General features: G+C 39.6%; 1 protein-coding gene across 1 annotated transcript; it reads right to left on the bottom strand.

Moving 5' to 3' along the window:
- Positions 1–15,936: 15,936 nt before the first annotated feature.
- On the bottom strand, positions 15,937–71,878 carry LOC137283626 (voltage-dependent calcium channel gamma-7 subunit-like). The gene is made up of 4 exons (XM_067815220.1): positions 71,126–71,878; positions 25,557–25,649; positions 21,303–21,443; positions 15,937–17,240 (listed from the first exon to the last, which is right to left on the bottom strand). Exons 1-4 carry the CDS (start codon positions 71,325–71,327, stop codon positions 16,705–16,707), a joined length of 972 nt encoding a protein of 323 aa, XP_067671321.1. The 5' UTR covers positions 71,328–71,878; the 3' UTR covers positions 15,937–16,704.
- Positions 71,879–72,089: the final 211 nt, after the last annotated feature.

Raw genomic sequence — 72,089 nt, 5'->3', positions numbered from 1 at the left:
AAGCCAGAGATATCTGCTGGAAATACAAGCAAGAGATATCTGCTGAAGACATCTGCTGAAGACAACAAACAATATACATCTGCTTGAACACAAACAAGAGATATCTACACCTGATGGATGATAAGCAAGAAATATCTGCTGGAATCACCTACTAGAGACACAAGCAAACGATATCTGCTTGAACACAAACAAGAGATGTTTGCTGACGACACCTGTGGGAGACACAAACTAGATATCTGCTTGAACAAAGACAAGAAATATCTGCTGATGACACCTGCTGAAGACACACAAAAGATATCTGCTTGAACATAAACGAGAAGTATCTGCTGATGACACCTGCTGGACACACAAGCAAGAGATATCTGCTTGAAGACAAGCAAGAGATATCATCTGGAATCCTGCTGATGACAAAAGCAAGAGATATCTGCTGAAATCACCTGGTGGAGACACAAGCAAGAGATATCTATTGCAGACGACTGCTGGAGACACAATTAACATATCTGCTGTAAATATAGGGGTTCTCTCTGTTATTTCTGAAACAAAAAAGACATCAGCGGATCAATAACTCCTCACTACGCCTGTACTGCAACTGATACTGTACTTGATAAACAGTATACTTCATGCCATATGGTGCTTGGGCCAAAGCAAGGGTAGCAAGCGTTCAACATATTCTTAACTGCCTTCTTTTTGCTACGATGAATATCGTAATTTACAATATACAACGAAGTGACAGCTACGTGTTACTGAGTGCCTATTGATGTTTTCTATCTCTGTACATATACTGAACATCATTAAAAACGCACCACCCCTAAAATTGTGGATTTCTAAGAGCAGAAGTGAGCAATCTATGTAAATTTTACATATTTGTGTAGACCAATGTTTGATAAAGAAAAGAAGCAAAAAACAATCAAGCAAAACAGTGAAGATTTAATGCAGCTGACAATGAAATAAAGATGGGGTCAAAATGGAAAGTCAGTAGCGTGTATGACCCCCGTTAGCAGCAACACAAGCTGTGCAACGTCTCCTCATTGAACGGGTAAGTCTCTGAATAAAGTCCTGAGGCACTGCATTCCACTCTTGCTGCAAGGCATTGTCGAGTTCCCCAAGATTGTTGATCTGCGGACGACGTGCGAGGCGTTGGCCGATGTAATCCCACAAGTGTTCGATGGGTGACAAATCTGGTGACAATGCAGGCCAATGAAGTAGAGGAATGTTGTTGTTAGCCAGATACTGTATCGAAACACGTGCAGTGTGGGCTCGTGCATTGTCATGTTGAAATGTGTGCAGATCTTGATGCTGGTGAAAGAAGGGAACGACGTTGTTCTGAAGAATGTTGTCACGGTAGTAAACGGCATTCACTCTGCCACGACAATCAATCAGAGCGGTTCTGTGGTGATAACTTATCCCTCCCCACACCATAATGCTTCCTCCACCCCACCGATCGGTTTGCACAGCACAATCCTGATGATAACGTTCACCCCGTCGACGCCATACCCGTAGACGCCCGTCAGCATTTCGCAAGTGAAAACGCGACTCGTCGGAGAACACCACACCATGCCAACGTCGTAACAACCACACCCGATGCTGTTCAGCCCATTGTCGGCGTTCACGGCGATGCCTGTCAGTCAGGATGGGTCCAACGTAAGGGCGTCGACAACGTAACCCTGCCGCACGGAGACGGCGTCGGACGGTGGAAGCGCTGATCAAACCACGTCGACCCTGGACAGCGTTGGCGGTTCTGGCAGCGGGCAAGGTTCGATCCCGAATATGGCGCCGTACAATGTCTCGATCTTGACGATGGGTGGTAACACGTGCCTGACCTGGGCGTTGCCGGTCCCTGCTGGTTCCTGTTTGTTGGTATCTCTTAGCAAGCCTCAGAATGGTCGAATGATGACACCCAAATCGTCGTGCAATGTTTCTGCTTGAAGCGCCGACCTGCAACATACCCAAGGCCTGTTCTCGTTCCTCTGGTGACAATCTTGGCATGACGAAAAAACTTTACTTACGAAAGTACTGCGAAAATGAGAACGGTTTTGTGCCGAAGGTCATTTATACCCCTGAAGAGCATGCTTTCTGCATGCAATTTGTGCCCTTCGTGTGTGATGTGCATGAATTTTGTTGTTTTCATGTGATGTGTTCGATGATGTGTTCGAACGATCCATTTTTTACTGTAGAGCGTTATTTACGATCTAGTGTGTTATTATCAAAATTCCAACCATTAATGTTCCATTTCCAAAAGATTCTATTGCCTTATTTCAAAATTTACAGGTGGTGCGTTTTCAATGATGTTCAGTATATAACAAGTTGAGAGTTGGACTGTATGATATCTATAGATGTATTTACAAGTGAGTGCTTGCCACTATGATTATTGGTTTCATGAAGCCTATAAAAAGAGGAGCAGCAGGCTTAACGCCGTTTCCCTGTCCCTGTTCAATAACCAATCCAGAATTTTGAGACCAACTCATTCAACTGGATATATGAATATTAATCAGTATTATTTGATACATGTATTGATATAATCACCTGTGTATTACAACACTACGCTCTTTCTGATCCGTGCAAACACTTCGTACTGCATGCTCTGACAAACGGAAATCTTGAAATCGTAGAAATCTGCATTTGTAAATACCATTTTCTTATGAAACAAGGAATTGGAGTCTCGTGTAACCATAGCTGTTTGTAGCGTCTCCTTTCACTTTCACACAAGAAAATCAATTAAAGTAGGTAATAGTCTCTAATGGTTCATGTTTCTGTTTCAACATGTTCATAAGAATAAATTCTGAAACACATTATACAATTCAACATAAGGAATTGCATCGACACCATTTGTGTTGTGCCTGAAATTGGGAAATGTCCACCATGCGTCAACCATTAGACATTCAGGGTGCTATACAATGGACTTGAGTGTTGGAACCTCAGTCGAAAAAACCCCATCTCGATAGGATTCACGTGACTGTGTAAAATTTTGATTAAAACAGAATACTTGATCCTTCTTTCAAACGTTGTGAAATCTAAACATCTAAGCATGTCGTTGCTGGAATATTATGTTATTGTAACTAGACTACTGGCTAGGTTTGCCTCTTGTACTCAGAAGCTCCAAACGTAGATCTAAATATAAAACACATGGAGCTGTCTCCACGGTCTCCTACATTTCAAGTTGAGGTGAGTATGTCAACGTCTTAAAATATTCCTCATGGGGTTAATATACAACTCTACAAACAAGAGCTTGCTGTTATCGGCAACTAACGGGATAGCTTGATCAGATTCAGTGGCATAATGTTCAGTTATCAGATCACACTCAAACTCCTGAATTAAACATTTCTAAAAATGTCTCAGCAAATATTTGGACGTTTTTATAATCTTCCCTGATAAGAAAACAACAAAAAACCCAAAACAAAGCAAACAAACAAAAACAACAAAACAACAACAAACAAACAAACAACAACAAAAACGCCAACAAAAAACAACTTTTATCTGACCATGAAATTGAACATGAACACTAGTTTGTGTCAGTATTCTTACATCATGAAAGCAAAGGATTGCTGACTTTGCAAACAGGTCATTATTTTGTTCAAATATCGAGAGCCATGATGAGAAAAAAATACATCGGAAGTGCCCGTTGGACATAAATCAGTTCACGAAATGCCCAGAGAAAGACTTTATTGCAGTGATTAATATGTATCTACAAGCTTCAGACATATAAATTTTCAAAATGAATGTACGTTATAGTTACTTATGCTCTATGTTAAAGTCTGCAAAGGAGTTTAAGCCAATGGAAACGCACGTAAGTCGCCACATCGATCCCTCTCAAGACTGTTGACGCGCTAAGCCAGTAGCCTAGTCCAGTACAACTAACCTTTGCTTGAATGAAATATGGATTTTTCTGTGTGTTTTCACATTGCATCACAGCCAGTAGTTGAAGTTGTGATTTAGTAGAATTAACACATCCCAAACTGCCGCAACACACTGCAAGACAGAAGAGTACAGGGGATTTTTAACGCTTTCTACTCTCCATCGAAATCAATTTTCAACATATTACAGCTCGATCAGGGATCAAAAACATATGGTATTATGATCTGTAATAGAACCTGAAGTACGCAATTATTAATGCAAGGTGCTTCCAAATATGGGATAATATCCGTGGTATTTTGACTTCTGAGATTGCCCAGCATCCAAAGTAACGGTGACTTAAAATCGATGATGAGACAGTGACATATTTGACAGAACTAATTTAAACGGCTCGCCATTTACCAAGAATCGTCGCCAAGAGACACAGTCTCGCTCGGTGTAGATCCCCGAGATCTGGTCACACTCCGGTGGGTTAGAATTACGTTTCCATGGCAACCGTTGACTAGCCGATGAAATGCCGATATGCTTAATGGCTTCCCCTTACTGCAAAAGTGTGATTTAGGTCAAAACGAAAACGAGGCTTAAAGGTCAAGTGTCAAGCGGGCCTTGTGCGATGTAAAATATTGATGGTAAAATTAACGAAGAACGTTGACGTATTTATGTGTCGTAATTGCACTACACAGACGAATTAGAATCTATGGTGTTTGCACTGTATGTGATATCCTTATACCGGACTATATAATTTGACGTCGATTTTAACAATTCTTCCGGTAAGGTGACACATATATAAATTATTTTGAGCCAACGTTCTTGTCCCATACATTTTCAATCTGACTGAATATGTTTTTAACACAGACTGACAATTATAGGTACTGGGTCATGTAATCAAGAGCCTAAAGCCAAGAATAAGTCCAACCTTAATAGTCCTGATAATCATTACCAGCTGATTTCTCCGTTGTTCTGTCTGAGATAATTCAGGACCAGTAAACAGGGCCTCAATAAAAACGTCAGTATTTGCAAGAATATGAAGCCGTTAAAATAGAAATCTCATGGCAGTAGGTCTAAGGGCAGACACGTCAATGTAAACTCACTGACTATTTTATATCTGTCCTCGACAAGATTCAACCAGAATGATTCCTGATTATAAGGGTACAAACACTTCTGTATCAAAGTTTCCTTCCACCGAGGCCGTCTGTAATGCTAAATCCCTTAGTAAAGCAGGCCATTTCCCTCAGGTTCTCTGTCAATTGTAAGAAAAGAGATATTAAATATGTAAATTCAGAAACTAATAGTTAATCGAAGGTCCGAACTACGAAGTGTAGACTAGCAAGACAGAAGGTGTTATCCTCCTATTTACAATGAAACGGTATGAATGTACAAATACAATGGTAGAATAAAAAAAACAGATTTATAATAAAATACAAAGAGGTCAAAATATTTCACTTTGGTGCGGGGACCCGTGTGATGTGTTTTTTGTCGTTGGACGGGGTAAGATGATTATAGGATGGGAATGTTGGCGTTAGAACAAAAAAGTGATATGACGTGGCTATGTAGGTATTTCATCTAACCAGGGGTTTACAAGTCATCAACTAATGGGATATCAATGATTAGAAGTTATTGATTCTGGGCTAGTGTTTTCAGCCTTGGCACTGAGTTAATTGTGGCTTATATTTTTTCAGGATCCATTTATAGACAACTGGATAATCAGATAACTAAATATAGTAACATGGTTTAAAAATATAACGCAATGTATTTTGGATTTAGCACGGTGATCCTGTCGTTTTTCAAGCAACCGAATGACGTTTCTGAATGCATTGTGTCACCACGAAATGTGTGCCGCCATTGAGGAACATGAAAGCTACTTTTACAAAACCACTTGTGCATTGCTCTTAGTCAAGGTTTTGAACATAAATTGAGTCTGGGTTAGTTTGTACTAAGGAACACTTTTAAACAGTATTTTAGTAATGCCACGTCGCGTCTCCATCAATGGGATACATGAAATGAGGCAGATTTCAAACAGTTTGTAGGTGATGCAAGCATCCAGGCTGATCTAGAACATATATGATTCGTCGCCCTAAAGGCACCCAACACCAACCGAGCTTTGTGCAATCTTGCTTTTGAAGGACAGTGGTTGTATATGGCAATATATCTGTTATTGAATCATTGTGAAATCTTCGTTTGAACAAATCATAAGAATACACCATTATTTGACATCAAATGATTTATCATAGCACACTATTAGATTTTGTATGTCTGTTGTTTAAAGCCGCACTTAACAATATTCCGGCTATATGGCGGCCGTCTATGAATAAATGTGTCTGGACCAAACAATCCAATGATCAACACCATGAACATCGATCTACGCGACTTGGATATGGTGAGCCTGCCCACCCGATCACATCAGTCGCCTCTGACCCGGATCTTTATAGGTAATCGGAGTGTGCGCGTCATAAGTTTATGTGATATTCCTCTCATGTCAGCTGACAGTCCGATGCTGTTGAGCATAGACTAGTGATATAATCTGTTTCTGTTCAAATAAACTTGAAACAACATTATGAAATACAAGGATGACACAAAGTAAAACTATCAGTTGTTCTTACGACTTCATGGGACACGTCTACGACCTCAAGAGCTTCAGTGGTGCCACTTCCACTCGAAGAGAAGCAAATGAAGATCAAAGTAGTGTTCATCCCAACTGATGCCACGGATATATGACAGGGAAAACAATCGAGTCTGAACCAGACAATACAGTGATCACCAATATGAGCGTCAATCTGGCACCGCCATGACATGCATCCACCAAATCAGTTAGCCCATCCGAACCGTTAGTCCTCTTGTACGACGCGCATGTGTTGCTGAAGACCAGTTCTAACACAAACCTTCACTGGGCTACCCATTCTTGAACGACTCATAATGAACACTTCTTTCAAAAGAGACGTCGTGTTCAATGCGCAGTGAAGAATGAAAAAAAATCTTCTACAGAGGCTGAGCATTGGCACGAACATCAATGCTAATTTGACATATACAGAGCATTTATATGCCGAGGTTGATAGAGGCAGATAGGACAACGGACGTTGTCAAAAGTAATAAAAGAAAAACATCAGAGATTTAAATATCACTTGCGTTTTCGTAAGCAAATATTCGAAGATGAATTCAAAAAGAACTCAGCGGCGTTTTTATATGCCGGCTTCAACCACACTGAAAGGATATTCACACCATTGATCCTAGCAAGGAAGAAGAACGTTACCGGACCTCGCCACTGTATTAAAGTATCTAACGGAAGGGCAGATCCTAACATGCAAGTGGAGTCTAAGAATCAATACCTCCACACAAGAGTAATCACAGGCTATACCTAAACTTACACAGGAAGCGGCGGCCTCGTATGCCATCTCTTGGCACCGACCACTTTACTTGTAAGTTAGTAGCTAGTGATGGCGACCTGGAACCCCGCAGATATTGTTGATATTCCATTAACAGGGAACCCGTGAATGGATGCTTGCTCCATTTAAATATGAATGTGTTTTATGGTTTTGGTAAATTTGTGAAGTGATGTGTACAAGAAGCGATGTTCTTTTGATACCAGAATCATGTCCGGTTTGTCGTAAAATGCAACATGCCACATTGAGTTGGAACAACATGGTAATAATGAAATAGACCCCACCGCCCACGCTCCATTCACAATCGCTACACTTATTAAGCATATTTAGGAACTATAAAAGGATGTACATCAAGAAGGCTCTTGAGGACTGATTTATATTTTGAAAACATATATTTGTGGGATCATTCTCAAGGCCCACGGTGACAAGTCGTGCACTTGTTAAGGTTAAGTCTCCTCTAAGACCCACTACATCCAATTTATGTATCGAGGAAAAAACCCGACCGCCACCGTCCTTCGCTTGGAGGACTGGCTGGCCTGAAAAGTGAAACAGAAGGCTTCCTCTTTGCTGCTCAGGACCTGTCACTTAACACCCAAGCTACGAATATGTGACCTGTGGAACAGAATGTAGAAAGAAAAGTAGATCAGGCAATGAATTCATTTAGGCTGAGTAACACCTTGTTAAGCTTAAAGTATGAGAGTTAGGATCACCTCAGCGATAAGATCACTTTGTACAACGGTGTGACGTAATGCCCAGCTTTTCCCTATAGACAGTGTCACAAGCATAATAGCCTGAATCAAATCGTATATTATCTTCTCACCATGACTGTCCTTTTGACACACTGGTTCACCCACGGAACTACCCAGAATATGTTTAAGTCGTCATTCAAAATGACAATTCTAAGATTCTTTGGATTAGGACTGTATACAGCTTTAGGCTTATACACACAAGTCTGACCGTGATAAATCATAAATCCAGTGAAGTCAGATGGAACACATGACATAATTTTCGTTTTTTCTTATGCTAATGATATTGGCAAGACTCGGCCAGAGGGAAAGAATATCTAGTCTTGAATATTTTCAGAAACAGGTTCCTTTTGATACAACATTTTGCTCATGCACTGATCTAAAGGGTCCAGTAACAGTGAAACCAAGCCGAGTTTACGGATGTCTCTTACTAACTGTCACCAGTTGATCCAACTACTCTCACTGCCTTGAGACTGGTACCAGTCTGTTATCTGACACTGGGAGAGTCTTCGGGCTTCCTGCTAGGAACACAAACATTCTGACATCAAATGTTGGTGGGACAGGCCCAGTTTCTATTCTTCCCATGCGTACAATGAGTAAAGCCCATTTCTAGTGTCCCCCTCCTCGATTACTGGAATATTGCTAAAAACGACATAAAACTAAACTGATTCACTCACTCACTCATCATCTGAATAGCTGCTTTCAGAATACAAATGGACTCAATACATATTAGTCTGCCACTACAGAGCAGGACATGATGTTTCTACACATAGCATAGCTGCTTAAGCTGTTACAATGGTGAAACACTTCGTCACTAACTCACTCTTGTCAATGGTATCTATTGATTCAATTAAAGGAAACTCGTCCTTTCCACGGACAGGGGCCAGAGGTTTCTGGGGTATAGCCGTAAAGCTGTCCTATACTGGAAGGCTGGGGAATATACTTAGTAGTGAAACCTCATTACTGTTAGTTATCTGGTGCTGGACAGACACATGTCTTCGTGTTCCACTGACAGGAGTGGGCATCAGGTCTATGTTGACTGTGACCCGAATACCACCTGCTGTATCGACAACAGTCAATGTCGGTGTCAGAGCCGGGAGCCATTTGGCAAGACTATGGAGAATCTTATCGGGAAATGCCTGTTTTTCAGCACACACATGACTGAAGTGTATTTCCTTTTAAACAGATGACTAGATGTCTGGATGCTGACCACATTTCTCATACAAAGAAAGCTTTGGCGAATGCACTTATCGTCTTTACAGAAACATGACATTACCCTTACGCTGTTTGCTGGGATCCCATTATTGTCCATGGTGGCGTTGTACATAACAACCTTAGAACTACGGGAGTCGTAAGTGTATGTTAAGGTATGAGAGTTAGGATCACCTCAGCGATAAGATCGCTTTGTACAACTGTGTGACATGATTCATGTGTCACAGTGTACAAGTGTGCATACCTTAGCATGAGTTGGCATGACACTCGTCTGTGGCGAGTTTGTACATAGTGTATGCTGCTTGCGTGACATAAAGCAGACTGTTTGCATGGCACCGTGCTGAGTGACTGAAAAACTGAGTGTCGACTTTTTGCATGATATAGAATATGCTGCTTGCATTACACGGAGCTGAGTGTTTGCATGACATAGTCTGCAGAGGGTTGGCGTGATATAATGTAATGTGTTTGTGAGGTAACGTACAGTGTGCTTGCACGACACGTGGAGTGTTTGAATGATGTAGAGTGTTTCCTGACACAGTGTGTAGTCCTTGCATATTGAACTAACGTGTTATCTCGAGATAGCATTGAGTGTGTGCAGGAGACTGTACTGTAAGATACTTTCATTATGGAATAGGGAGTGCTTGTGTCATTTAGTATGCAGTGCTCGCAGCATCCAATGTGTAGTGTTTGCGACATACAGCAACGCATGTTTGCAAGGTGCAGTGCATAGAACCCTCATGGCGCATGCTTGTATGACATAGTGGACCGCTCTCATGGTGCAGTGCATGGAGCCTTGGCACAGTGCTTTTCTTGTGTAATCGTGTGAACTACTTGTAAAATATGGTGCGTATTTCACTGCCACTCCCATAGTACGAACTACTTGTACGATATGTTGTCATCACAGGTGTCGTTATATCTATTATGGTGCACTGATACCAATTGTAAGTAGTACGTGTCCGATATAATGTGTGGTGTGATCTTATATCATGTTAAAATGAGTAGTCAGCGCGTGTGGCAAACGCTCGATGTAGAGGGTAGTGTTTTATGCTACACTGTATAGAAGCTGTATGGTGAAATGCACAGTGCTTGAATGGTGAGTAATGACTGTATTCTGTAGTTATAAATGCTTGTATGCAATAGCGTTTGGTACTCATATGATATATAATACACTTTATGTATGCTAAATTTGCCCACTTTGCCTGCATGGTATGATAGAAGACGATATATATCAACACTGTACCCTCATCGTCTGATATATCCTAACACTGTTTCTACACTTTACGCATGATACTAGATGTATTGACACTGTACCCACATGGAGTGATACTGGATGATATATACTCGTACTAACACTGTACCGACATGGAGTGATACTGGATGATATATACTCGTACTAACACTGTACCGACATGGAGTGATACTGGATGATATATACTCGTACTAACACTATACCGACATGGAGTGATACTGGATGATATATACTCGTACTAACACTGTACCGACATGGAGTGATACTGGATGATATATACTCGTACTAACACTGTACCGACATGGAGTGATACTGGATGATATATACTCGTACTAACACTGTACCGACATGGAGTGATACTGGATGATATATACTCGTACTAACACTGTACCGACATGGAGTGATACTGGATGATATATACTCGTACTAACACTGTACCGACATGGAGTGATACTGGATGATATATACTCGTACTAACACTATACCGACATGGTATGATACTGAATGATATATAATAACACTGCACAAACATAGTGTGGTACTGGCTGATATATATTAACAGTGTACCCACATGGTGTGATACAGGATAATATATGCTAACACTGTATCTACATGGAGCGATATGGGATGATGGAACTGTACTTGGTGTCATACAAGATGATGTATATTAATACTGTGCCATTATTGTGTGATACAAGATGACATATTATCATTGTAACATGGCGTGATACAGGGTGATATATATATAAACACTGTACCCACATGGTGTGATACTGGATGATATATACTAACATTGTAGTATATATGGTACAGGATGATATATGTGCACACTCTGTCTATATGGTGTGATAGAAGATCATTTATGTGAACATTGTACCTACATAGTGAGAAACTTGATGATACATATTAAAACTGTACTTGTGAAACAAGATGGTGTAGATAAACCCTGTAGCTATGCAATGTGGTTCAGGATAATACGAATGAACACTGTACTCACTTAATGTATTACAGGATGGCATACACTGACACTGTACCCGCGTAGTGAGGTATATAATGATATATATGTAAACACTTTATCTACATGGTATATGTTCACAATGAACTTTTAGGGCTTGACATATGCTAACACCGTATCTACGCGTGGTACTGGGTGATGTTTACAAAAACTGTACCTACATGGTGTGAAACAGGATGATATTAATATATTAACATTGTACCTACGCGTTGTGATACTTGATGATATGGATTAACACTGTACTTACAACGTGTGAAGCAAGAAGGTATATAAGACACTGTAGCTATACAGTGTGGTACAGAATGACATGCATTAGCACTGTACTCACTTAGTGTAGTATAGGAAGAAATATCTTAAACCTTTACCCCCATGGTGTGATACTGGATGATATTTTAACATTGTACCTATATGATGGTACATATTAACACTGTGTCTATATGATGAGATACATGATGATATGCATTAACACTGTACGTACTTACTGTTTAAAAGATATCTATTAACACTTTACCCTCACGGTGAGATACTAACACTTTACACTCATGGCGAAATACTGGATGATACATATTAACACTGTAACTACATGGTGAGATACTAGATGATACATGTTAACAGTGTACTCTCATGATGAGATACTGGATAATACATATTAACACTGTACCCCCATGGTGAGATACTGGTTGATACATATTAACACTGTAATTACATGGTGTGATACAGGGTGATACATATTAACACTTTACCCTCATGGTGAAATACTGGATGATACATATTAACAATGTAACTACATGGTGAGATTCAGGATAATACATTATTAACACTTTACCCTCATGGTGAAATACTGCACTGCACGTTCGTTGTGTGATATCCACCAACATTTTAACTACATATATGATACAAGATGATATATAATAATATTTTGTCTACTTAGAGTTATGATACGTACCAACATTGTACCTGCATTTTGTGGTACTGGATGACACATATTTACGCTCTACAAACGTGGTGTGAAACAGGATGATATATATTAACACTGTACTATCAGGGTGTGATATATACTAACATTATACCTACATGTCTGATACTGGATGATATATATCAGCACTGTACCCACTGTAACTACATGGTGTGGTGCGGGATGATATATGGTGCGATAAATGATGTTAATATATTAACACTGTGCCCACATGGTGTGATAATGAATGATATATGCTAACACTGTGCCCACATGGTGAGATACTGGATGATAAAGGCAAACACTGTAACTACATGGTGGCATACAGGATGATATATTGTGCGGAAAAGGATGTTCATATATTAACACTGTAGCAACATTGTGTGATAAAGAATGATATATACTATCACTGTATCCACATGATGTGAGACTGGATGATATATGCTAACACTGTACCTATATGGTGTGTTACAGGATGATGTAGACTAACACTGGTCCTTCAAAGTGTGACGAAGGATGACGTATATCAACACAGTAAACTCGTGAGATACCGGACGATACATCTTCACTCTGTACCTGCATCGTGTGATATATGATGATTCATATTAACACTTCACTATCATAGTATGACATGTACAAGCACTTTACCTGCATGTATGACACAACGTGATATTTGATAACACTTGGCCTACCTGGTGATACAGAATGACATATATTAACACTGTACTCTCAGTATGTGATATATACCGACACTGTACCTACATGAGCGATACTGGGTGATATATATTAACACTGTATCCACTTGCTGTGATGCAGGATGATATATGCCAACACTGCTCCTACATGTTGTGATCGAGGATGTTGTAGTTAACTCTGTAGCCACAAGGTGTGATGCAGGATGATATATACTAAAACTGGACTTATACGGTGTGATTCGGAGTGATATATACCAACACTGTACCTATACGGTGTGATACAGGATGATATATACTAACACTGTACCTATACGGTGTGATACAGGATGATATATAAGGACACTATACTCACATGTTGTGATACAGGATGATGTATATTAACACGGTTCATCCTTGCTGTGACACAGGATGGTAAAATTTATCACTGTATCACTGTTCCTTCATAGTGTTATTCATTATGATGTACATTCGGCGTCAGACACGTTACAGTTGACCCCCTCGCCTGTCTTGAGTAGGTCGTAGTAGTTATGTGCAACTGTGGGTTCAACTGTGCACCAGTAGAGTTTGTAACTGTAAAGAACTTATGGAACTAGATCCTTCTTTCAATTTTCTTGGTCTGGTCACATGGAAATCACCAGCTTACACTGAATTTTTTTATATGTTGCATCTTTCTTATAGTCCCGATTTTCGAAATTAACTCTCGGTTTCAGTTAATTTGTCTGGATTAACTATTCGTGTTCCTGAGTATATTTCTGTATGGTATTTTGTATGGTATTTGGTTACATTGGAATGCCTGCAAACAGAATTGTAGTTTAAACTATATGCTTTACTTCACAACCTCGGTCTTGTTCTAATAACCTCAGGTCATGATCATGTATGACTCTCACTGTCGGACAAACATACATGTTCCCATCCTGTTTAACAGCACATACCTTTGATGCCTTAAATAAGTTAGACTAACATTATGGCATAACACTTTATGGAAATCCCGACATGAAACTGGTGTCAGAAGCCTGACACCCCTGTCGCATAAACAAACACAGACAGACAAAAAGACAGACAGATAGACACCAGCTTACCACCACCACCACTACCACGCCACACCACTAGTTTTTACATGGTAAGCAAGTTTTCCGAATAAACTATGCATACCGGGGATGCATGAAATTCCATAAAGGTGCAAAAACATTTTCTTGGTTTTAATTAAAACCCCGATTTTCGGGTATATAAAAACTTATCCATCGATCACTACAAATCATTTATACAAATTTATTCCGTCAAATGTCTTCGATACACTTTGATCATGCTGAGCCATGATTTCAGCACTGTTCTCAGGATGCAAACTCTTAAATCGTGACATGCAGATGTGCAAACAGGACAATCCATTTAAAGGATATAAAGCGTGTTGAATTATTGCACTTGTAAAATCTGTTTGACATGATAAACATTTTTGTCAAAGGGCGGTGGCTATCTGTTTTGTTTCTTTTAGAGAAAGCGTAAATATTTAAGTACTCGTATGAGTGAAAATATTACATCGTGAAGAGCAAATCTTAATTTTCCTTATTTGATAACCAAAAAGCCACTTGAAAGCCCCAGCACGTTTCATAACCAATGGCTTTAAATGCTCTCGTTTGAACTTAAATTCCTTCAATAAAAGCATGATTCGTCTTAATGAGAACAAACACTTGAAGTCAAACAAAGGAAAAATTAAACAAACATTTCTTCCATGTTCGTGGAATTCTCATAATTCCTGACGTCTACAGTCATCAATAACGACCAAGGAATCGTTACGACCAAAACTCGCCTGTGACGAACTGGCTGATAACGTTAACTGAATCTTTTATTTTGATTCCAAGAGAAATCGTACAAAAAACTCGCTCGTGTGGAATCAAAATGGTCTTCAATTATTTCGGTCCCTTATTGTGACCTAGAGCGTGACTAAATAGCCCCAAACGTGCTAAGGATCTCCCTGTCCATATTAGGAACAGCAGTGAGTGATAACTCTCTTTGCCTCTGGTTATCTAAGCTAATAAGCTACATAATGGTTTGCCTTGGGGAATAATGGTAATATTCATCAGTAGTTTGATTGGAAGCGCATGGTTAGATGGAAACGAGATTGAACAATATGAAAATTCAGTGCGAGTGGATTGTCGTTTATAGTAAATAGCGTAATTCTCATATTGATTCATTAGTTATTGATGTTGATTTCATTAGTAAATACACACTGTCAATGTCATTTGTTACGTTTGGAAATTACATTTAAGGCTTTAATATCATGTGTGAATGATACCTTAACGGCATAGTAAATGGGTAAACATTGGTCTTAGCTATATTTCGACGTCCAGTCCATTATGCGATTCGAACACGGTCTTCAACGTGATGGGTGAACATATTAAACACTAGGCTACCCTATCGCCCATGCTTTCATAGCATTGATCTGCGGTGGATACGTAACTACGTAGCGAATTATGCGTTAAAAATAACGTGCCATGTTAGTGAATGAGTTGACACTTACACAGCCTGTTATGGACAAGGATCATAACTGAGCCAAATACAGGATTCGAAACCGTGCGGTTCGAGTGTTACCCATTTGGCCTGTTGTCCAAGGGAACAGATACCGTGATACAGATTGTGGTTGAGCAACAATAAAACCTACGGCACCATCCTTACTGCGCATGACCTTGACCTCGATTCCCTATTGCGCATGGCCTTGAAGCTGGTTGTTCACGGACTAAACATTAGGAACATCTTTAAGACCTAGCTCCGTAGGTCAGTTTCTAACAATGATCCATCTGTTGCGTGTTGGTGAAGAAGCATTACATGAAAATAATAGGTATGTGTAGTTTTCTCTTTTATTGTACAAAATTGGACATACAAAAGTTTTTGACTTTTGTACAGACAGAACAGAAAACTTGTGCGACCCTATATGAGAACAAAACATGACTTAGTTTCCCAAAAAGCGCTCAGCAAAATTAAACAACATTTGTGAGCAGTTGTGATATCTAGTACACGTTCGACCAAAACATTATACTTCTCTTCATATTAAACATTATACATATGAACACGAAACCGACACATCCCTTTATTTGGAAAATCAAAAAGAAAAAAAGGAATCCAATGATGATATTGGCATACCGACACGGGGTGCGGCGCCATCTTGAAGGGTCGACCTTGACCCTGACCTTCACCTTGACCTGCCACAAGGTCAACCTGCTTTTCCCAGCTCGTGGCCTGATACTGACCTTCTCCGAGCGCCCTCTGGTGGCAATACCAGAGTACACGTTCCCCTCTCGATGTTATCGCTTTGTCGTGGGCGCATACACATCCAGTCTCGTTGGAGGGACCAGACACACTACCGTCAACAGGCTTTGTCCTGACGCAGACGACAAACACACTCATTGAATATCATATTCCACAAACATTAGGTTTGCCGTCTTGAAAAACCACAATGTATTCTCGTCCATTTCTTCACAAAATGCCTACGGCACTCACTCCCAAATACACCAGGTCCCGGATACCGAGACGTAACACATCAAATCCAACAAAACAGATATTGATACCTCTCTACAATTGACATGAGCCTGTGCTGTTGCAAGGTGAAATCCATCACACTGGAGTTGTCCTCCTTACAATATCAATAGAGGGCGCTGCAGCGGCCTCCTTTTGCGCATGCTGGGCATGAGCGTGCATTTCCGCTGTTGTGGATATAGTATTTCTAGATACATCCCTTTGAAATGTGTAGTTCGACAACTCATGAGACGTATCGGAGATTGGCGTATAGGTGAAGTAGCTTTCAGAGCGACTTACTGAAGGATCTCGAGATCGGTCTCGCGACTGAGACCGGTCGCGAGACTGCGACCGCGGTCGTCTATACCGCCAGTTGTTCGCTCTATTGTCATTTGTTTCAGTTTTCAATGCTTGTTGTAGTTTTTTCCTTTGTGATTGTTTGTGCTTAGTAATATATAGGTACACTGAAAACACGCCTGATAATTCAGTTAACACGAACGAGCCGACCGCCATGATGAAGGATGATCCATAATAGTATTTAAACTTAGGCTCTTCTATACTGGCCCGGGGCTTATTGCCTACCTCTTCCGTGATGCTGCCGATGTAGAGGATGATCCCGACCAGAGTGCAGAGGCCTGGAAATATAATTTTTGGGTCAATTATTTGTAGTCCACATAAAGGTTATGGTATCCAAATAAAAACTGAAACATAAGAAAAGAGTTTTGGAAATGTGTCATAACATTGGTAGACCAGGTGAAGAAACAACAGGGAAACATTCTGGGTACTGAAACAAATATGCTGACAGAACTTCTTGTTTCCTGACTACCTACTGACGTGCCTTGATTTGTTTTCATAATTAGTATTACGTATGCATTTAAACTTATGTTTGTAGTGCAGCCTACGGTTAGTCTATGACGAGCATTGACGAATTCTTTATTGTACGCTGACTATGTAATATACAGTGGAAGCTGTCTAAACCGGCACTCATCTTTACTGAAGAAATAAACCATTTTAGACAATGTGCCGGATTGGAGAGCTGATGATAAATGTAAAAGCCACAAACGGGATTAAGATTTTAATAATTACCAGCAAGGACAGATGCCGCTTTTGACAGCTTCCACTGCACGGATCTCGGATCAACCTTTTTAATACTTGAAGTAAAGGGGCCAGGTCGTAAACATTAATCGTACAGACATATTCTAGGTCTGACTGAATAACGGCAGAACCTCATGACGCCAACATGATCACAAACTGAACTTTTCCTCGAAATAGTTTTCAACACGATTAGAAAGTCTGAGGGATCTCCGTGGAGTGTACAAAAAGATTCTTTGAAACACCGAAGTTATTAGATGGAAGTTGTTTTGTGACAAATATTATTCTGTTTTGTTTCTTTCGTGATCGAAACCAGGCAAATGATTGATGGCGTCAGACGAAGGAATACGATCTCATGTATATACATATGTGTGGTACATCCCCGAGTGTTACTCAGGTCACTCTAACCTCAGTGCGTAAAAACAGTGACAGCAGTGACAGTCAGGTGAGAACAATAATCGAATAATGAATTGTTTCTATTCTACCATGACACCCAAGTCCAAATTCACTTATGATGTTCTATGTGCTTCTGTTTGTTCTGTAAGTCTGTTAATGTGAGGTAGGTGGATTAAAAAATCACGCCTAGGTATACTAAGGCATACACTTCATTTTGTATGGCAACAACGGTTCGTAAATCTTGTTTGCTAATTCGAGTGAGTTATTATAATATCCTTACTAGGATGCATCTGCTATCGTATGAGCGACATTGTTCTAATCGAATGCGCTCATCTCAGCTGTTTTACGATGACTCTCTTGAATTAATTACCCCGTTTCTATCTTGAAGTTACTTTTTTCTGAAATGTATTCTGTCGTGCTTTATTAGGTGGTTAAAGCTGCTCAATGGTATTTTTGAACAAATAATTTCTCGTCATTATCTAAACTCCGTTTATGTCGAATTTGTGATCAATTTGTGCTATCAATACCATATGTCAACGGTTGTGGAATATATGTGTTTTTGAAACGATACACTTTCTTGACGATTTTGAATATTATCAGAAATCCCGATCAAAAAATTGAACATATATTAGTTAGTGTGGAAAGGTCAGTAGTGGAACTCAAGTTAACACAACCTGTTTTGACGATCAAACGATTAAACATTTCAGCGTTATAAGGTTCCCATGAAACACTGTGTGAGCGTACGCCTCCGTCCATTATACCCAGTCAAACCTGACTAGCACCTGTCTAAACCTTTGCGCGTGGGATGATGATGATGAATAGACATGAAAATAAAAAAACACGGTCCAAAGCACAAAACAAATTGAAAAAAACCCTCAGACGAAAACTCAATAACGCAGTCGATCTCGTTCAGTGTAGACTACCAAAAGACCTGGCAATCGACACAGAAAAATTGCTTGGAAAATTATTTGTCAGTCATCGTTAAGGTCTGTACTGTTATCATGACAACGGGGCTGCGCTGGCCAATAGCAGATTAGATGTGAATGTAGTCGGCATTCAGAGGCTTCTCGTTCTCCATACACACTGGCTTTTGATCTCTGCCGACATACTGCCCACAATGAGTAAGTAGTGACCACGGACGGACCTTTATGACATTCGTGTAATTACTCTGTCGCTATCACAACGCACGTGTCACGGGGTATTTGTTATAAGGGTGATTTATCGCCGTGTTAACGTACGGTGTTATACTACAAGACAAGCTACGGTGGATACACGTATTGCTAACTCGGGAAACGTGGCAATATTTTTATTTGTTATTTTAAGTCTTTTTTACTTTGTCTAAATATCTGAAAAAAAAATATGTTCATGAAAAAAATTATGTTCAGATAGCTTTATTATTTCATATTTATTTCATGATGTTAAAGAAACCACATATTCATTAACTATAATTATTGTGATGATTTGTTTTTCTTTTTAATTTTGGAATATATGTTTCTGAATTAAACTGAAAACATTTGTTTGCTCAAAGAAATTTGTGAGTTTTGAACAGGTCCAGTATTTAAAAACACATACCAAAAGAGGTTGCGAATTCATGATTTTAGAGAACTTCACATTTTAACCTGCATATCAAATCAAATGACATTTATCAATTTGTCTGTGAGGTCAATGGTCCATAATGCGTTGAGCTATATGAACCACATGTAACACCTCGCCATCACAAACTGTTCTTGAAGGAAGAATACAAGCAGCTGAAATTTGAAATAGTCAAAAATCGAGACATTATTTTTGACACGTATGAAGCCAAAGATATCCGCAATACCCCAACCCAAATATGCAACACCCCAAGAGGTATTCGTCACTTCGAAAGTGTAATCTCAAACATTACATGTACCAGCAACATGTTCCCTTGACTTTGGCTACCGCAATTTATAGTTCAAGACGAAGCACTTGTATACTGTGAGCAGATTCCTCAACCATAGTATCTCCTATAACTCGAAATAATCCATACGGTCCTACTATTTATGCCAAATATCTAAGTTTCAATGCAAAGTAGGCTCAAGAATTATAGCCAAGCAGATGCTAATACCAGATGGACGTAGTCAATGCCCTGTATCTTACAGGCTATGCATTTAATTCATTTTATTAATGTATGTTGGCCTTCTTCATGCCAACGGCGTGGGATGGACAGAACCCCTTGAGATGTCTTTAAAGAGAAACTGTTATAGTGTGGCTTTCATCTCGGATCCAAATAGAGACCAAACACATTTACAAATGCTGGGACAACTCATTCTTTGTCCAGACAGTGTTTAGTCTATATGTGCATTATTTTGTCATACAACCAAGTTCAGTACACCCATTGTACTCATGGAACTGTAGCATAGCCATGGGCATATCTTGGCTGAAAGAATGGATAGGATTTAAAACAAGAGTGTTGTAAACATGGTCCTTATGCTGAACTATATATTTGTTATCTTTTCCAAAATAAAGATACACTGAGTGATTACATATTGTGATATAGTCTATGTAGGTGATCTATTTTGAATTCCTGTAATACATCACTTGTATGATCGGTAATGATTAGGTAATTTACAAGTACATCGTGTGTGAGTGTGCCTTCAAATACAAGATATGTTCCCAACTATGATGATTAACTTAACGGTCCCGTTTGACTCCTGTAATTACCTTTAGAATCGCGCCTTGATATGGACATGGGTTTGCATACCATCGAATGTGGTACAGGACCATTGTATTTTCCACGTAAACTCTTTTGTGACAAACAATGGTTAGAGGAACCATAGTCCCAGAAAAGACGTGTTGCTAAGTAACGCGGTCCCGAGTGAAATAACTTTGTTACGGATTATGACAAATGATTCGTTAATGATGGCAAGAGAAACATCATTATTGCAAACCCGTCATTTTGATTTCTCATGAATTGTATATATAATATATTCGTTACGTGTAAAAATGCATACGTACAAATACAAAATGATTGATGATAAACATGAACAATGATATTAAAACCTTGAAATATATACTATTTAGTTCGTATAAAGAGCATGAAATAGATGAAATGTATGTATTTCCCTAGACGTCAATAATACTTGAAGATACCAACCCTTGTTACTTTCAACAAAGGATTGTAATATTCATTTTATGTAATAGAACACAAATTTAAGAAACCTATTCAAGATACAACACAAATTACTTACCCGCTAAAACAAATAGAATTCCACATACGAATGTTAAAATTTTTCTGCCCGAATTACAATGTCCGACAAAACACATTATTCCTCCAATCAGTAGTATTAGGAGGCTGACAAGTGGAAACATCGTCGCCCGTCGTATGTTTACTGAAAATGAAATAAAAAAAGAAAATAAATCATTAGAATAAGGCCAAAGAAGCAGTGAGGATATTCTAGGCAAAATGATTAGACATAAACACAGGCAAATACGTTTTTGTAAATGTAAATAGCACTTGCGTATGTACGTTTTTCGTATGCAACATGATTGTTCGCAATGCAAAATTGCCTAAAGAAAGTGTAAATCAATATTCAGAATTACAGTTTCACTTATACTGCATTGTTCAAACTCCTGAATGAAATCAAAACAGCATTATTGCATTTACTCAAAAAGTGGAAATGTTGTATGAATAAAAGGCAATTCTCGTACTAATGCATAGATCGTTATTAAATTCTTCCGACAGCTGGTTTGTAATAGCTACAGCGAATCGCAAGCCGGGATGCTGTTCAGAGTGATAAAGGTCGTAATAGGGTTCTTCTACTCTCTGGGTCTGCCTAAATTAGCCGAGACCTTGTGACGGAAACTGACTGCACATTTCCCATTCAGAAATCAGGCATAATCAGGCATAGGGAAGTGCATGCGTCCAGGCACTTCTCTGTTCAATCAGTAAGAACAGTCCCTAGCTAATTCTTCTGAATGATGTACTGCGCTCTTTATAAAATTATTATCTTTTCGACTCCAGTTCAACTCATTTATTCCCTGGAGAGTTTATGATTGATCTTATGTCCATGGGCACGAATTGTGCGTGCAAGATGGTGAAATAAGAACGTCAGTAAAGACGAAGAGAAATTATTTTGCTCATTTCCGGTATTTGTAGTAGGAAGGATGGCATAAATACATCGGTTTTATTTCTTACACTCTTTAAATGCATCAGACACCTTTGGTAGATTCACCAACAAAGTTTGTAACGGAAGCAAATATATTGTGCTGAGCCATCTTGGACAACTTTATTGATGCCACCAACACTCATGTTTGGAGACTTTATATTTGAATAAATATTCGATCTTAGATTGATTTAATATACCTTATAACTAATAACTTTAAGCTGAAGTTGTCGTTTTGAAAGGGTTATGGTAGTGCAAATAACGACATAGGTATCATGATATTGAATTCTATTGCAGTTTGCCGGGGAAAGGTCATCTTGACCTGGGCTGTATGCTGGATTATTGTGTAACACGATTCCATTTGCTTGGTTCCAAAATGCACTACAGGACCATCCGTTCGTTTCCAATGAGCATGCGATGGGAGGTGAAATTTTCAAGGAATAGTTGAAGCACAAATTTGATGATTGTCCCAAAGTTAGTTGTAACCGTTCATCATGTCATTTTCATGAATTATCACCAATTCTAATCAGGCAATACCACTGTTACATTTGTGTCAGTGGTTGCTCAATGTAACAGGCTATACTGTGCCTATATTACTGTCTTACAATTATCAGTTTATAAGCTCATATAGGCATATTTTCACATACTTGTTCTGAAATATAAACTTTATTATTGTGAAAATATTGGCGCTGTTAAGAATACTTATCAAATGGAAACGTTTGTGCTATGGACTACGAAGACGAAATTCCCAATTTCGGGTACAGATAGGATCTAAAAAATATATATATATTTTAACTCAAGTCGTCTCGGAATACTCGTTTACATGTGATAGTAAAGTGGAAGTACAATTATTTATGATGTCGATCAGTGTCATTAATATACGGAATCCACACTTTGACATAAATTACATAAGATTTATCTCTGTATCAATAGAACGATAATCGAACGTACATCTTTGTTGTAAAGGATACATCATATAAAATATCAGTTATCTTTTTCATGAATACTCAATTTACTATAAAAACCCTCTAATTATTTGTGCACACAGATTTTACATATGCTACTAACTGTTGTTACTAACATATAAACTGTTAGGATAATTACTTGTAAAAGGATTTAAGTATTAAACTAATATAAATCCTGTATATTGTAATGCTATTCTTCAAGACATGCACATGCACGTTGCTATTTTTAACTATGGCATGTTCTGAACATCATGGGTGTGTGCACGATATGCATGTTTTATCAATAAAATAGTATCGGATCAATACTTAGATAGTACTGATTAACTGAAATAATGTTAGGATAGTACCTTAGTTTAGTTCAGGACTAATGCTATGGTAATGCACTAAGGTGGAATGGTGCGAACAGGCTCTACTCCTCCAATGCATAAATGCATGTACCAGTGCAAGTCAGAAGGAATCTTGCAGGTTCTGCTTTCTCGTTGCAAACATCTTGTCGTCTTAATGGGAATTTGTCACAAGCAGTTACTCTTTGTCCTCTCCAACACAGTCTCCTCGTTAAATTAGTGCACTTCTATCGATCTGTATAGTCTTTTTCAAAGACGACACTACAACTATACCCCGTTCCTAAAACGTTTGACAGCTGTGACGGACAAGGAAATTGTAGTGTGGTAATTAGAGAGGAATCTGCTTTGTAATTATATTGAAGGCTGGGGGTGTGTTGTCGCGCAGGTTTTGCATTAGACTTCGTTCATTATAATAAGGCTTTGTGCATCTTAAGTGCCTGTATCGATCTAAAGCCCCTTCCAGATTTGTCTGACCTGGATACAGCGATTGTCTTTTAAGTGCACTTTACTTAGATAATGATGAAAGCCAAAAGACTCACGGGAGCTTCAGATCTAACAAATGGTTGAACATTCAGCTGAACTGAATAATTGTCCACTTATAAACGTGCATTTACCGAGTGGTTATTAAACGACCATAGATATTAGGAATATTAAGCCCTCGATTCATATATGTTGGATGTTTGTTCAAATGCATATACTGAGAATACTCGGCCATATGTAATGATGTTATTGTCAAATAGGAATCCTATTCTATGATTCATGAAAGCTATTAGGCTTTTTGAAAGGGTTACTTCAAGATTTTTTTCTCATGGTATTCCAATGGCTTTTAGGCTCATTGCTTCTATTGTCACCATACCTATTCCCGTCCAAGGAAATTTAAGCTGTTCTTAAGACATGTCCATTTCTAAAATAACTCTTTTATGTTTGGATGGAGGAGAAACTGTGGCAATCATACTTAAGGATTGTCATCAAAAATTGCGACGTGACCTTAGTATCAAGGACACTGTTAATAATAATGATTCAGTAAATATTTCTGTTTTTTAAATAATTGTTTCAATAGCCATGTGCATGTAGAAACCGCTGACAACGCGAAAACTCAAGATCAACCGACTACTATCATTACATAATTATGATCCATTATAATTCATAAAACGATTTAATATTAGCAATTATAGTTCGTAAAATGAATTGAATTTCGCAAAAGGTCAAATGGATAATTTCAAACCACATGATTCGATTGATCAAACCTACTTCAACTGATGTGATCTATGATCTATGACAGTTTCTCTCCAGAAAGTTGTAGTAGGTGTCTTGGGATTTCCTCACGTCATCACAGATGAATGGAAACCATTTTGCGACGATCACAAAATTGATTTGCCTACGGGACCAATAGGCCTTCTCAAACGAGAGTGTAATATCTACCTTCACTACGAAACTGATGTGAATATGATGTATTGTTTTATATACGAAAATACCTTTTGGGTAATAATACATCACCATATACTTTAAGTATTAAAGGGGTAAAGGGCGAAGACATACGTCATTTCCGGTATGCTCGCACTTCCGGTGGACACACCGTAATGACATTGCTGTCCAAAATGGCGTGCAACCGAACTCACTCACTTACTCCTGAGATGATACTGAATGTACTGAATGACAATTTGTTCGTATTAGGTCTGGATACACCTTTCTTTTGGTTTATCTCACTTTTGTCAGTATTATGTGCTAGTGCGTGTTTAACTCGCTTTACCTTCTGTCTTGACCTAATCAGTCTTCACGTAAACAACACAGAGGTAAAGTATCAGATTTTAGAACCCACTGCAGGTTTCAGACACATTTCTAAACATGAATATTTAGAATATTGATAATCATGCAACATACGCCATTCACATACGGAGAGTGTGTCTATCTCACGGACATTCTCCATCAGTTAAGCATAATATGCACTAGAGAGTCACCTCAAGCCAGCAGTATCCATATCTAGTCTTGATTTGGCTCAGTAGGTGTTCGTGTGAGAGAAATAGACTTACACAGTATAGCGTCCGTGGGTCCAAGTCCTTCGCGGTCATCATCCCCCGTGAAGTATTTGATATAGCTACATCTTGGCCCTCCGTAATTCTGATCTGCCAATAGAAACCAAATCAAGATACATTTCAGGACTCTGGGGGTCGCTGACCCTTCATCAACCCACGCCTCGTGGGTCAAAGGTCAGGTCTAAATCATTGACCACATCTAATAATAGACAAATCGATGAAACAAATGGGGCACATATACACCGGGTGAAATGTCAGGGACCACCCCTTGTATACTGAAGAGCAAAAGAAACGCATCTCTGTTTTTTTTGTTAAGTTTAAATGGAAGACATAATCATGAACACTTACTTTTATGGGATTCTATTTTTTTTCTCGAAAATAACGTTTCTTTGCTGTTCGGAACATGTTACAATATGAACTGCATTTTGATGTAATTCTCATAACTACATACGTGTGACATTCGTGTCCATTATACCAGGAACGTGTGATCAAGAACATTTTATGTAGATGATTCAAACTACTAATTCGTAGCTCATGATACAAAGATAATTGAAGGCGGCTGAACGTGAAGTCAATTACCAATATTGTTTTGAAAATATTCCAGCAGTATTTTAACAAATGTTACTTTGCAAACATAAATGTAAACAACGATGCGAACAACCATGTAAACAAGAATGAGATTTTCTTCAACAGTAGTTACTTATGTTTCACTAAATCCTTGGGGTCTGAAGTTCTCCAAAGACGAGGTCATGTATGAACTGGGTCATTCCTGTTTCATTTGCCTGAGTTTGCATACAGTGACCGTCCACACATGTTAATGATGTATTAATTATATACCTTAACATAACACTTGCCACAATATGTCCCCAAGATATTCAGAGTTAATGTTTACCTTTAACTAAGATTACAACACAAAATACAACACAACATTGAAATTTCAAAGAATGTCACATAAATACTGTTCAAAACCTGTTGGAACATGGTCACACCTTTCAGGATATAAATAAAACTTTCCAGAAGTGTTATAGTTCGTATCTGGACTGCATTCCCAAATTCATAGTATCGCTGAATTAGATGAGGTCTTGACATAAATTCAAGAAGGTTGACATGCCTTTGCAAGTGTTTGTGACAGGTAACCTAATAACCCTGTACAACAAGAGTCACATTAAGTCAAAACTAAATATTGTCTGTACCTTATGCTTCCAGTCCTGTCCTAATTTGCTCATTCACGTATGAAGTCCTTCTTAAAACGAATGTAATTTAACTCGCCAAAAGAAGATTTAGTGAATAAATTCTTAATATCTGTTTCACTTTTGGTTTTCTTTGGCCACGGTCTGATAGCATTTACTATTTACTTAAAATAACTAGTAATTTTAAGGCACCTGAAATTTGCTTGGTAAAATTACAAGGCTGGCTGGAACGTTCTCCTCGTTCGTTGTCCACAGGCGTAAATGGTGGAGGTGAATTGAATTATCGGAAGATAGAGTGCCATGGTCGGAGGCCACACAACCCATCATAGTATTATCACTCCAATTTAGCCTGTCAATAATGCATTACGCTTCTGTTCTATGAACTGTATGTGCATCATTTGTGTGGCGGGTTCGTTAGTACCGAGAATCAGGCAAAAATGTGCATGATTTCAAATCATTTTAACGGAACTTTATGGGACTTGTAGGCTGTGGAAGGTGCACAAGTCCAACCCTGCTGGTGGGACAAAGAAGGCGTGATGTAGCATCGCTAAATCGTATTGATAAGTACCACTCGCTTTGAACACCTTCTAGGGACAGAACACTTAATCTAGAAGCTGCAATATCAACGGAGGAAGGTTGGCCTATCGATTTGACCTTGTGTGTGAGATCAACCCTGTCTTCATGATAGGAACACATTTCTCAGATGGTTTAAACAAATAATGAAATAATATGTTTTATGCCTTGTTTTGCAGTCGTGTTAACGAGGGATGAGAGTCTTCGGATGTTTGGCGATCGGACAAGTGGTCATGTTGTATAAAGAGGACACTAGAACGACTAAATATCCTCCCAAACATTGAACCAAAATACGTACTTCTGTCGGAGTATCCATGGCAGGACATGAATACCAGGGTTACAACCAGTATTCAACAACCTTCTTTGTCAAAGGAACTGACTGGTGGTAAGGCTATCTGCCTTCATTGATGGATAGCATCCATTTTGGAACTGATGCTCACTGACACCAATAAAACGAACAAACAAACAAACAAATAAAAGTATGAAGACGTTTTCCCTGTTCAATACATACCAATCATTCAGGTTTTCACATTCAACTCCCGTGACAACACTCATACAAACACACAACCTACGTTTTTTTTTTGAGAAATTGAAAGTGAGAGCGCGGCGGGACCCGGACTAAATTCAAACACACAAATATGTGTCAAGGGATATACACATTAACTGTTATTCACAATACATCATTGCCTTGATGGTTAGGCAGATGATGTCTTCATTTAACAATGGCCCTGACGAGGGCAAATGTCTCTGTACTCTGAAAGCCGACCTGGCCCTGTGGTTTCATGGTGACTAAACCTTTGATTTTTTAGTTAAGGCCACCATTTCTTTTAAAAATAAAATCGACAAATGTGAAGAATTAATGACAACGTGGGCTACAAGGTAAAACTGTTTCGATTTTATATTCCAGACGAACATTGATTGCACTCAGTGCCTGATTATAATGCATGCCCGGGACTTCAAATTTTCAATAGGATTTCCATTCCCTTTTAACTTAAAATCTTTCAATCTCTAGTGACTTTGGTTTTATTGACCCGGCGACGTGTTTTAAAATGCAGTGGTTCAATGTTTTTTGTACGGGAGAACAGAGAGCTTTTAAACGTTGTTGAGAAAGCGGTCATGTTGCTGGTGAGGCGGCGTGGAAAGAAAGGTGATAGTCGTTGTTAATTCATTTCCACTTTATCAGACCAGACGCGTGAAATACTCCGAGCTGTGTGACGTCACGAACAAAATGAGTGTTATTGTAAAACTGAAAACTTTCCATTCATCACAAAAACGAAATCCTCATATTAAAGAAAGACTTTTTCAACGATGTCAATCGTATTGTAAACCAGGACATGATGTTTTGAACATAATGTTTGTCGTACACAGTTTTGGTTCTGTGAATTTGCTGTTACATGAAATAATTTAATAGTAAAATGAGCTGGACATAATGGCAGGGAATCGTGAAAGTCATGGCCTTCGTCATAAAACACATCCCCGTTATATATAGAATGCCCAAACAATTATATTTAATTCATGTGCAATCTCTCAGAATACCTAACACAAATGTCAGTGATATTCCCTTACATAACATGAACACGTCCCAACCAGATCTCCAAGTCGATAATTATGATTATATAATATTGTTGACTCTTTTGGAATCGTTGACGTTTGTTTGTTGTTGGAGGCGCACTACGCATATTTCGATCATCCCACGGGTTCCGAGAGAGCGACGTCTTACTTTATAGTGTCAAAAACGAATGTGACGGTAATGATAAATTGCCACAGACAACAGCCATCTGTACCTTATTAGTGTGGCATACAGTGAACTTGGGTTTCAAACTTAAGATTACGCTCATTTGCCTGTATCGTCTCTTCTTTCCGTCAGCATACTTTCTTCTGAATCTTGGGCTGGGTTTAGATAATTATTGGCTCCTGATATTGCTCAACATGTTCTCGTTACGCGAAACCATTTTCAAATAACACGCAAATTAATTTGGCATTGGATTAACATAGGTATTTTGCATTTTATAGCGGTTTGACCTTGCGTTTAACGCAGATAGCGTGGCCAAAGAGTCTGCGAACAGACGGATGGAGACAAAGAGCCACCCATTCCGTCCTCAAGTGAAGTCAAACCAGCATCTATTGATTATTAACAACTTCGTTTCCTAACTGTCAGGTCTACTCCCATGAGCTTCGTTACATGGACAAGTAATCCAAACGATTTGTGATGCGAGAAAATATGGTCACTTTTCCAATAAAACAACGATTCTTCAATGGATGCCTGTACTCTGCTCAGTGCTTTGGGCTGCAGTTTAGGCTACCAACACAAGATGCAAATTGCCATCCAACGCCATTCGTGGTGCTAATGTTATTAATGAGAAACTGGGTTTTATTAACCATCGGATTCCATATTTGTCTTGCCGGGTTCTAACCACGCGAGTTATCAAATCACTATTGGTTGTGCCGGGTGACTTATCTTGAGAAAAGAGATTTCATCATTTCATTTGTTATTGAACATCCGAAGAACATGGGCAAAAGGTGCTTTACATAGTTTATTACAATGCTCCGTTTCAGAGCCCATGGCTTGTCAATGAACCGAATGTCACAGCGTGTATTTACATATGCATCAGTTTGTTTGACGTTGAAATGAATTCGAAGTAGATTTTACACAGGGGATCTGTCTCTTGTATGCATAATATTCGTTGACGTAAAATGATATTTGAAAAGGGAAGGATGCGGAATAGAGCAACAGTTCGGTAGGTCTGCAAACGTCTGACCATGCAAAATCCAACATCAGATCTGTAGTTCACCTTCAACAAATTCCAAGTTGTAACGAAACAGAGCGATGGACAATAGACAATAGGTAGAAACTGACTGTATCTTAACTAAATCTATTACGATACAGCTATTTTCTATTTATATTCTCGTGCTCATGGCGTTAGTTCGCTATATAAATTGGAATTTGTCCCAAAAAGCAAATCGGAATAACCAAAGTAATATGCAAGTGCATGTTAAGGGATACCAGATAAGTGTTTATTTATCACTACCCAAATGCAAACAGGTTCAGTTCTTGACACGCCACAGTCGATTAAAATATTCTTACGTGATTACCAACTGTACGTTGTTGCTACAGTAGCCATACAGATGGCATCACTGGTGTGGAGACTACGTTCAGGTAGCGACAGCACAATGTCCATGATACAAATCTACATCTCGTGTTTAAGAGACAATCGTGTTGTCTGCTACAGCGTTTCTTCTCTGCACAAAACAACAACCACAACAAACAAACCATGGGAGAAAATGACATGACGATAGCAACAGGTGATCGGGTAAAGTGATAAAAGGATGTTTGGATGACAAGGACCTTTGGTTCATATTGACCTAAGTCATTCCAGACCTAAGTAAAACTTTCAACATATTTAATGACAGACATCGTGATGAGATATCGACAGTTGAGGCAAAGGTGAAAATGATATTTTTTGTAGCATATTTTCCTGTATATTTGAGGTGACCAGCTGACCGTCGTTAACATGTGTTTGTAACCGATGCTGCAGATGAGTTTGCATGCGTTAGTACCAATATTGCCCATCCATCTTGCTGCCTCCATTACAACAGGCTGACTGCACATTTCTGCTGGCATCAAAGTGACTTGGAATTATCTCTTCATGACAAAAATGGAGGCCCTTAGAATGGAAGTGGCGCTCTGCCATCAACAATGTCCACCTGAAAGGATCAAGTCCAGTAACGATCTGCGCAGGAATGGTGTCAACTTTAGCTGGTTATTCTCCTTGGGATCAAGAGGGAAAGAAATATCCTCAAATGCTATTCCAGTTTAGGAAGATATTCACCTGCCGCAGTTAAGGGAAATGTTGATACAGCACATTGATTACTGACGTCTCACCACAAACAGCATATCTTATAGACATATCTTTTCAGAGCACTGAGAACATTCTGTGGAATGGCATGTCAGAGTTCTGTGTCAGTAGGTTCATATCTGTTTCTAGATTTGTGTGCACCAGCCCAGCGGTTCCTTGAATGAGGTAAACGTCTAACCTGCACCACATCAGTCTTTAAACAGATGATGGAAATGATGGTAAAAACAGTGCTAAAGTCCGTATATGAAGGTGGTCACAGAGGTGTATCTACATATGTCTGTTTCCTCGCGATTCCTGATGCACCAACACTGCGGGGTTGCAACCCATTAACATATGAACATGTATTTGGTGATGCGGCACATCTTAACAAGTTCCAACATTAACCCACAACCTTTCAATAGCAGGGGGGTGCCAGTTTCTAAGAACCATTCAAACACTAATGGCGAATGGTTCCAAAGCAGAATTGGTCTCCCACGTTGCATATTGCCACGCACGTTACCATGCTAAAGATCAATTGACTGCCTCAGAAACCAGACAGTAAATGGTAAAAACAGAAAACAAGTTTGGCAACAAATTAACATGTTTTTCTTGCATAAATATATCCTTAAAGGCCACGGGTTTACAGCACAAAGAGCTTAATTTGCAAGTTTACAAAGTGATTTTGACAGACTAAATCAAAAATTGCAAACTGACATGAAATCGGAATGGAAATCACCCGACTCCGTTTCTTAAACTCCTTTCATCTTTTTCACATTTTTCTTATAAATGTGAGATTTGAAATTCCTCGCCTCCCCACAGTCAAGCAAGTCAAACACGTCAGCGTTCCAGCACGAATGATTGTAACAGTAGCTTTGATAACTGTAGTGATGAATAGCAGAATTTCTGTGTGTCTCTTGTTAGACTCCAGCTTGTCAATACTCTCCGCTAGGCGCATCCTTCAAATAGTTAGCTGGTATCTGATTTTTTCACAACATCAAATATATCATATATGACAGGTCGTCAGCCTTCTCTTGTAATTGGAAGAAATCTTGGAGATTTCCACTGCAGGGGGGCTAAGCAGGTCACAATTTGTACTTCTCTGATTGATGAAATATGGAATTTAATTGTCAATGATGCCATGCTTGTGGATGGTCCATTTACAATGAGCCATTGATGTCTGCTGAATATGCAGAATGTCGTCATGATGAGAAAGTCAAACACTCTTTTAAATGTGTGGTCAGCTGCAACCCAAACTGCTTGCTGGTTTGTGGATAAGGGTGCACTTTCAAAACTAACAACCTATTAAATTGATTGAGTGAATAAATACGGTACACAAGTAATAGGCTTGACACATTGTACTAATGTGTGGAATTGAACAGCGAAATGGTTTTTCTACTATGCTACTCCATCGCTGAGAAGAGGATTGTTCATGCATACATATGCATATGCAAATGACCTGCGGGGATTCTGAGTAAAAATATCGGTCGTGGTTTGGGTATGTCATTGTATCATTTGCTCATGATTTCAGTCAGTGAGACGTCACATGTGGATTAGTCTAACTCATAGCAAATGATCCATCATTGCTACAAATTTTATTTTTCTGAATGCCTTTTCATAAAAATATATGTTGGTTATTGCAAGAATGTATGATTTCACTCACTTGTCGAACTTCCGATTATGAAAGGTATCCTGAAAACCATGAGAAAACTCATTGGAACTCTTGGAGCTTTAGAGTTGCAATCACCATTGAACTATAACAGCCCAATATGTTTTATAACGTAATCAGATGCTTGAGCATATTTCGAAAATGAATTATCAACAATTAACTGCACTAAAAAACTATTTCACAAAAATACTGAAACATGTGCTGTTTTTCCTGCGATGCGCGTAATATATAGAACTGGTTTTCTGCGGGTCTGATAATTGAATGTTTACGCATGGTATCTTTCATGGTGACTTAAATTCATGTTACAACAGTCATCTTCTGTATATCCTATATAGATGAGTATTTGACATTTGATAAGAGAAATGTTGAAAGACTCATTTTGAAAGATCAAAAGGTATCATTTCCTACTAAAGGTATTTTCTCAGCTCGTTAAATGACATTGTACAGAGAGAGCAATTACGTGTCAAAACAATTTCACACAACACCAAGCTATCGTCTCACACCGAAGATCAAAAATACCTAAATATAGTGTGGCGATTCGTCATACAAATCGAATTTTGGAAACACTAGCCTCTTCATCGCAGCCAGAGCAAAGTATCCTTCTAATGCATTTACGTAAGGTATTTCCCCACACAGTTCCCTGTGGCCTACATACAAAGTCTAGGCAACTACTGCTTCGTCGACTTGCCGGAAATGAAGTAAGATAAAACTATGTCCCCTGCCGACTGTAACTATTCCATATATGCTGCATAATGGCCCCTAAAAGGTCCTATTAACACGTAAATGACCATAATATTCCCGGTTTTATGTTTGGGCTGTTGAAATTGACGGCTTTTGAACCACCGAGAAACTTGTTCATCAAATACCAATATCCCCTACCAATGCTCGAAACCGCTTCCTGGCACTTTTACAATGTACAGAGCATGGTGGAAATATAAAAACCCCGAATGAAACAAATTATGAAAAAAGTTTCATACAGATAGTTACCCATGAATTTCATTTTGCATTGCCTTTTGACAGAATGGTTGTAGAAGTCAAACGATACTTATCGATTTGGGACGAGCATGGTAGATTGAGTAGGATATGATGTCCCACTTTTGAGCGGAACCATCATATTCAGCCGTTGCAGAACGGATATTTGAACAAACGGACTTAAGAGATACGATCAAGGAGACGCGAATATTTGCGGTGTGTATCTGTGAGTGGTTGCAATGTATAACTATTTATAGTTCTTCTACACGCATGTATATCTTGCCATTCAAACAATGTTTCATAACTATTGTATATTTGTTCCTGAAACCAAATTTTATTGACTATAGAGATAAGATTCAGAAAAATAAACAAGCCTGGCCTAAATCACCGAGAAATATATGTCGACCCTGCGAAACCAAATAAGTGAATAGTTAAATCAGCGTTACTTAAAGCAAATGACATAAGCTTCGATTTGAATGCAATCATTTGGAAGGCATAGCCAATCCGATTCAATTCACATGAGAAAAGTATATATTTGAACTCCGTGGTTGCAGCTCCTTAAAATCATCACACGATTAATTTTTCACTTCGCCGGCTGTCGGTTAGTGCATGTATATTACGAGAAATAAACTTTGACCATTATCACTACGAGATTCTGGCGAAACGATATATAGGGGAAAGTTTTATTGGAATCCCAAGAGAAAACAACTGTCCAGGCCTTTGACGCCTCTTAATTACATGAACTGACATGGGAAGGGTGGCGAGGCAAAACCACATCTGTTGCTGTTGAAAAAATGATTTTGGTGGTTGGCAGTTACGCTGATGTGTGTGTGACTTGGGTTCCATGAAGTGCAATCTGTTACAGCTTCACTGCATTCATGTTACTGATACACTGTGGTTGGGGTGTTGGACGAAGATCAATTTGAGGGCCTTTTCGTTATGGCATCGTTTCTGTATGGATGTTTCACGGGTGTTGAAATACCTGATATGTGGTCGCGCCATGGTATGCAGGACGCGGGTTCGAATTTTTGTTAGGTATTTCTACTACAACTAGTGAGCGAACATCTAAGTTCATATTCAGAAACCTATGCTTGTCATAAAAGGTGATTGGGTGGTGAAGCTCGCTGATTTGGTTGACACATGTCATCGTATCCCAAATGGGTCGATCACTGGTCATGCTGTTGATCACTGGATTGTCTGGTCCAGACTCGATTATTGACAGGCAGTTTCCATATAGCTGGAATACTGCTGGGAGGAAAGATGCACAGAAATAAACAAACCAGTAACGAGACAATGCAATTGAGCATATTTCTTTACACATCTTTAAAACATATCTTCGTTTTTAATTAGGTTCATGATGAGGATGAGGATAATGGTTGCCTGTTTGTTGATTAAGCCGCACTCAGGAATATTCTAGTTCTATGAATGGCTGTAAATATCAAGTATGGACCAGTCAGCATAGTGACTGACATCATGAGCACTGTCTACACAGCTGTTAGACCAACCGATATCTTCAGACTCTAAGAAAAACATGGGTTCATGAAGACCCATTCTACTCAAGATCCTCTGCATAGGACAGTGTAAGTAGGTTGTTTGAATGCCAAGTAAAAACACAATCTGATTGATCATAATGTAGAAAGTAATAATAATAACAATAAAAGCAATGAAACAATAACGATAATATTACCTAACCTTGTAAAATGTAGAAAAGACAAAGAAAGCTGTAAGGAAAACAGCCTAGTGTGACCGTGACTCTTTGCAGTCTCACAGCATCTTAATACCATCACTTAAAGGTCAGCCGCTTCCAGACGTGTAGCTTGTTAAACGTTATCACGGCGGTTATAGGGCAGTATGACGTCTGATCACTGACTGAAGAAGAACCGACATGGCGTTCCAGCCACGCACTTTTCACGAGCCATCCTCATTTAATTTGATAACGGACCTGCGCGGTACGGTATTACCTTCCCGTCACAATGTATTACACAAGTAATTGTTCGCTCGAGCTGCGGACATTGCAGTCCTTGAACAGTAAAAGCGTTTCCACAGTGACCATACAAACCTTGGCACGTGCCATATATCAAATAAAACAATATTTGCTTGGTTTTTTTCATTTCCCCGAAGGTGTCTTGACAACCAGAAGATGATGATGAACACATTTAATGTTGCGCACAGGTCTCCGTGCCTAGGGTTCGTAATTTGATTTGTAAATACTCCATAGGGAGTGGAGTTAGCTTAAGAATAATTCCTGTAAATCTTCTCAGACCAAACTAACGTCGTAAGGAAACAATTAGTAATTAAATCCGTTTTACAAACCTTTGAAAAAAACCCAACAAAACAACCTGGATATGTTCGGTTGATAAATATTACATAACAATTATGAGATGAAAGTAAATAATGATGTCTCCTCTGCAGACACGAGACAAGACCCATGTTAACTTTACATAAACGAAATGGGATAAGCCACACACTAAACACGTTCATTGTCATTGGAACCAGTGAAGGCTCGGCTTCAGTAACCCATGCTTGTCGCTGGAGGCGACTGACGGGTGGTCAGGCTCGCTGACTTGGTTGCCACATGTCATCGCCTCCCATTTGCGCAGGTCCACGTCCATGCTGTTGATTACTGGCTTGCCTTTTCCAGACGAGTATTTATAGACCGCTGCCATATAGCTGGAATATTGCTGAATGTGGGGCGTAAAACTAAACTCACTCTCTCACACATTGTCATTGGTGTCGAAGTCTGGAAGCAAGAAGCGAATGCAAACAGTGTGTGAGAATCCACAACAAAACATCTATAATGCAGACACTTGCTAAACATCACCAAAAGACTAAAAAATCATCAAAAACTACCAACAAAATTCGGTTACGTTTATCTGAATATCACTGACATGACTCACGTGACATAAATCTGTGTACGGTCAGCCAGTATGTGAATACATTCGGTGGGATATACATTCGTTGTCATATTTCTGTTTTCTGTTGGAATTTTCCTGAAAACCGATGACCTTTGTGTCAGCGGAGACGAGGATGTAGACGATGTTATCGCGATCTTCATAACCGTAGTTTTTGGACCATGTCTATCATTTGGAAATACACATTTGTCGCAAATCTAATTGCTTTGAATGCCATTTTACAAGGTAGACAGATTTCGAACGCAAAGTGGGCGAGTTCTTCAGTGCATTTACTTACACAGCTGAGCTAAGGACCCCACTAAGGTCGTGATTGGCTGGACATGCTTGCCCATGAAACTACATGTATCATCCTCACTTAAGGCGTCTCGACTGAAGATGAAAACATTTCTACTCGTGTATATATGTGATACAAAGTGCTCCAGGTGTCCGAATCGTCACAGGCATCCAGGTGTCTTAGACGCCAGTGCTCACGCGCCTTCTTTTAGCAGTATTCCAGTTTTCACTGCTTGGGACATCAGAAGTGGGCTTCTCACACTGTACCCATGTGGGGAATCGAGAGGGTCTTCAGCGTAAAGAGCGAATGCTTGATTTCGCTTGTGCTCAGGAGCTAGGAACTCTGCACATCTAACAACCAAATACCTTTAAGTTATAAGCAATGTAGCGTGTGTAACTGAGTTATGGTATCATGCCCTGTCAGAATCTGATTACAGCATCGCAGGTAACGATTGTAGATGAAAATAGTCCAGTTTGTGTTAGACAAGCAGGTGACTGATATTAGGTTAGGTCGGCGGGGTACGCTGGCACGACAAAAATCATTACAATCGGCCCCTCTACTATAGTCGCTAATTATTACACATACGTAGGCATACTTCCAGGGCCACTCACACATGCATAGGGCACTGACAAATGCAAAGGGCATATATGCACGCATATTGCATAAACTACTGACATATGGATACTGCTTGGGTCACTCACACATCCACAGGCCACTCAAACATGCACTCCACAGACCACTGACAGATAAATAGCCCACTGCCACACGCATACTACATAGGCCAATGACACATGCATACTCCATATGCCACTGACACGTGCGCGTTGCATAGGCCACTGACGTACGCACTCACCATGGACCTCTGACACATGCATATTGCATAGTCCACCGCCACATGCATATTGCGTAGGCCACTGACACATGCATATTGCATAGGCTACTGACATATCAACTCTGCATAGGCCACTGACACATGCATAAGCCACTGACACGTGCATACTTCATAAGCCTCTGACACATCCACTTTGCATAGGCCACTGACACATCCACTCTGCATACGCCACTGACACACGCAGTCTGCATAGCCCACCGCCACATGGATACTGCATAGGCCACTGACACATCCACTCTGCATAGGCCACTGACACATGCATACTGCATAGGCCACTGACACACGCACTCTGCATAGGCCACTGACGCGTACACTTTACATAAGCCACTGACACACGCACACTGCATAAGCCAATGACGCGTACACTCTGCATAGGCCACTGACGCGTACACTCTACATAGGCCACTGACACACGCACTTTGCTTAGGCCACTGGGGACAATGTTTAACTCGGACACCATGGGGTGCACGCATAGTACTTCCTAAAGAAAGAACTCTAGAATATATCTAGAGGCATTCTTTGTTAATATATATTTACTGTAATCTACCCACCCTATTTGGCTCAAACCTTGCCTATTGTCATTATCTCGGCTTTCATCTAAGGGAACCCGTAATTCAGTCACAATAACATTGAAGGTATTTATATATTCCAATGAAGACGACATCTTTAATTCAATTTGCGTAATCCAACTGCACGGTTAACACATCGTTTTCACGATGAACACATTGAGTTTGCTTGAAATACAATGAATAAATATGTGTTAAAAGAACAAAAACGTGTTTCTTCGAATCAAGTCAAATAGATAATTACCTGGGATTACGTTTTATTGGGGTCAATTAGATGAGGAAACATTCATTTAATACCATCAGTCATTACAATGGTGTGTATTTATTGGGGAATGTCTGTGTTGTCCTGTTGTGTTTGAAAGGACAATCATCCCCCTTATAAATGAGCTCCCGCGCTTCGATCATCCTCTTAGCTTCGCAGAAAGTACAAAGGAGCTGCACGTAGTGTGCACGCGATGTGCTGACAACGATTGCATGCCTAACTGATTTAGCCGTAACGCGTGTTCAAGAAGCCGCAGAGAGGCGTCGAGAAGAAACCATAGGAAGAAGGTGTTTGAAAGGAGAGACTGGGTACGAGAGAAGCTTGAAGGGAGTAAAGTTAAAACGAAGAGAGACACAGGTGGATTGGGAGACAGAACCCCTCCCTCTCTCCACACACACACACACACACACACACACACACACACACACACACAAAGAGAGAGAGAGAGAGAGAGAGAAGGGTAAATAACTACATACCATTCGGGAAGCATGGACAGAGGACACAACATTAGGCGGACATATACATCCAAGCAATTGCGAATCAAGGAAATCGGTTAAACAAAATAAACTCAACAAGGCAAAACCACATGCACGATTGTTATGTTCTAACTAAGGAATGGACGGAGAATGGGTGTAAGATGTTCCAAGAGAAGAAGACTGGAGACAACTAACAATCTGGACACACACTGAGCCAGACTGAAGTGGTTAACGTGCCATGTAGAGGAGACAGTGACACGAGGTGAGACTGTCTGCAAGGAAGGAGGTTCTCGGGACCAGCCTGTATATTAGGTTTGCCGAGGTTACTCTCGCCTTAATATGAGTTAAGACGTGGAAAAGTGATGTAAGTCGGGCTGACCAAATGACATGCATATTAATGCTCAGTCAAATTCACCAAATCCCAACTCTACTCCCAATTTCCTTGAAGTCTATCTACGAAACAGCGAGTGCAACGTATTTCCTTATCTTGTGTGTTAGCGATTTAGCCCAGCCATCAAGTTTCGATTTAACAAGACCCGACTTAACTGTCTGCACGCAAGTTAGAAAGATCTTTCGCAGAGAGAGGTCAACACGTATTCGGCTAGTTGCTTCCAGTCAACTCTTGTTTCTCGATACATTTTGAAAGGTCTAATGTGCTACTGTCAAGAACCGCCATATTCCTTTCACTTTTAACTTAACTTGGACGCCCGTCTTCAGGTTCGTGAACAATTCCAAAGGTCAGCGCTCGGGGATAGCATCAACAATCGTCATTTCTTCGCTTCTCCCTTCCTTCTAATCAAATCCACAATGCCAGACACCTCCTAGCGCTTCGCCTGTTACTGCCGAAGCTCGTGGAATCTGTCAATTGGAAGTGTTAGCTGCCAGAAACAGATACTATCGGCATGCTATTTAACCCTCCTACGAGTTGATGTTCAATGGTTTGTAAGGGGAATAAAAACCACTCCATGTCACTGAATGCTTCAATTCTAACGTTTCAGAAGCAGCTCTGACAGAATTCGGTCTGCAAACAATCTCAACCGTCTGTTTGTGAAACAACAGGGAAGGGTGCATGGATTAAATACACGTTTGATTGCTTGTCGGAATTTGCCACCATCTCAAAGCAGTGATAAACGTTTCCTCTATGTTTGGGTTGCAGTGAGCCGATTGCCTCCGCGATGAAATATGGTTAAACGAGACGTCAATGGTTTGACATGATGCACCTCGTGTGTTCATGCGACAAAGCTTAATCCTGTCGTCCACAGTGTTGATACAGCGGTATCCGAGAACATTATTTCAAAATATCCCTGGGCGAAATGCGTGTTAGAAAGTGGGACAAGAACACGAACAGTTCAAATGTGCCAGTAATCACTATAGTGATATCGTTTTCAGCACCGTCTATTTTCTCCGGCAATATTCCGAATGCAAGTCATGAAAGCTACGTGTTGAAAAATCTGAAGTAGACATAGATATCATTTAGACATCACGAATCGTGTTGGTTTTCAATCCTTTTAATAGTTGTCTTTGAATAACAGAATAAAGCCAAACGCCTAGGTTACGATCTGTATAATTGTTATTCCAATACAAGTACAATATTATATGGTTATATTTCCAGGGCACACGTGCTTGAGTCGTTGCATCATGTTCTACTTTGTAAAGTAGAACGTGAGAGTAAGTCGTCTAATTAGAACATGTAGTATTTGTTACCAAATGATTATATTCTTTTTGTCATGCTAGGTTCACACTGTCGTGCGATTCGTTACGAATGCAACGATTGATCGTGGCACGTTTCTGAAATTTCGGGTTTGGATTTGAGGTGATGCAAGTCGATACGCTCTGATACTTGTTGCGATATTTTTTACGATCGCATCTCCCGTTCAGATACGATCACATACGTTCTGATAGGATTGTCCTGATCGAATACGACCATTCGCTTGCGACTTCGCACGATCATCACGATCGCGGTTCCCATACGTACATCAGGAACCAATTTACTCTATTGCTATAGGAAACGGTCGTGGTCTCACTGTCTTTGACGATCATGATTGAGGTGACCACTAACTGAGCTACGATTTGACACAGACTGGTATTCATGCAGCACAAGTGACCATGGACTTTACTGTTTCTTGAACTTCTTGAACAGCCCATTACCACGCTTGATTCCGATCACCACGATTTTGAAGCACAGTTAGGTGCGATATGTTGCGCTTGGTTACGATTCAACATGATCTAATGCAATGATTACGATTGATAATTAATAGTGTTGATCGTAGACAATTTTTGGACAGTTCAAATTTTTTCTACGATCAATATGATTGCCACGAATGACCTCAAGATCTTACATCATCTGACAGGAACTCCACAATTATTCTACGATAAAGGCCACGATTTGAATCATGGCGCGAATCGTGATAGTGCGAACAGAGCATAAACGTTTTATGGTTTTAAATCGTGAAAATCAGGTTAGAAATAATCTTCAGTAACCAACGCTTGCCGCAAGACGCGAATGACGGGATCGGATGGTCAGGCACGCTGACTTGGACGACACATGTCGGAGTATCCCAGTTGCGTAGATCGATGTTCATGCTGTTGATCGCTAGATTGCCTGGTCCAGAGACGATTATGTGCAGACTGTTACCATATATCAGTAATATTACTGAGTGCGGCATACAACAAAACTCACTCACGTTTATGGTTTTATTTAAGTGCTTCTCAATTTCCTTCGTGAACACCTTGTGTCACCACTGTTTTCCATTAATCCATCCGTATTCCTTTCATCACCGTTCTGTCTTTTACACCTACTGGTCATGGGATATATCTTGGTGGAATTCCAGACTGTTGTAGAAGGCTGTTTGTAAATGGATATCATATAGGCTAAATACCCCACTCCTGACACGAATTGTGGACTAACGATCGATATCTCTTAACCTCAAAACAAATAAGTTTTCCATCTCATGATTGTGTGCTTTTGCAACAATTGATATCCACAATATAAATGTATTATCCTACCTCATTACTAACATAAAAAATAGATGGTTCTTCAATCGCAGTCCCCTTTCATATCAAATGTTTGAGTTACATACTTAACCTAGTTTTCACGTATACACAGACCGTTGGCAATATCAAGATGTTTGAGTCAGTTGTTAGAATTGTCCCATTTTGAGACTGACGGAATTTAACATCTATATGGTCTATATTTGCACTAGGATTGAATGATAATAATTAGGTAGGTTTGGGTCCGAATCAGTCAATTGATCACATCTCCTGCTCTAAGTCAAGTGAAAACAGCACTGATTCTAAACTGATATGTACAAATGAGACTATTGGAGACAAAATCAATAGAAACGTGTAAACGATATCACCAAGCCGTGCCAGTCTGGTTTAACAGTCGGATTTGAAGGTCAAGGAATTCTAGAAATGGGCACTTCGGATGTAATAAAGATTTGCTGTTACTACAGGTCCTGATAGGAGCGGCCATGAACATATTGATGAATGTATAAGCATTGATCTGATAAGGAGGTGAAAGCGGAAGACATACTAGTATGTATGTGTAATATATCCATAACCGACTGTACAGTCCTCAGAAGGCTGTAATTGACATACTCTGAATGTTTAAGGGATAGCTTAGGCACAGAGTTATCAAAGAGGTCCTTGGCAAAGATATGGCCCAAGGCTCAATTTGTAAGATGGGTACAGCGTATGAAACACGTTTCTGGACCCATGTGATATTATAAATAGCGGCGTAAAGGAACGTGCATTCAGTAACAACATACGACATTCGCTACACGCGTTGCGTGTCCTTATGATTAAGGTGTATACGTCATCAACACGAATAAAATAGAACATCGCGATTGCTCCTTAAGAGCTTCATCAGTCTGAAACAAACACAGGGTATCGAATGTATCGCTTGCCTGAAAACCACAATTTATCACACAAACAATGCAGCAGAAATTAGAATTTAGGTATATTGTTTATGGAGAGAGCCACTTCTGAGGATGTCATTTGCTTAAATAACCTTGGAACTATTCGAGGTTACTTCTATGTCAACATTCGGAGATGATACCCGGAAGTAATGCATTTCCATGATACTTGTGAAACCCCGTGTGTACAGAAAACGGAGCGCGCTAGACCCTAGCTACATTCATTCAACTCGTTACTGAGTTAGACAGGGTTCGTCTTACTGAACACCAATGTTCGTTTCCTAGACTATAGTTTCTGCACCTGCTGATGTTAAACAACGTTGCCATAATCATTCCTAAACAATACCGGATGCTATGACTCCGACTATGTCACAAGTGCATGCATCAAGATTAAATGTAAATGACACTAGGTGTTCCCCAAAGGGCGAGCATAGAGATCCCCACTGGTGACATCTATTACAAATCCATGCAAAGGCAAGTCAAGCTCGCAAATATTCTGTCGAGATTGCAAGCATTATGTTACCAAATACTTGATGAAAATACCACCCCTTCTGACTGAAAGAACATTGTTAAACTACTTCATGCAAGCTTTCATTGATAACTTCTACCCACTCAAAGTTCTCTGTTTATTAAATACCTAAAAGCTCGTGTTTGGATCTTGTAGGCATAGGACGATGAATGCGTATGCGGTTTATAAACAGAGTTACAATTTACGGCACCTGAATATCCCAGTTTCATGAAAATGTCACAATGAATACAAACTGCAGATATGCAAAGAATAAAACAGGTAACATATACCAGGGCATTGACGATAAAATCACTTGTCACGCCGTGTATGTTCCAGTGACGTCGTCATTAATGACGTTGAAAATACGTTACGTCAACACAAATTGCATGTGTGTGTAAATGTGTCAATGAATGGATTAATTTCTCCATTTCAGGCAACCTTATCTGACTACAGGAACACCGGCAGGTTCCCGTGTACGTAATGTCAACGCCCACTTACATCAACCTCTCTCACAGCACTCCTTCGTGTCAATGATATACTACAAATATATTGTTGACGCATTTTGCAAACATATAATGCGATTAATCACAACGGTTGTTCAACATTTTATTTAAGGACACACACATTCTGATCTTAGTGTACATGTAAGCTTTTATCACTAAGATTGTTGTCTCCTGCTTGCTTCTCTTCACTATCGAGGCTTGTAAAACGTGCTTATGGCCTACTGAAAGCGGGGACGTTAAACCTGACAAATCAATAGGCTGACAATTACCTGGGATTTGTTAGTCATACTTTTGCACATCACGTGGTAAAGCATCGCAGCTTGCACTGGTCAGATGCGGCAAGTGAGTGTCTCCCATTACATGTGTTCGTGAGTGAGTGTGTAAGACATTAAAACCGCAGTTCAATAATTCACACATCTGTCATAAACCATATTGCTCTTGGGAAACAATACATTAGGGTGTTAATTACGACATATTAAGGGATTCGAACCTATTATTAGCAGATCTTGCTGCATCCAATACAGCCAACTCTGCATAGTCAAGGAGTGCATGTAGTATGCTCATCAATATGTGAAAGGAGGTTCTCAAATTCACGATACAATGCTTAGTAATACCATACATTGTACTGTGTAAAGGTATTAACATATTATTATACATGTTGTATATTATAATAGCCGACAGTTCAATTGCACGAGTATTGCCTCTTGTTATTTTGGAACTTTCTGTTAATACAGTTACAGGTATTAACATTTCTGGGTTCTCGCGTACATATGCACGCCGGGACAGCGGTTCATCGTTGGTCTGATACACCTGAGAACTGGTTCATTGTACATTATGATATACGTGTACATTGGTGTATTGGTTCACTGATGAACGGGAACACTGCAGAAAAAACCCCCAAAAACCAAAACAACACCCCCCCAAAAAAACAAACAAACAAACAAACAAACCAAAAAACCAAAAAAAACCAACAACAACAAAAAACAAAACAAAAACCAAAAAAAACACAAAAAAACAACAAAACAAAACAAACCAACCAAACAAAAAACAAAACAAAAAACAAAAACAAAAAAACCCAAAAAAACCACACACACACACAAAAACCAAACAAAAAAAAAGAAAAACCCAACCAAATAAACAACAAAACAAAACATAAAAAAACAAAAACAAAAAAAACCTCCAAAAACAAATAACAAAACAAAACAACCCCCAAACAAAGAAACAAACAAAACAAAAACGGTTACAGTCTCAGAGATGGGACTGATCACTGACTTCAGCAATACGAATCTAAAGTGTTTACTAGTAGGCTGTAGTTTATAGTAATCCTGACCAACATGATATATCTGAACAGACAACATTCCAAACCTCCAGCCTTTGGGGTTCATGCTAGAGGAGGTAATCATCTGTCATGAATATGTACAAGTATATCACCACAATGAAGGCAGTGCAGTCCGCTAGTTGACGAAGACGTGCAAATTTACAGTCACCCATCTCATAATTCCCAATCAGTTGACATAAATCAAATCATGCACAGTCGGCCATTATATAATATTGACTTGAGAGAGGTTAGTGTAAAGGTCTCCAACCTGGTGCCATCATAAAGACAACAGACAAGAGAAATCGATAGCGAACAAATTATACAACATAACACCCAGGATACTAAGTGAAAAATTAGGCTAACAGGCATCATGGAGTCTCGAAATGGACATTGATTGGTGTGAAAAAGTGTTGGCAAGAGTTCGAGGATTGACCAGTGTCAATGTTGGATTAACTATGGTGTTGGGTGGTGTACAATTTAACACGAGCCTCTTAAGAAGGTAACATATGTGACGTGGAGGCAATTCAAATTGTGCCGGTCCACGAATGTCAGTCAAAACTTCTGCCTGAGAAGTTTCAAAGAATAGTATTCTATTACAAATGTCACTTTAAACCAATATATTCAGCCTAGTTTATACTATTTTTCAGCATCCACAACAGGATATTGCCTGATGACGCTGATGATGCTGATGATGCTGATGATGAACATAGAATAACTGGTGCTAATGTAAGCACCGTTTTGTTTCACAGAAACAAATGACAACAACGATTCCAGCATCTGACGCAGATTAAAAGTGAAGATGTCCCGAGTTACATGAAGAAGGAGTGTGAAACCAACATAGAAAGATGAAATCTGTACTGATACCACAGAAGTAGATATGAAGCTGATGTACCGTCTTCCTGTCTACTTTGCAGGTTTAACTAAAGTCTCCAATCATCAAGTGGTGTTTTCTTTTTGCAGGATTTCTCTTTGCACTGTTTCCACTTCACAGGATTGAACAATGTTTCCACTTTACAGGAATAAGCAATGTCTCTACTTTGCAGGATTAAGCCATGTTTCCACTTTGCAGGATTAAGCCATGTTTCCACTTTGCAGGGTTAAGCATATGTTTCCACTGTGCAGGATTAACCAATGTTTCCACATTGACAGGGCTAGCCGATTATTTTACTTGCTAGATTAAATGATGATTCAGCTTTGTAGGATTAAACTGACACAGCGATTCACTCACGTACAATGGGTAATGGCAAATCATGTGTCATTGCACAATGGATGAGAATCGATATTTACACAGGACAATGTTCTTATACCGAGAGACGTGAGACATATGGAAACACAGTTTGTGAAAAAGAATAGGAAGCAAGAAAAAGTTACAGAAACATTGCACTTTGAGCGTTAATTGAATACGTTTTGTTCACGATGGTTTAATAAGGTAACGTTTCTTAAATTTGGCCCAACCGGGTTCCACGTTTGCAAGAAAGAGCACGTGCGAATGATCTCGTTCAACCGAACGGTTACTCGTTCAGCAAACGTCCAATTGTAAGAGATCGTCAATCACAGACTAGACATTATCGGCAGTCATTGAACGTGAGTTTAAGCCGATTCATCAGCGCCTCGATCACGATTTGAGGGTTACAATGGAATCGCATCTTCCTGTTTATTAAAATAACGTGATTTTGCTGGGTTTGAGACCTCTCGTGTCACGTGTCCTGCAACGTGTCCAGACTGACCGGGGGAAAAGAGTTCAGGGGCTTTCCCAGACTTCACCTCGATAGCATCTCAACGTTATGTTTCTCAGGTTTATGCTTCCCTGTTTAAGATCTGACTAACCCTTGAAGGTGAGCCGTGCTTCCTGATCTGGCATTCACTTTTAATTGTAGACCTTGTAAATAATGACTTTTGTCAGTCTGTCTGTATGTGGTGTACAGAAACTGCTGAATAGATGTAAATAATCTTATATAGTTACAAAGAATTTCGAATCACTGCAATCATATATGCCTTCACTACCATTTGAAAGAAGTCTAGTCTACCTTCAACTAAATGCAGGGTCTAATACTACAGAAATCTGTGTCTTCCATAGAATGCTTATTCTTCAATGGAATACTGGGATTCCTGCAACAAAATACCTCAGGTAACAGGTAACCTGAGGGTATGAACACACGATGCCTTTCTCAAAGAATAACATAATATATGTAGCAGGCGGCTTTGCGTTTCTTGTTCTATAATTTATCATTTCAATCATTGTCGAGACACGCAGACGATACTCATTACGAGGCTTCTCCCAGTAATGACCTCGACCTTCTCACAGGAGATACGTTACAACTGGGGACTTGTAATTGTGGACGGCAAATCACCTCGACCAGAGCCTCGCCAGCTTGCAGTGGTATGGTGAAATACGATCCTATGCGTTTCTTGAGTGTTTGTATCAAATGGCATTTAATAATACTGAGGATATGAAGCGAGAACATGACTTAGACAATTGGAGATCTATGACCCAATGTTAAATGATACACTGGCATTACTTCATATTTATTTCTTCAGTTGTAAAAAAATGAAACAGATCCAGAAAAAACAGCAACAAAAAAAGTACTCCTCTCAAAGATACACTGAAGGGAGATCAAACATATACGGTGATTAAGGTTACCAGGTGCTACATGTGTTCTGCGTGATTGGACAAGAGAGAGAAGGGGGAGAGGAAGAAGCGGAAGAAGGAAATTGAGAGAGCACAGAAAGAGCGACAAGGAAAGGAGAGAATGGGAGAATACGAGAGCAAAAGCGACTGGAAGAGGGCCAAAGAGAGGAGATACGGTCGAACAGGACACGATATTGGACATAGGCAAGTGGGTAGAACAAATGAACGATAGCTGACACCCCCTCACTGCTCTCCCCTCCTAACCTGTACCAGCCTCACGCCACCTGACCCCTCGTGTACAGGAGAACTCATAACAGGCAATGACATGTGGAACCGATTGAGAATACGGAGATTGTGCGAGCAAACACAAAAACCTTCAAACTAAAGAAACATACATTTGTAAATGAATATTCCAATCTAAAAACAAATATGAGTATACATACAATTAAGGAACTCAAATAATGAAATCACGTCGAATGAACTGTTTACATAACTGCGTCATCTTGTTCCGATTTTACCAGAAATTTTGTTTTATGACGTTTCAGGAGTAAAGATATCTAGTAGTACCATTATCTGATACCGTACTGCTTGCAAAATGAATTAAAAAGACGCACGAAAAATACACTTTGCATCACTAATTTGCTTTACAAATGTAGGAATACATAAAATATGTACAATTGATAACCCTTGTTTATTGATATTAGAAGACTTTGATAGGTTATATCTGTGTACCCAAACAAAAGGGGATAGCGTTAGCGCATGACTAATCTAACGGGTTCGTTGATAATAACGGCCTTTCCTAAGTCTTCTCGAGATTTAGTTTAGATGTTAAACACACCAACAATAGCAATTTGTCAATCTAATCCATGCTAATAGAGTTGCAAGAACCCATAGCACAATTACCAGTCCTAGGGACTTAATCAACTCTAAGCTTCACCGCCGACCCCAGAATTCTGAAACGTTTGGACAGGGCCTATAAATGATAGCGAACCCCATTTTATTCATCAAAGCCTTTCTCCCTTCATTTATCAATATGGCGAGTGACATTACAACAAAATTACAAATCATGCAGGAGTCCCCAGTGGTCAGTTCATTTTCGTGGTCAGTTGGTCCTTGGTTGCCTTGGCACCCGCCTGTGTTGGCACGTGCACGACCAGGCCTAGTTCGTGTCGTCTACAGACCTGCTGGTGCCATGGTTTATAACAGGATAATAGAATTTCTGCTTGGCATGGCACTGAATTATTTCTTTCCATAGACGGGTTTAATCAGGAAGAAAGGCGAGAGGGACGTTCGCAAGTGTATGCCGTTGTACCCATGATAATTCATCATATTTTAAGCTGTTGAGATTTATGTCTCAATTTGTGGATAATAAAACTGTATTGGTTTTCCGCTATGCTTCCTGAAAATCCCATTGCCGTCAAGACAGTTCTACACCAAGAACCAAAAGTAATTGTTTCGGAATTTAAACAATGTTCATGTTCTTTTACATTTATTTGATGGCTTATGCAACAAGGTAACAGAATAAACAGAGTTGGAAACTGTACAACAAATACTGTTTGACATTTGAAGTTCACTCTGGTAAACACGAGAAGATAAGGCCACGTATAATATCATTGGGCGTCTACACAAACGGAACTCATCTCTCTCATGATATATATTACACAATCTAAAAGAGCATGAAAACGTACTTGTAATTGGAGATCGTCACTGTACATTTGTAATGACATCAGTAGAAACACAATATACAAAGAGACAAAGGTGTTATTTAAACATATGAAGATATACACAAGTCACGAAATATTGTCATTCGTGAGTTATCAGAATACAGTCATATACTGGCTATGAAGTTACAGAATAAAGTCATATACGAGCAATCAAGTTCCAGAATACAGTCATATGCTGGCCATGAAATTACAGAATAAAGTCATATACGAGCAATCAAGTTACAGACTACAGTCATATGCTAGCTATCTAGTTACAGACTATAGTTATAATTACTGTCAAGTTACAGAATACAGTCATATGCTAGCAATCGGGTTACAGAATATACTACACATTACGTTACAGAATGCAGTTATGGAACAACTGTCAAGTTACAGAATAGTCATATGGTAACTGTCAGGTTAGAGAATACAGTAATATAATCGCTATCAAGCTGCAGAATACAGTCATGGTCTAGCTATCAATTTACAGTGATATATTACCTACAATGTTACAGGACAGAGTCATACACGAGTCATCACATTACAGAATACGATCGTGCACTAGCTTTGAAATTACAGAGTACAGCCAATGTACTATTCATCTCTGCACAATGTAACCAGCGGTAACAGTTTAATTCATGGAATTGCCCGAAGAATAGTGATCTCATGTAATAACAGAAGAACACACTGAAATGCGTTTCCAAGTAAGTGTTTAATTATATAAGAATAGGGGACGAGGCGCTTTATTTACGTGTGAAAGCGATGTCCAATAACGAGGTGAGTCCTCTATAATCAAATGACATGTCTGGTCCGATTATGAAATAGAAGTGCGCCACCAGTATTCTCTTGGTAGTCGTCTATCCCTCGATTTCGGATTAGAATGGGCCAAATGACTCCTTCTGGCATAAGACGCTTTATAGACGCGTAATGTAATCACACATCAAAGTTTCCATATTTCCGACACGAAGAAGTTCCAGTGTTTGGTCAAACTGACCTACTGGAAGAAATAATATCCAACATATCCTACTAGGTGGGCCATGCTTTTTGTGGTTTTCACGTTCAACATATTATTCAATATATTACGAAAGTCATTAATACCGTGCTATTTTAACATGCGACAAAATGCTATGGATGTCAACTTTTTTTATTGTGTACACAAGGTTTCTCGGCTATTCCTTTCCCCTTCGTCTGGTGGAATAGCCCAGAGACGTTGTGTAATCAATAAAGAAGGCGTTGACATCCATGATATTGTTGTCGTATATTAGAATACCGACTTCTAAATGCTTCTCGAGAACCTGACTGTGTTATTTATTGTACACTGTACTGACAACAGAACTGGGGTGGGGGTCGGGTGTCACTTCATTTTCACGAAGGTTCCAAGGGTTGTTTAATAAACTGTCACGTCAGACAGGACGGGGATGGGGGTGGGGATGGGGGTGGGGATGGGGGTGGGTGTGGTGCTGCATCCCTGGATCTGCCTATGATAGTTGTCATCAGTCTTCATTATCAAGCCATTGTATAATCAGAAATGTATCTCTAGTCGATGACTGGAATTAAACTTTCATCTTATGCATGCATGAAGTCAGAGATAATTATCTTTAATTCAGAAATACTTCATCCAGACTACAAGTTCCATAAAAGTCCGAAGTTTAAAAGACGAAGTGATGTTTTAAATACCACGCAGAAGCATGGCAAAACATTCCAGAAAACAAAGAAGTGGTTAGTACATTTTTGTAGTGACCCTGGGTTTATGCTGTCTCTTAAGCCCCTGTGCCGTTCAAGTCTTACTTTGCGCATTGACAGGCGGTGTGAAGACGACCGTGCAGTGCGAAATATGAGCATATCAAGCGTCTCTTTGTTTTCCGTGATGTATAGTCTGTTCCGGAATTGATCAAATGTGCACATATACTGACTGTGAAAACAGAGGTATAGTTGACTGGTACGTTTGCAGTCCGATTGAAAGTGTGTGTATAGTGTATACTGAGTCACGTGACATTGTCAGACTCCAACCTACTGAGTATGTTGTGACAATATTTAAAGTTCATTCCGCCTAAACCATGTCATTTGGTAAGTATGACATATCTTGAGTGGAAATCGACATTACCAAACACTACCTAAAGAATTTGACTCTTAAGTCATATTTTAAAAGATAAATCTGTAGAATCTTCTTGCTAAGCCACAATTCCTGAAAACGTGATAGAATTTTGTGAGTTTTAATGCGTGTCTTGATGCTATACATCCCCTTTTGCTCTTCCCATAGCTCAGAATAGAGTCGGTTTCCTGAAATACTTCGATCCACCGAATTCGCAACTGCACATGATTAATTTCGCCAGAAAGACATTCACTGACGAAAAGATTTGATAAAACGTTGAATTATCTGACATAAAATATCATTGTACTGTTTGATATGTATGGTCAACTTCGGAACTGACCATCGTCCATTATCTTTTAAAACGTATTCCAGAATGCTTTTAAGTAAAAAGTGCATTGGATGGTATGTGAATGGATCGCTGAAAACTAGTTATGACATTTTCGACAACACATTCAAAGATAAAAACGGCCTGCCTTTCAGAGGCACCCGCCGCTCAAATACTTTGTCTTAAGAAATAAATGTCTGTTGTCTGAATCCGGACACCAGTTCTTAGACAGTCTAAACATTTTTATTTCAGGCAAAACAGTACGATCACTTTCATTGAAACACAATTTGTCTCGACCAACGGATAAGTCGATACAAGTGCAACATTCGCGAAGTCTGCGACAGTTCAGTATATTCGACTCTCTATGCTTACAGTGCATTTGCACTAGATACCTAGCCATTGTACATTTCAAGAACAAGCTATAGTTCTAACTATGAGGATATTGATTTAAGTTCGCGAGACTTTGCCATCCATCTGAGGTCATCCTTAGAATAAGGCTGGATAAGACATACCACCGCATTTCTCAAATTTTGACAATTTTGAAAAGGTCCCCCGTGTTATCGATCCTGCCGGATAAAACCTGTTTCCCAACTCAAATTATACGGCCTCTTTCCCGTTACTTACTGATTTGGTACTTTAATCAAATTGTAACATAGCTTGTGTGTTGTACTTGGATATTGAATAAATTACGTGTCTGCTACGTTTGTCAAATAACGTTGTTTATTCTACCATTGTGTTCCTTGATGGTTGTCTATGGATGAAGCGTCTGGACAAGAACCGACTGGGACATAATATATGTTACACTGTTGTATTATGTTGTATTTTATAGGCATCTGTTTGACCGGCTAATGGAACGTGTACCAATTCAATATCACTTAGCAGGAAGAAACACTTCTTACATATAGGTTATGCTATGTGCCCCTGGCGTTATGGGGAATCATTATCGTTTGTTACTCCAACACATTTGATCACATTTCTGTATAATATGTACAGAAAGGCTTGCAAGTTCATTTGGCAAGGTTCTGCAGTTTGAAATTAGTTATCGTGTTTTGTTCTTGATGGCCATGGTAACGTTATTATCAGACCGTGCGCACCACCTAACACTGTGAACAAAATTCAAATTAAGTGTTCCCTGCAACCATCTTGAAATATGAATATCTAAATTACATAATGTAAAATTCATTAGCAGAATACAAGACACACACTACAGGCTTTAGACAAGGGGCTGATCACAAACCCTCAAGACTCACAGAGATCCAGCTAATTTTAAGATAGTGCAAACTGGCAAGCCGACTTTGAAATCAATTCCACATCTCACTAGGCCCTCCAAATCAGTCTAACACTAAGGGGTTCATGGATCTGACGGTGCTGGTCATCAATGCCGGGAGTCCGGCTAAATGGTGATAAATTCGATATTTTGTAATTCACTCTCTGGTCGAAGTAACGCTCTTCTCAGCTGTTCACAGCAGGCTTGTCAGATCCACTAATGTATAATTGCTACGGTATCAGACAACTTTGTGACACACCCTTGCTGGAGATTAAGTACATGGAGGTGTCATGGCCTAAATATCACGGAGAGAAGACCAATAGTTTCAAGTATGAATAAGGCCCGTCAACGTGTTTTAGTGGACAGACTTTGCACGGAGTTTGGTGTTGAGAAGATTCCAAGGCGTATTTTGTCAGAATACCTCAAAAATATATCTACATAAACAATGTTATTTGTTCTTACGCTCAGCAAATCTGTAACATGAGCCAAGAGTTCTACTCAAACATGTATTCAATTCAAATCCCGTCCATCTATTGTATCTTAGTAGTGTAGTATATACTATGAGAGGGTGTGTGTGTATCCCTCAATGTCAGTTTTCAAAGCTGCAGATGATCAGTCAGTATGTATGATTATGATATTGAAAACATATACAAAACCGATTTCGAACATAAGTATACGTGTGTATAAATAATTCTGTAAAAGTCATATCACCAGGTGTTCGACAACAGATGGACTTGTTCCTGATGGACCTGTCACGTGCGAAGGCAATTCAAAGAGTTCATCTGAATGAATAATTCCAGATCATATAGCTCAAGTCAAACTTGGGAATTGCATGACATACCCTCAATAAAACCATAAAAAGTTTTGAAAGGCTTAGCTGAGGTCTTACATAGTTACACCATGATGGACCAGATTGTACGTTTCAGTAGTATGACGCTATGTTATCTCCGTTTGTACTTCAGAAGTTGTGGAGTGTTTGACCAGAACTGCTGGACCAGTACTGGACATAAAGAAAAAGCCAAGCCAAAGTCATGGTCTTGTGGACCTTAAATTACACAACTGTTTTTAGCTCCAGAAGGTGATTCAAAGGAAAAGGATTTCGCGATATCACCGTCACTGAATGAAACTTGGTCATCGATATACCTGAAGTTGAAGTCATCCTTCTTTGAGAGTTCACTTGCTGTGATTTTGCCCATCCGAACAGAGGTTCGTACTCGAGGACAGTAACAAACAGATCAGGAAGGATGGGGCACAATTGTTCAAAATTCAACAACAAAGGGATTGATTAAATTGAGTTGTCTCACCAGAGAAAGTTAATCGAGAAAGAAGACAACCGTGGTTTCAGATAAAACGGGATGGTGTAATTAGCATTCACAATATCTGTCTGTCTCGACAAAGAAACCTTTCACCTTTGCTCATTGACTTCATCCAAGCCATCAAAGGTTCAAGGTCTGTTAAGTGAAATGTAGACCGAAAGACGTCCAACATGGTCGATGTGCCTCAATCAACGGTTTACAACATTGCCAACGGACAACCTATCTTGATCGCTATAGAAACATGGTCTTTCTCTGGATGTTTTGTAGTAAAGAATGGTATAATTCGCTTCTCAAGCCCTCTTTCTGCTGCAGCGCAGATGGTTTTAGCTTCTAGTAGAGAAGACCAAGCTTGTTTAGCCGGTCAATGGTAATCAGGCTGTAGTCGACGGCGTTGCTTTTAGAGTCTGACCGCTAAATGCAACCTAAATGCCTAACTTTCGACCTTGTCTCTGGAGAACTGGGGGCTTCTCATTTCTGAAACCGCTGGAAAGAAATTGACAGTTTTGACAGAAGAACAATTCTTATAATCGATTAGCCTAGCCAAACCCATGCAAACGCGCAGATCATTTTGCCGCTGCTCGGAGTCACAAGCGATTGCTCACACCAAACACTGGTAGTATCATGTGATAGTTTATCAGCTTATTATTAGGATGAATCTGACTTCCCCAGCTCAGTGTTATCCGTATTAGTGACTAGGCGTATCTAGTCCACAGGGGACGAAGGTAATTGACTAGAATCGAGTCGCCTCATTCATTTGTGCGGCTATTTTTCTTGCTACGGGTCTTCTTTGCCACATTGCATTGCTAAGGATCTTAAGTATCACTCGAGGAAATGTCAAGGACGTGGTCTTCAGGCAGGTAACGAGTCGCACACAGCTAAGGCAATGGGCATCCTCTATTTATGTCTATACAGGGGCATTGAGGAGGAACAGTACCCTACATTCAGCCAAAGTGGTGGCGTTGTATTTACTGTTTGTGCATTTCATCCTGATCAAACCGATTGATTTATGCATTAGTATCTCGATCTACTTGTATGATGATTATATCTACACGCCCGATGGTTTATATCTGTATTATTTGCATGCCAATAATCACTCATATTCCTATAGATTAAACTTTGTCTGTATTTGTGTGGTGCTTCATACTAACAGTTTCGTCAACGGATATCAGCTTTAACATGTTTTGATACATAGGAACGATTTGTTCATACGTAAATATACACTCATTTTAAAGTCGATGAATATTTGCATCTATTTGTAGGTTTATTTCCAATAGTGTTATTATTAATATACATATGTATCTTGATGTATACATATTTGTCTATTGGTGAATATTGCACCTGTTTGTGTGTTGACACTGTATTTATGCTTACTCTCTACCTGTGTGTGTGTTGACACGGTATTTATGCTTACTCTCTACCTGTGTGTGTGCTGACACTGTATTTATGCTTACTCTCTACATGTGTGTGTGTGTGTGTGTGTGTTGACACGGTATATATGCTTACTCTCTACATGTGTGTGTGTGTTGACACGGTATTTATGCTTACTCACTACATGTGTGTGTGTGTTGACACGGTATTTATGCTTACTCTCTACATGTGTGTGTGATGACACGGTATTTATGCTTACTCTCTACATGTGTGTGTGTGTTGACACGGTATTTATGCTTACTCACTACATGTGTGTGTGTGTGTGTTGACACGGTATTTATGCTTACTCACTACATGTGTGTGTGATGACACGGTATTTATGCTTACTCTCTACATGTGTGTGTGTGTTGACACGGTATTTATGCTTACTCACTACATGTGTGTGTGTGTTGACACGGTATTTATGCTTACTCACTACCTGTGTGTGTGTGTTGACTCGGTATTTATGCTTACTCTCTACCTGTGTGTGTGCTGACACTGTATTTATGCTTACTCTCTACATGTGTGTGTGTGTGTGTTGACACGGTATTTATGCTTACTCTCTACATGTGTGTGTGTGTTGACACGGTATATATGCTTACTCACTACATGTGTGTGTGTTGACACGGTATATATGCTTACTCTCTACATGTGTGTGTTGATTCATACTTATATTTCAATTGAGGAACATCAACTGTTGTTCGCTGATATACAAATAGTTGCTGCGAATATCTGTGTAGTATCCATTGATACAAGGTAATATTTTGATTAATGAATATGAAATTATCTTTTAATTGACACACATTATCTACGAATATATTTGCATTTTGAAACCATGTACTATAGTCATAGATGTCGTTGTAATATTGATGAATATATGTAAATATAGTGGTTCATATGTGCTCGAATTCACGTGTAGAAATACATGCGTAAGTTTTTGTCTGTTGATATCCACTAAGGTTTCCAGACTGAAATAGATCACCATTCCTACAAGTACATTTGGCCTAATTGTTGAATCCCAGGTGTGTATTTGTCTGGGGGAAGATAATGTGTTACTACATCAAGTGTGTATCAGTAAGCCCATTGTACCATTATAGTAAACGTCAAGACAATGAATATAATTAGAGTTCATTTGCAAAGCTATCTAAGTGAGTGAGTGAGTATGGGTTACGTCACTTGTAGCAATATTCCAGCAACATCACGACGGGGAACACCAGGAATGGGCTTCTCACATTGTACCCATGTGGGGAATCGAAACAGGGCCTTCAACGTGACGTGCCAACGCTTTAACTACTGGGCTATCCAAAAGTTTGTACTTTTGCAGTCGTATTTCAACTCAAGGACGATTGACTATGACTCTTGGTCGAATCTGAAGTGATCATGGAAGTTTTATATTTCTGTGGCATTATGATAAAAAAAAGACCAAACACTTTGATGAAAGCGACGTTGACGGTAAACTTTTAATACTTTGATGAATCTTGTGAGCCTGGGTATGGTGCTGACAGATCAAAGGTAATAATCAATGAACATCTTCAGACCCACAATCACAGGTTCCTGGCATAGCCAAGGGCTGTAACTCCACGGTGCCCTTAAATCACGAGGTCGCCGTGTTCCTGAATCCGAGGCGACCCGATCATCACATATGTGAGTTAGTAAATGAATGTGTGAGTAGGTGAGGTTTCATGTTAGCAACAGCACGGCCAGAATGTCCACACACATCGTAGCCTTCTGGTAATTCGCATAGGAAATTATATCATATCGTTTTAATCATCAAAACATGATTGTTCACAATTAGATTATTTTTTTACTGATCTATTTGTCTTACCCGTTATTAAACCAATACCCCGTGCTGGATAGATATGTACAATCTTCTTGAAAACTTCATAGAAACTCTTAATTCATATGCATTACACAACTACCAAGGAAGTAAACCAGTACGTGGACAAATAGGAAATATTTCATCACATAATGAATGTACAACATACACATGTGCTTGTACATTCCTGAAGCAGCAATGTAAAGAGATTGGCACTGACAAAGCGTTATCCACAGGACTGTATGGGACGTGAAATAATGTAAACTGCCCTAACGTCGACTGTTCCTTCATGGTGACAATGATTTCAGCAACTCCATACAGTGGTGTCTTCATTTTACAACTGAAGAAAATGCTTCTGTTTAGATTTCAACGGAAGCCCTTTGATTTTAAACAGGTGAATCGATGACTTAAAACAAAATATAAAGATTTTATTAACATTTTATGGTAGACATGTTCCAAATTTCGTTTTGTGGCCATTAGACAATTTGCTTGACAACGGTGTCAGGATCTACAACGAAACGTCGCATATATTGCAATGAAGAAGCTGTCGATCCATACAAGAGAGTCTCTTCGTAACTACTCGTGTTATTCCGGCAAGCCACGTGGCGACTCGTTTCCCTCTCGTGGCCATGTCCAATCACAAACAGACAAGAAGATGAATCTTGGACTATTTCCAAGGAAAGAATAAATCTGATTTTCCAAATATGGTTACTCGAGAAATTCATCATACATCATGAAAGTTTCTTTATGTAAGTTTCTGATGATGTGAACAAATATCAGTAACAAGGTGACTTACAATCGCGGACATAATCATGAAAATGGATAATCGTAAAGAAACTATTTAACACTGACATTTTACTACACGCGATGGTTTGCACAGCGTCCTGACAATAATGGCGGACCACATAGGTAGGGGTCTTCATGTAGGTCACGGGAAGAGGCGAGTATTTACGAATTTACAGAATACTAAACTACGTATGTCGAAAAGTGGAATAAGGATCTATCAGAACACACAAGTATAGGATAAAATAAGACCACTAGACATTCAAAGCACCATCTACCAAAGTGACGGATACATTGCGATACCACACATAGCTCGAGTGTGTTTAAATCGAACTATAAAGGGTTAATGCATCTGTGTCAATCACGTCACTACGTACTTGACTACGCAACGTAATATTAACATCGCACCGTTTGCATCTGAGGTCACAGAGTCTCAAGTATGCATGGCACTAGTTCCAAGCCAAGTTAACCGCTATTTTCATCACGCGGCTAATAACCGCTTATAAGCTACTTGTGACACGTAACATCCGCGACACCTTGCTGTCTCAGTGTTCCATGGTGCACACAACTATCTGGAGACAACGACCTGCACTTCAGACTCTTAATCGGGAATCCGTACTGACAGAATGGCCTCGACAACTCCTTGAAAGCAGAATCAGAACCATTGTTTATTCCAGAAGAATACTGCAAGAAATTCAGAGGCGCATTCGCATTCATATATTTTTCTTTATGAACATTTTTGAAATACTTGAACCACATGAATTATGTTCAAATTTCGTGTTTGCTTTGGAAATGGTGTATTGTCAGCATCGTGCTGTTTTACGTCATAGATAGGATTGAGCGAATGCGGTTTTAAGCCGCATGGGATATTCCAGCACTATTACGGTGAGAGACACCAGAAATGGGCTTCACACATATTACCATGTGGGGAATCGAACCCGAGTCTTAGGCGTGACGATGGTACACTTTAACCATTAGGCTACCCCACCGCCCTTACAAATATTTGATTTCGACAGGAAGAGATGTTCTTGTGTCTTCAGGTTACACTACTGTGAAATATACAACACGTTCAAATACAGAACAGTAAACCTTCAACGTCATCATAATGTGTATCGCCCAATGTCCTTATTATAAATGACCATGAATCTTACGTTTTCAGGGACTTGTCTATGTGTGTATATGGACGTTTGGTTTCATTTTTATTATTATATATTTGATATCAAACTATATGGTTATACAGACACACACTTCCTAATTACACTCTTTGTTTTAGCTTGCTTCTCATTCTATTTAATAATTTAAACGTTTGTTGTATGTGCCCTCACTGAAGCTGATTTGATGCATGACATTACCCTCTAACTATTACACAGTTTCCTTCAACATCAAGTGATTCACTGAGTTAATTAGGAAACAAACCTAGTGGGTACGGTGATATAGCTGTACATTAAACTCCTGCTATGCTAATAGTGAACCGAGAACGAAGAGGTGTCAGTGGTGGGACTAAAACGTGTCTTATCATCTGCTTGGCTACCTACGGTTGTTTTAAAACACAGCAGTTATTTATGGCACTATTTATGGGTGCTTTCGAATTGGTTTGATATGCAGAATGGCATCCGTGGTCGTATTCTTAATAATCATGATTCTCGAATAGTAATAAGGCAGGAATAGGGAAGCTTGTCCGAGTTTTGAAGCTCCATGTATTCAGTGTCTAGCAACACAAGTGACTCTATGACACGTAGGTTCAGGCTGCTTTCAGTAATATCAATAATAGAATCCGAATTGTGATGGGTGGGGTTAGCAACAGTAGACGTAGTAGACGTGGTAGTAGTAGACGTAGTAGTAGCAGCAGTAGTAGTAGAAGCAGCAACAGCAAAAACCACAGTAGAAGCAGCAGCAATATTAGTAGCAAATACAGTAGCAAGTAGTTGTCGTTCAAGCGGTAGTTGTAGTAATGGTAGGGATTGTGGTGGCAGCGGCGGTGAGGTAATGTATGGAGTAATGGTAGTAGTAACAGTGGTAGTAGTAGCAGTAGTAGTGGTGGTAGTAGTAACAGTGGTAGTAGTAGGTGGAGGGGGAGTAGCGGTACTAGTAGCTGTAACAGCAGCAGCAGCAGCAGTAGTAGTAGTAGTAGTAGCAGTAGTAGTAGCAGCTGCAACAGCTATGGTGATGCTGGTGGTAACAGCAGTAGTAGTAGCTGCAGTTATTGTGGAAGCAGTAGCAGTAGCAGTAGCAGTAAACACATATGCACCTGACCTGAAACACATCTCCCAAACAGATCATATAACTCCAAGGCTGCAGGAGATGAATGTGGTATCTCTACTGCCTGACACAGGCAGCGTCGGGAAGGACTATCGCCCCTGCCGACATCTCCACCGTCATCCAACAAGCCAGTGCCAATTTCTATCCTCTGCCTCTCCAGGTGGTGGAAGCATCCAGTCACCCTTACCAGGCGATCGATAAGAGCTGTGTTCGGGCCTATCAAGGAAGGAACTCCGCTAGATCACGTTGATCAGGATAATTAAGCAACGACATTGAGCGGTAGCACATCCAGGATACACATGAGGCCATGCGGTCGACAATTTACAATCTCGGAGATGAATATTCCACCAATACTTAAGATTAGATAAAGGAACAGTCATAACATCATTGGTAGGATTCGATACGTGTAAGAAATGGTTAAATAGAAATTGAACATTATTCATTTAAGATGTACCTCAAATAATCAATATATTTCTCGAGTGATGAAATTACATAATCGTGGGTGTCCGATTTGGATGTAAGGAATAGAAGGAGGGCAGTTCTAGTGCAATGCATATTTAAGTTTTGTTATATCCTGTTTGTTGCTAACGTATTAAAACGTTGATGGCATGGTGGTTCTCGAAGAACTGGAAGTTGAGTCTTTGATGATTCCTGCAAGGCCAACGTGACTTGATGTGTCCCAGTGCCCTACTCTTGCACATCTGCCCGTGGGTTGTGATTATATTAGATTCTATGGATTATTAATGTACCGTTAAACTACAAACAACCGTTGCCCTTTCAACAGAGACATACGCTATGGTTCCACAAAGATGCTGAAGCAGTTGTTCTTCACGGGGACACCTCTCAAGCTCACTCCATACCACTTTCCGCATTTGAGGAAGAATATTGTCAATTAATCTTTGAAAGCAGTCTTTATCTTTGCAGTACTTTGTGCTAAACAACGGTTGAGCAGGAGACGCTCAAAGTTTCGCAAACACCTTGTGTCATTACTTTTGGAAAATGGATCATACAGAAGTGTTTCTGATAGAGTCTGAATAAAGTAGGACCCTTGCTATATGAAACACCGATCCTGAGTATTGACATTTTTGTGTCAGTTTGCTCCTTTGAGTTAGAAGAAATGCAATTAAGAGATTCTTCACAATTAAAAAAGATTCATGAATCACAACTCAAATCTTCCTACATACATTTCTGCAAATACAGTAAAGTGCATGTGCCCTGTCGCTCCGTATGTAAACACAAACTAGACAACAAAACTGTTTACTTCCACACACACTTCAGCTGAAACGTGACGTGACTACCAGTAGGCATATGCCCCTTCTCATGGCGGTATGCTAATATACGCTCTCGTATACACAACTACAGTCCCATGAGGAAAAGTCGACAAGATCGCTAAGAATACGATAATCCTTCTTCATATTCCACAGACACGCAACAGACACGTAACAGACACATTCCAAATAAGACTCAGGATATGGACAACAACAGTCGAAGCCATGGTAATTCATTTGTTATTCTGTCCAACCATTTTCCAAGGTCAGAGGACTTTTTGGACAACTATTGCCCTAAATGCAGCCTTTTTGGATGTATGCGTTTTTCCTATTAATTGTGTATGGACCATTTAATAGAAACAACGCGCTTAGTGAATGATATGCAAATTAACCATGAGCAATAGAACCCGGATGAAACGGAAGGTCAGTGGAGGTTACAGTCTCGAGCGCACAAGGGAACGGTGTATATTTGGTAACGAACCAGTTCAGACAAGGAAAACGATAAAAGATTGTCTTGCACGAAGGCATTGTATTTGAATCAATCAGTGTTGTGTGCATGGCACTGGTACGTTCACTCGGCATTGTACCAGCCATAAAGAGTCTCAATGTACCATGAGATGGTGCCAGTTATGTTCCCGTTCTGTTAGTTCGTGACGGATTCCACTTGGCTTGTGATTGCCTTGCCTTTTATATTCAGACAAAAACCTATTTCATTTATCAGGGAGATTGCTTCAATTTCGACGTGTGTCCAATGGCCACTCCACTGGAATCATTATTTTGATACTGGATACTGAACCGTCGCTTAGATGTGTACAAGGCTTTGGAATCATTGTTCTCTTAATTCAATGTAGCTGTAACAATTGTGTGCGGAATTGAATCTGTAATACGGGATGAAGTATATTTGTAAGGGCTTAGTCGCTGCAATTGGAAGGAAAAACGCGGATGTATCTCAGCCAGAAGAGAAAGACCACATCGATAAATACACACACAAATATTTAATAATCAGTAATATGTCTCCTTCAGAGTGAGGTTATTATGTAACACGCCATGCTTGTGTTATTGGTGTTTTCTATGTAATACTATGCCTTACATTTCAATACTTAATTAACATTTTTGTCAGTATTAGTGTAATTCATTAACTCAAATTTGTCGAATTTATAGTACATACCACTGATAGTTGTTAGAAAAGCTTATGTACATGTAGTGCTCATTCAAGGTAGATCGACAATGGGTTAGCCTTGAGAAAAACGTGTTCGGTCATCAAACCAAAATTTCTTTCGATTCTCTACGTGTGTACACTGTGTGAAATCCAAATATCGTGTACATGAAATATGAGCAGAATATGGTTAAAATGACCCTCTCACAAGCACAATCATAATATACATAATAGCCCTACCACTACCATCACATGCCGATATAAGACATATATTAAATCTAACGTACACAATTAGATACACAACAACGTATGGTAAGGACTTACAACTTCTTTAATATTTGATCCTTATCATTGAATAATAAAGAAGCTGTAAATCCACTTCCTATCTGTTATGTTACCTTCCAACTTCAAGAATCTGAAACAGTGAGTTAGATATGGACTTGTAGCTTTGCAACATACATGTATACAATGTGCGACTAGAACAGCAAGTTGTTTTGGCTTCGAAAACCGCTTATTAGTGCTTCATTAATACACCAGACTTACCTTAAAACATAAAATTAAAATGATTAATCATTAAATGATCACAAAATATAAAACTCCAGTCAACTTTGTAAATGTTCTTTTTAAACACAAAGACACTAAACAAAAAGGTATGTTTGTGACATCAAGTTAATCCCAATACAAACATATTTCTTTGTAAGTGTTCTGGGAGCAAATTACTGCATTATCATCTGACACGTGGGCGACAACTCAACGCTCTCAATACGTGACAGGTATTTTTGCATCTATTCCTAAATGAGACACATCTGCCAACAGTGTAGCTGCACAGTACCGTGTCATACGCCAAAACTGACGTCACACTTCCACAGTCGACGTATCTTGTTAATTTCGTTTGTATATTTGCTTGCACTCGAAATGCTCTACTCAATAACCGTATAAGGCGTCAGAGAACAGCTCTGACGTATGTGTGACCTTAATTGCAAGCTCGTAATATCCAAATATGGTTTTAATACTACAAGAACTGATGGAATAAATGTTACGTCAGTTTTAACCTTATACAGACATATTACTATCATCGACTTGCGACATATGGATGTTCAGCCACTCACGTGTCTGTGACATCTTTTACACGGTCAGACGATGATGGAAAATGTAACTGAATTATTGAATGAACATTATTATCGATACCACACCACAATTCACATTGACGTGATCATCGATCGATCTCAGATAAAAGTGTCAAATCACTTTTTTTACTTTTTCATTGCCTGATAACACTTTTACCTAATCCACTTGAAGTAGTTCATCGGAAGCAAAATCGATTTGCTTCAATAGCTGAACCAGTTTGATATGTAAATGCAACTGAACAGTTAAATGGAACATTGTCAACCGTTGTTCTTTATAATGAAACATGCACGTTTTTGTCAGGTATAATGTAAAGAACAGACACACACAAATGACTACATAAAATTACGAATAAAATATGTTTTATCAGTTCTTCTGAAATTATGTTAGACAAAGTGCGTCTGTAATAAATATGAACACGTCATCATTGACACGGGGTTGGAATCGTTCCTGCTGATATTGTTATAAGTATCGGTTCTGTATTACGTTACACGTGTTAATGCAACGTCATTGTTAACGTTAACAAACGCATAACGTCCGTTTCTTCTGCTGGATTGGGTTTCCTTGTTGTTAGGTTCCGGTTCAATATTCATATATTCCAGACCAAACCTGTCGTTGGCCCTGAAAACATTTTATCCTTGAATTCATTAGCTCGAGCGCACTATGTGTCATGTTCACCTCATCTTGCTGAAAACCAGATTTTTCTATCACAAGTCATTATCACGGTGTATTTACCTCGACACAGGGTGGCTTCAGTCAATATAATTTTGCTATTGGACGTGTGATATATGATTTATGACACGAACTAATGTTTAGTTCTTCAGAATGTGCGTATTATCATAGCGCATTATTCTGAAATGGGCCTATCATCGTCGAAGAATAATAACATCCATTCAAAGGCTGTTTTGGCATGATTATTTAATTTTGTCCTAAATCGATTGAACCCTTACCTTGCCTGAAGGCTATCCAATAAATTGAATGTTGAACCATTTTAATGAAGCCGATAGAAATCTGCTACAAATACTGTTATTGGTTATAAATACGCGAGCTTATAGTTCTTCCAAAATCGATGCCATTGAGAAGACGCGGATTAACATTACTGTACATGCGTTTGAGCATAAACTACCACCTCAATGCAGCATTACATTGAAGGGGGATGATGTTGTCTGTTTGATGGCACAAACAACATGGCTTTCTGGATTGACACGTAAATCAACTTTGTGCAGACACTGGACGCTAAATTGTAGCGATACATTTTTGAGTGGTTGCAAATGTGATGTAACAGCAACTATATGTATTTTGAAACTGATTCATGCATTTACATACATGATCACCTGCCATGTATTACACTTTCAGGGTCCCGTTTCACAAAGCTCTCGTAAGCGTGAGAACCTTTCACCCCCTCTGTTGCAGAATCGGAGGTGCGAACGCTAGGAGATAAGTTACGAGCTCTTAGACTTGTGAGATGTTTGTGAAACGGGACCCAGTTCTGGAGGGCGGTAGGAAAGCCTCGTGGTTAAAGCGTTCGCTCGGCAAGCTCGGTTCGACTCCCTACATGGTTACAGTGTGAAGCCCATTTGTGGCGTCCCTCGTCGTGATATTGCTAGAATATTTCTAAATTCGGTGTAAAACTATATTCGTCCACTCGTGTCTGGACAACAAAATCGCCATTTCAATCGTTAACCGGTGCCAGTCTTGTTTACATGTGTCTAGTTTCAGAACAAATAGTCCAAAGGTCAAGCTGTTTGTATTGACGTACATATCTATGGCCTATCCAATGTTATCATGAATGAAAATTAATGTTATATTTAATTCCGATGAACTATTCTAATATCTATAGTACAAGAATCGAAATGCTGGTTGTAGTAAATGCTACATACATCACACGATCTTGTCCAGATCCAGCACCAAACTTGCAGTTGACATGCAATTGACTTTGTGTCGATGGCAGTGAGCGGGCTGAACAGAGATTAATCTCTCTCGTGTTCAGAGTTGTAAATCACATGGTCTAAGCTACCACCAGTCCTATTAACCAGTTGCTCGTTAATCACTGGACATCTCACAGTAAAGCCGAATCTTGCCGAGAATTCCAGTTCGGTTCATTTACGGTTAACTCAATACAACGTGTGCACTGAGAAATGGATACAGCCGATAGTAACTGTTGTGAAACTTCCAAAGACCAATTATCATCATGTTTAAATATTTTAGATGTTTTGATGGAAAATGGGTTTACCATTTGAACGTGATGTCATGAAGTACATTTTCCCATTTGCACGATATCACATATATATCCTGTTTCATCAAAACATATTGCTGAAACATTTGGTAAGTATTCATGCTGTAAGTCACACACTAACATACGCAACCTATTGACCTGAAGGTTCCTAGATACTTTCTTCATCTGTGAATACACTGCTGCGCGGAGGTAAGTAAGCCCTGTATGGTGTACGAGTTGACCTGATGTACTGCACATATTACAAACCGTAAATTGAAATCAGTATGTTTGAAGAGCATCTGAAATTAGCAGGTACTGTCTTGTTACTACTGTGTGTAGTTTAGGAACATCACAAGCAATGTAAGCCTTCATATGACCTAAATAAACACACTCTTCTTCAAAGTATTTTGGTCTAATAGAAACTACAAAAATGGACGCTATTTGAAATACATTTCGTGATATATACAGATTGGTGTCTATCTACATATAAAACCTGTCTGGCGTTGTATCATACTTTGCGGAGCATGTTACATTACGTCACCATACTATTAATAGGATGTTGCTAGAAGAATTGTCTGGTTTATCCGGTCTTCAGCCTGGTTCAGGCGATGATGTACACCCACTCAAATATTTTCTCAAGAGGAGCTATTGTTGAGAGGTCATGAAGACTAACAATAGGTTCTAATAGTTATGTGTCAGTCACGTATTTCCTCACTACCCCATACAATACAGCACTGTGGTCTTAAGGTATCTGCTAACGGTTTTCCATCGTCTTACTTCAGATCGTCATAATGCTCTATGGGGTTTTACGTGTCGGTTTTTGGTCCACGAAATACTGAGAAACTCGACACGTAAACGGGGCTTGCGGTGTTTCGACCTCTTTAGTTGCGAACCTTTGCAGCTAGTAACGTGTGTATACCTACAGTCGCTTTCCCAATGGAAATCCTAATCACACAATAGACAGTCAGCAAGCAGGTATCCTTGTCTTACCCCATCATTTGTTGGCTGCACGTCGTAATGCACACGAAGGTTTAATCCTTGTCTTACCCCATCATTTGGTGGCTGTACGTCGTAATGCACACGAAGGTTTAATGTGCTATTAATTTTGTGATTACACTATCTGTTATTCTAAACGGCATTGCAGATCGGACAAATCATACAAACGAAATTATATTAAATAATGTACATGACTATATAAGAAAATCAAACGGTTCCCGTACACTTCTTTCAATACACATTTTTGTACTGTAACACATCCCCTGTTTATCTCCTGCTGTCTCTGATTCTGACACTTGGTTTTGATATGATTAGCTATTGTAAATATCTTCGGAGAAGGGTTTGATTAAGCTGTAACAACAATTCCCCAATCCTTTTCACTCTGTGAATAAAATGTTTAAATCAATGGTTTGAACAAACTACATATGTTTCCTCTTATAACTGAATCCCCCAATCTAAATACCGCATGTCCATCGAGGCTATCTTATAACACCTCCCTGGACCATGTGTCCAACACCTTCTTGGAATGTATTCCCCCGCATGATTGCCAAGTCATGTACAATACATATTAGAAATTGTTATTCTCGCACCTTTCGGCACTTTATTCTCCACTTATCGATTCGGAAAAATATGGGTCAGCTCTTCCATCACGTTATAAGTTCCTTTTGCGTCATTAGGAACCTTGCTTCGTGCTCTCATCGTTTATCATGTTGTGTTTGTCTTAATGCATACTGTAATTGCACTGAAAAGATTTGACAGGCACATGCCAAACGTATCTAAAACTAAGTTTGGTAAAGTTAGGGATGGGTGGGTATGATTTGTTGTCGTGTTTTAGCAATGCACCTTCAATATTATGACGACAACACCAGAAACGGTGTTTACTCACATGCGTGGAAGTGAGGAATCGAACTCCTCCTTCGGCATCATGAGCGAACGATTTAACCATAAGGCTAACACAACCCCCTGCACATGTATCACATGCATATGTGTTGGAATGAGCAACGTGTACTTCTTTATAGTTTGAATGAGTGAGTTGTTTTACGCCGCTTTTGGAGAACATTCCAGTAATATCTCAGCGGGGAACACTAGAAATGGGCTTCATGCATTGTGCCCATGTGGGAAATCGATTGACGAATTTGAACATTAACTGCAGGTGATACCCTTAAATGACCCGTATTTTATGTTGGTACTCGTGTATGCCGAATAAGGTTAACATTTTCCTATTAATAAGTAGGGATCTAAGAATACAACCCTATTCATACACTTAATGAAATGGCATGATAATGCTTTTCCATGATTAAATAAAAAACCTTGCTGATACTGATAATACTGTTATGGGCATGTCTATTTATGTAACCCTTCATTACACAAACCAGATCACCTCTGTTTCTCTAACCATGTGTTCCAGTTGTTCATGGTTCTGAACAAGATTAAACGTTACAAGGTGTTTACGTTTCAGCTGATTGCATCGATATAATATCAACACGTTCCTATGTTCACCTCATCGTTTTGGCATTCCTGTAGTCGTAGTTATATAATTCTGAGGCGTCAGTTAATTTACAAACATGATTTAATGATTTTCTCATTAAAATCAGAATTGTGCATCTTAATATGCCATAATGTCCAAGAGTCTGCCTAACTGCTTGCAATCTCTTCTCCAGAGTCTTTGCCATGTAGTTTTCTATAAACGCTATTATCACCTCTTGCTAAAATATCATAATAACAAGCATCTAATAATGCTGAACAGTAATATTCCTTATCGTTATTAAACCACAGTTCGCCCAAGAGAGTGTTGTTTTAATGAAGGCTCTGTGGTCATCGACTGTCACTCTTTATACACACCAGCTGAGACGAACACTTCATCAATGCCCTCTTCGACGCTCTAGTCATTGACAAAGATTCCCCAGTAACTTGGAGAGTCGGCAGGTCGTTCACCTTAACAACGGGAATGATCAAGGCTTCTGGTGGGATTCCCCAAGCAGTCTCGCGATATGTTTGAGTCGTATACATATCATGAATAAGATTTAGATCTGCGATCTGCATGGACTGTGTTTCTGGTTGATAAATCCACAACATTATCAGTGTGGATTGTTATTAGTAATGTTGCTGTGACGTTTTTAAATGGAATGCCTTAGCATTAAGATATGATTTTCTCGCAGAATTTCTGCAAACAAAATGAAGATGTTTGACTGAATCCTTCATCTGTAGCTTTCGATTTAACTTGAACACGGTAGGACATGCGAACACCGTGTGTCATTGGCATTTATCTAATCATATCATTTTCATCCCCATTTTCGTATTTACGCCTGGTGTCATCTCTTCCAAAGGACAATGAAACTGATTATTCTGTGATGTTGACGTTTCATGTGGATATTGATCATATGAAACCGCATTGACTTGATGAAATATGTGAATGGTTAGCTGCAGGTGCGAGCATTTAGTCATGAACGGACAGGGAATCAATAACGCCCTTAGTCTCATGTGTCAAAACGTATATCTCTATGAAGACCTTTGTCTTGAGCATGTAGCAATTCCACCAGCGCTGTTACCTCCACGGTTAAACCATTACATAAAAACGATCCATTTTCGTGTAGATTACAACTAGTACCTGCCAGGTCGTGGCATCATTATCGAGAAAATATTCTGACATACGAGGTTAGCATTTCACATGTTCATTCATAGAAAATAAATCAGAATGGTCACGTGATCATTTGAAAAGATTCATGGCACTGGCGGTGCTTAGGCGTTCGTTTCAACGACACCGGTCCGTCTATGCGGAATGTTCGCAAGTGTCTGCATTAATGATTGATGTAAAGCAAATATTGTCAACCATCCTTCACTACAATGGTAACAAACACGAACAGTGCATGCACTCGCTTCTCTCCGCCACCCCTAACCATCTCACGATATTTGATAGGGTGATTACCGCTTCTCTAGAGCTCTCAGCGAAGCACGAATGGTCTAATTTTACGCCCAACTAGATAGATAAGAATCACAGGCTCTTCGGCAGTAGCGAAAGACCGAACAGTGGGTAATTGAATCCGAAAGAAACCGTTTAACATTTTCGCAAAGAAGGTGGTAACATTTTCATTCTTCTGGAGGCTGGTTTTAAAAACTGAAGCTCTAATGCGCGAGAAGATGTATGTTGAAGATGATGGATGAGGGTTTACAAGTCTTTATCTGTACTAAAGATGATGAATCGAGGGATGAAGGGATGTGCTGCGGTAGGAATTACAGCTGGCAGCGAGTCGAACTGACTGCTACGGAGTTAAAGAGACGAGGATGGTACACACAGACACCTTGAGGTGCAAAGAAGTAATAATGCAGCCGGCGTTAGAACCTACCTTTATCCTCACACTTTCTCCACAGTCCTGAGTAAACCTTCCGGTACATGGGGCTAGTTGAGTTGAATTCTGATTCCTTCTTCTTTTCTTCAGTGTAAAGCCAGTAATCTGTAGCAACGGCTATGCACAGTAAGCCGAATGCCGCACATGCACAGATACTCGTCATGACTGTTAGTAGTCTCTTCTTGGAACAACAGTCCATCGTCTAAGCAGCGGTATCTCTAGACACACCTCAGATACCGGGGAAATGCATATCCCTATATCCGTTCGAATTTGGCCACTTACGATCCACAGAAACCAATACATCTGTGTGTCTTGAAACAAAGGGGTAGGCTCTTACCTCTTGTTCGTATGAGAAATAGTACCACTCGATAAATCTCCCAACGGGTTGGCTTCAGCGGTTTGTTCCCTGCCCTTGCATACACCGAGACGAGGAATTTGTCGTGAGCATAGTAACGGTGGTAGAATACCGGTGGCAGAGATAGTCAGACATCTAATAGACACGGCCCCAGCTCATGGCGAATTCGACTGCAGACATCACGGCAAAGGAGAATGGAGGCTAACTATAAATCGACGTTCATTCCAGCTAAAGGCAAATCACTCTCTCCCCCGGTCGAACACTGGCAGCCGGTGTAATCCTAGCAGTAGCGATTGACGCCATACTCTGTTCGAGAAATGATCGCTACCATCGGCTGCATCGGCGTGAACACCATTACAAGTCGCTCCCAGCGGAAGGCATGGCCGGGCCTTATTGCATATGCACGCATGCGCGGGAATTAGCTTCAAAGTCCTCTGAGATTCGAAGTTTGTTGCAAGACCACCTCATTGTAACGTCCAAATTTGGCGCTCTCGACCTTCTAGTCGCGTAATGGGTCGGCAATTGTGCCATGCACACTTTACCCAGCGCTGGGAGAACATTCTGTTGGGTTTAGGAATATGGGATTGTCGGAGAACGTTATAAACA

The sequence above is a fragment of the Haliotis asinina genome, chromosome 5, assembly GCF_037392515.1.
Source record: "Haliotis asinina isolate JCU_RB_2024 chromosome 5, JCU_Hal_asi_v2, whole genome shotgun sequence".
Taxonomy (NCBI): Eukaryota; Metazoa; Mollusca; class Gastropoda; order Lepetellida; family Haliotidae; genus Haliotis; species Haliotis asinina.
Note: the sequence above shows the minus strand (reverse complement) of the source record. Positions and strands in the feature narration are given on the sequence as shown.

What these genes read in the sequence shown, in the direction of transcription:
- LOC137283626 (XM_067815220.1), bottom strand. Translation starts at nt 71,327, where the DNA reads ATGGACTGTTGTTCCAAGAAGAGACTACTAACAGTCATGACGAGTATC. An exon ending in GAGAAAGTGTGAGGATAAAG is followed by an intron (nt 25,650 to 71,125) that starts GTAGGTTCTAAC and finishes TTCTATTGGCAG; the next exon opens with ATCAGAATTACGGAGGGCCA. An exon ending in ACCCACGGACGCTATACTGT is followed by an intron (nt 21,444 to 25,556) that starts GTAAGTCTATTT and finishes TTTCATTTTCAG; the next exon opens with TAAACATACGACGGGCGACG.